General features: G+C 39.5%; 2 protein-coding genes across 3 annotated transcripts; one reads left to right on the forward strand and one right to left on the reverse strand.

Moving 5' to 3' along the window:
• The first annotated feature begins 3,950 nt into the window (after positions 1 to 3,950).
• On the forward strand, positions 3,951 to 23,090 carry cnpy1 (canopy FGF signaling regulator 1). 2 transcript variants are annotated; one of them, XM_072668782.1, is made up of 6 exons: positions 3,951 to 4,193; positions 6,971 to 7,070; positions 12,921 to 13,036; positions 19,988 to 20,197; positions 21,360 to 21,456; positions 22,878 to 23,090. In XM_072668782.1, exons 2-6 carry the CDS (start codon positions 6,980 to 6,982, stop codon positions 22,916 to 22,918), a joined length of 555 nt encoding a protein of 184 aa, XP_072524883.1. In that variant the 5' UTR covers positions 3,951 to 4,193; positions 6,971 to 6,979; the 3' UTR covers positions 22,919 to 23,090. The 2 variants fall into 2 exon arrangements, with proteins under 2 accessions (XP_072524883.1, XP_072524884.1); XM_072668783.1 differs by having other exon boundaries at positions 3,976 to 3,985.
• A 9,423-nt stretch (positions 23,091 to 32,513) lies between these two features.
• On the reverse strand, positions 32,514 to 37,117 carry en2b (engrailed homeobox 2b). The gene is made up of 2 exons (XM_072668907.1): positions 36,628 to 37,117; positions 32,514 to 33,225 (listed from the first exon to the last, which is right to left on the reverse strand). The coding sequence occupies exons 1-2, from the start codon at positions 37,082 to 37,084 to the stop codon at positions 32,909 to 32,911; spliced, it is 774 nt and encodes a 257-aa protein (XP_072525008.1). The 5' UTR covers positions 37,085 to 37,117; the 3' UTR covers positions 32,514 to 32,908.
• Positions 37,118 to 60,874: the final 23,757 nt, after the last annotated feature.

The raw sequence follows: 60,874 nt of genomic DNA on the forward strand, positions 1-60,874 counted from the left end.
AACGCCACGGCTAGCTAGCTAACGGCTACCTAGCTAGCTAACGTTAGCTACCTGTACCCTTTCGAATTACCAGTAGAAGAAGGCTAGCCTGTTTGCTACGCAGCTAGTGCTAACTGGCTAGCAAAACCCCGAAGAATTAGCTACCTAAAGACAGTTAGCTAGTAAGCTATCTGACTTACCTAAATTTGCTTTCATTATCCAACCATGTCCGTTTTCAGATTAGCGATGTAGCTAGTTAGCTAGCTATCACCACCATCCTCGTTTCAGTCAGTTAGCTAGCTAGCTAGGCTAACAGGCTCTGCTAACAGCACGCGCTAAGCTAACGGTCAACGCTAATTAGCTAGCCAGCTAGCTAGCTAACTTACCTCCGCTCCGGCTCAGTCGTGTCAAGGACTGTTGGCAATATGGAAGAAAACAGATAGCCGCGATATTATTATATTTTAAGGCTATAGATAGAGAACTAGAGGAGGGACAATGAGTGAACTCAGGCTTTCTGTAATGAAATCAGGGGTGTAAACCAGACTAGCTGAGCGCAGGGTTGCCGTACTGCCGTACTGCCCCCCAAAATGCACAAGCAGCCCAACAGCACGCTTCAGCATTTTAACAATAATAAACAATATTAAACGTTAACCAGACCTGATGATCCTTTTGATTGTTTAATTTGCATGTGTATATTAATTTAATTTGAACAAATGGACAAATTAATGAATACATTTTTTTCAAAGTGTAAGATTTTGTAATGTACTTTTATAATAGAACACGTGGCCCTATGCAATCAGAAAAGTAAATAAATAAAATTTTGCATTTTACACTTCGGCATTGTGAGAGCCAAACGAGAGCCAAAATCGTTAGCCTATCTGATAGCCAGCTAGCTATAGCTAGGTAACTGATGCCGTTTAGTGTACGTGGGAAGAAGGTGGGCTTATGTAAACATCAGCTATTAAAAAGAAGCAATACAGTATCTTATATATATATATATATATATATATATATATATATATATATATATATATATATATATATATATATATAAAATTGAGAATTTATTAATATAAATTAATATAAATTAATATTGAGAATTTCCCCACTGCGGGACTAATAAAGGACTATCTTATCTTATAGTTCAAATTAAATTAATGGTATATATATATATATATATATATATATATATATATATATATATATATATATATATATATATATATAGCCAAAAAACGCCCAATCTGGCAACTCTAGCGAGTGGCCATCTCGTTAGTTGGCACTGCTGCTGCGTTCAGAAATTCAGCCTAAAACATGTTTATTTATTACAAATACATTTCTTTTTATTTAGACCAAGATATATATTTTTTTAATTCTAGTGGCTTACACTTACCTCTGCTGAAAATGCACTTTGTTTCCAGCACCCACCATTTGTGAACAATTAAGCCATAAAGTGGAGGGAGTGCATAGAATTAGAATGGACCCCATAGGTAGAGTTAACTGTGGCAGGTTGATGCAGATCTGTATCAAAATAATATATACTTTAGGAAAAACTGGATTTTCCCCCATGATAAAAACAAATACACACACATGACCACATGGACAAAGAAAAGGACCTATGGAGGACAGTTTTACGGTCACAACGATTTAACGTTTGGAGGAATAAAGGTGAGGCACTGCACTAACTGTTAAGCATGGTGGTGGTAGCAACATGCCCTGAGATCGTTTGGCTATATAAAGTATTATGGAAATAATTTTACAATCATTTTTAGCTCTACCCATCATTCTGGACATATCTAACACTTCTTATTATGTTTCCACGAATACTTTCGAATGCTTTTAAGCTACTCTACGCCACTATTTATGTGTTTTCAAACAGGTGTTGTCAGATATGGAGCTGAAACCAATTGTGTGGTATAAGTTTTACTGTAAACAGTTGCAAAATGATGCCAGTGCTAGAGCATATGTTACTGAAGGTCCCCAAGAGTTCATTTGACTGTTCATATTAGGATAGATAAATCTCCATAAATAAATACCCTCCATAACTGTGCACTAGGTCATAAAAGTTCCACATCTGGCGTCATCCCGCAAGTTCAGTCTTCTCAAGAAGAGCCCTCTGTGTTTTGCAATGGCCAACTCCTCGGACCGGTACTGCTGTAACTGTAGAGTCTGGAAACTGCAGCTGTGTGTCTGTATTACGTAATAACCTGAGGAAAGGAGAGAGTACTGGGATCAGCTGCATGATATGTTAGTCCAGCCAGTGGGTTGTTGAGTTTACTGGTTATGGTTGTATTTCCCAGGCCTATAAATTGACTTAGCTGCAGTTCTCTTTTACGTAGGATAATGTGTAATATCTAAAAAAAACAGTGCTGAATGAAACCTGCACAGTTTTGCTGTCTTTCCGGATATTTAAGCAGAATAATTTAACATCGAACTGACCTTTGTGTTTCGAAGGGAGCCAAAGGGGTCAGAGTTTAAGTAAACAGAGTAAAACAAGAAATGCAAGGGGAAAAAAACATTAGGGAGGGCAGACAGGAGGCAGTTCAGTGTGTATTTTTAAATATTAATAAATATTGTGATACAAATCATAACATGTGTGGCATATTTGTGGAACTACAAGATACCAATTGTAGGTCTTTTATTATTGTCTAGGCCTTCAGGTCAGGCCTACATTATTGCCCCCCTCCCCCCACACACACAAACAGCACTAACTGTTACTATTAAAAATACTACTACAAATACGACAATATTATAACAACATTCAAAATGTAAATTATTTGTACATATATGTATGAATGTTAATATAATAAATACCTTAATTACATACATACATGTATAATCTTTGTATATTATAGTGTATATTGCACAGTGCAATATATGATCAAAGGTTTGTATTTTATATGTTGTATATTCTGAATAGTATGGTGTGGTAATAGGTAATAGTTTGGTAATAGGTGTGTGTCAGTTTTTATTGCTGTTGTTATTTTTATTATTAGTAGTATTTTTTGTAGTATTGATACTGATATTGGCTGATATTATTGCTGCTGTTGCTCTTATTATGCTATATTATTATTATTACTATTATTGTTATTAGAAGTAGTATGTAGTTTTGTAGTAGAAGTAATATGTGTATCACAAAAAACAGTCCCACTTTCCTTATATACTATTAATTATTTACGCTCACTTTCACATCAAATACTTCCACTTTCATTATATACTCTAGGTGGATATTATTGCTGCTGCTTTATTATGCTGTATTATTATTGTTATTATTATGAATGTTGTTGTTGTTGTTGTTGTTGTTGTAGTAATAGTAATAAGTTTATCACAAAAAACAGTCCCACTTTCCTTATATACTAATAATAAACTTATATACGCCCATTTCCACATTATGTACTTCCACTTTAATGAAAATATACTCTAGCCTGATATTATTGCTGCTGCTTTATTATGCTATATTATTATTGTTGTTGTTGTTGTTGTTATTGTTAGTAGTAGTAAAACGTTTATCACAAAAAACAGTCCCACTTTTTTTATATACTAGAACTTACGGTCATTTTCACATCATATACTTTTATTATATACTCTAAACTAATATTATTGCTGCTGCTTTTATTTTTTATTATTATTATTATTTATATTATATTATTATGATTATTATTGCTATTATTATTATTTGATAAGTATTATTAATATGCTTATTATTCGCTATGGTAATAGTAGTATATATTTACAAAATAATAATAATTATAATTATTATTATTATTATTGTGGATGTTGGCACTGTTCGGTCTCCAGACTCTTACGCGCGCTGTCTGTAGATGACTATGCACAAGCAGATTACTGTACTGTCTGGAAACTCCTCCATCCGGGTACGCAGTGGTTGAGCAGTCGTCGTTATAATTGGCCACGGACCTGCGCCGCTCGTCGCCATAGGCTGCCGCCCCTGTCAATCTTCGCAGTTGTGGGCGGGCCCGCTGGTCGTGGCAGCGCCACAGACCGGCACGTAAGTGGCCTGCAATATTTCTACCGAGAAGTTGTCTGTCTTGTTTCAGTAACACAGCCAGAACAAAGACGGGGACCTGATTAACTTGGGCTCAAGCTTCTGGCTGTAGCAGATATTTCGCGTCGTGTTCGTCGCTCACGTTTTAGCGCTGAAAAGTTTCCAATTTCTCTCACCTGCTGCTGTTGTTTACCCGTAGCGCCTCTGTCAGGTAAGGCAAACAACAATAAACACATGCTCAAACTAAGAGCTGCATGGCAGGCGGAGGGGTGGGAGGGGATACGGTGGTGGTGGTCTTAGTGCGTTCTGCTAAGTGTACTCTCTGTTAGGCAGCAGGGCAGCCTGTTATCTTCATAGAAGTTTGCTTATTGATTATGCGCACCTGTTTAGCCAGGGCACCTTCACGAGGGTACTGGGCCACGTTGCTTTGTCTAGATGTGTCTAGGTAGGTAAGTCACCTGTGTGTCTACTCTGTATAGCTGTTTCTTCATGGTGATCATTTTTATTTACAGTGTGACAAGTAAGGAAAACACGTTGGTGGCCAAGTTACAAGCAGTCCTCAAGTCTCCTATTGTTTACCCCACTGTTTGCAGCTGGGTTTAAGCACAATAGGCCCCAGCCTTTCCACAGTAATACAATGCAGAGGCTACACAGACACAATGCATGTAGTTAGATCAGCCTTACATGCTTCTGTAGGTGATGAACAACTGGGGGCGCCAGTTCATCTAAAACTTTTGTAAGTTTGTGCCACTGGCGATCCCACCGGGCGGTGACATGAATGTGGCCAGTCATTCATTGTCAGTGATGGCCAAAGGTCGTAGCTGTGATGGGAGTACATGTGGTTTAAAGGGCCCACATCATACCTTATCCTTGTTTGTTTGTTTGTTTGTTTATTTATTTATTTATTTGGACATTTTATAAGTTTATGTACCAGAGAAGTATACTGTTATATTGTCCACCCCTAGTTTCTGTGCCATGTTAATACTATGCTAATAAACTACAATATTTCCTTATATACAATTAATGTGTACTTGTGGGTTCCTGAGTGGCGCAACTGTCTAAGCATTGGCTCTTTCGTTGGGAGGTTGCAGGTTTGAGCCCAGTGATGCCACAGCCATCCGTGGCCCGGAGTCCCAGAGAGCATAACTGGCCTCTAGCCTCAGCGCAGTTGTCTCTTAGCTGACTACGGAATTGGACGTTAGTGTTCCTCGAGAACGTGGTCAGCTGTCCAGTGACCTTGCGTTAGTGGTGGTTTGAAATATGTCTCGGAGGAAGCTCCTGCTAGCTAGTGGGTGACTGAACTGGGGCGAAAGATTGAGGCGAGTGAGGTGGATGATATTTTAGCATCTGGTTTTAACTATAGTGCTTTTAGAAAGAGCTTCTTTTTCTTGATAGTATGTTAATGGACTCAAAAACACTATTAAAGACTTTAGAAAGCTGGCTGTCCAAGAACTTAACAGCAAACTAACGCTCCAGCCACGAGCTGAAGTATTGAATGTGGACTAATGTCTTAAACGTGAGTGGACTAATCTGGTAAACCTAACCTAACATGGCTAGCATGCTTGCCACAAAGTAAGGTGCAGCAGATAAAACCACTACCTGCCAGTGAGCTATTACATGTGGGAGACCAGGGTTCGATTCCCAGTCTGGGTGACCGTATGCTGCGCTACACCAATAAGAGTCCCTGGGCAAGACTCCTAACACTACATTGGCCCACCTCTGTAATATAATAACCTTGTAAGTCGCTCTGGATAAGAGCGTCAGCTAAATGCCATAAATGAATGAAATGAAATGAAAATGAAGGTCTGGTGGTAGCTAGCTAGCTACTTAATTTGCTCCAGCCTGTCAAATATCATCGCTGTCCAATGAAAAACATGCATCTCCATTTATGTCCGTTTTTAGTTTTCTTGTAAACCCTGAAGCTGGCCTGTACACTGTGTGAACAATTCTGGATGAATGTACCAATAGAAATGCTCCAAAATGACTTGAAATAAAAAACAAAAATCATTGACGTCCATTGTAAGTTATGGAGTTTTTTTTTCTTCTCTTGGAAAGTTCCAGTTTTGGAGATACGTGTTTTTCATTGTTTGATGTCTGTGTCTGAAGAATGGAGAGCATCTCTGAAAAAGGTTGTATATGCATATGTTGTAATGTTCAAATATGTTGAATTTGTGACAAATAAGAGTTGTAGTTAAACACCAGGAAATCGACCAAGAACTAAAAGCTGTGCCATTTTTTCAATAATCATACTAAAAGCTAAATTAATAAATTCCTCTCCCTTTTCTCTCTGTTTCTCTGAGAGTTTAGTGCTACAGTATCTGCCGTTTATTGAAACAGTTAAGATACTGACTCCTTTTACATATTAAATGCCTAATTTGAATACGTCTCCACCAACGAACCAAAATGAATAGTCACCAGTTAGCATTATGCAAAGAACCTGATAGGCGGTTAGCTTCTGTTCGTTGACCGCCACGTTGGTACGTTTGACTCAGTCAGTGCTTTACCATACGCACTTTAAAGTTTGAATAGATACATTGGACGTATCTCCAGTCATGATTTAGGAAGACAGCAGTGTGGGGTTTTTCCACGCATGTTTGCTAGCAGTCTGATTTAGCCCTGGAACAATACATTCAAACTGATGCCTGGACTTCATGGCCTTTTAAAGGGCTTTCAGACCTTTACATTAGCCTGTAATATGCAATGTCATGTATGTACAATTCTATATTATTGGTTTGAAGGAATTCACAACAAGTCTCATGCATTGCTCACATATGCTGATATGCTTTCTGTTGCGCTACTTAATGTAAACCTTTTTGTGGTGGGTATAAGCTTCTGCTGCTTCTTAGCTACATTGGCCCTTATAGCTCTGACACCAAAACCTAACCTTACTCACATAATGCATTTGAGGTAAGGGAGGAAGGAAACTATGTATGTTTGATGTTTTTGCCAAACTATTCCCTTAATGCCCACATATGTTTCCTTCCTTAGGAGACCAATATGGCACCATGGATCGGCCTTCTTCTTGTGGTGTTGGCGACCTGTTCTCAAAGAGCAGAGGGGAGGAGAGATGAAGTGCTGTATTGCGCTGGTGAGTTAAGGTTAAACTACTCCGTTTCACCTGCAGTTAATTGTCTTTCATGAAGCCTAAGATGTTGCCTAGCGTCCAGACCTTTTCAGAGGTTATGTAGATGCAGCCTCCTCGCGACTAACTTGTCCAGGGCCCCTGTCTTGGAAAACTTAACTTTTCACACATGGGATGTTTGAAGTAATATGGAAGTGCCAGTCCACACCATCCATATATAAAACATAAACAGCCTGTTTGGAATTCACAGTTTCTTTGCCTATTCAGTCTACTGCAGTTCCCAGGAGTGTGTGTTTTGTTTTGTTTTGTTTTGTTTTGTTTTGTTTTTTAATGAGCCGTAATACAGGACAGCCAATCAGAACACACCTCGCTCATCTTTTAGCAGCTTCAAAGGCATGCTAGCCTTTAATTCTAAGAAATAAAAAGATGTTGAAAAATGAGTAAAAATGAAACTGACTGATTTTGTAACATAAAGACGAACAAACACTGGCCCATATTTATCAAAAGTTATCAAAACCAGAGTACAAATACTGATCTGGGATCATTTTGTAGTATTTACATTGCACCTAATAGGATTAGGATGGGCCATTGGAAGTGGACCTCAAGGAAAAATATAAAACACATTAAAAATAAAAACATAAGATATAGGTGTTTAAAATCCACAAATTGACCCAAATGAACAGGCTTGTTCTGTCTGCTTCAGGTGTACAATACTGACTCCTGACTCCTGTTTAGAGAAGAAAACAGAACAGACCAGTCGTAATAGGGTTTTTTTTTTCGTACAGGGTGCAAGTGTGCGATGTGGGAGCACAGTACTTAGAGACTGGAAGAGACAAAAAAGGACCTCTTACAAATACTGTAAAATAAATAAATAAACTAATAGTTCAGTGATGTTTAGTGTATGCCATACTGTTACATACTGTAAATCTGATTATACAGGACTAATGTAATAAAACGCATAACTGGTCGGAATATCCACAGTATGCTCAGAAAAGTGGGACTATGTTTATCACAATAAAATATTGTCACATTGACACTTAAGGCTGGACAGTGCTAAGGAAGAAAGGGTTATTTAACCTAATGAACTTGATGGTTAATACAGTCAGGTTCATTTAATCAATTCTGACCTACAAAATATCACCTAATACTAATATACTGTGATATATTTAGACAATGTCATGATATTGAATTGTGTTTGCCATGTCGTCCGTGTCGTTTTGATAGAGGGCTTCAAAACCTACTACTAATATTAATAACAGTAATCATTATAGTAATACCAGGCCTTAGTATAGTATATGGTATAGTAAATACACAGCATGTACTTTTCCCGCATTACTTTTGAGAACCTAATGTCGACAGCTTAAGAAGTGAAATCCTTCACCGTCATATTCCTTCATTTCGGCCATTTTTTCCTTTGAGCACAATAGCTACCCCAGCGTGGCTCCGTCCCGGATGCAGTTCTCCACAGCCTGTAATTTCTCCACTGAAAGCGGCCAATCCCAGTCTCCCAGTCTGGCACCGATGTGGCACACTGTGCATCGCAGATTCCATGACATTTTAAATACAAAGTGGCAGACAGCCAATTCCTCCAGTCCTCTAAGCTGGGTGAGTCTCCTGTGCTGGAAGTGCTGAACTCAATACTCCAGTGTGTGTAACGGGGCAGGTTCGGCTATCAGCAAGGATCATCTGCAAGGACAAGCTTGGCCTCCATTTTGCAAAGAAACAAGGTTTTGGGGACCGAATTAGCGGCAGTAGATGGTTAATAGGTGGTGTAATAGTTGAAGTACGTGGTTCTGAATTAGCACTAGCGCTGCTGTAACAGCGTGAGTAAAGTCGGCCTGATTTTCAGGTCCTGTTTTTTTTTTTTTGTTTTTTTTTTTGGGGGGGGGGGTCTGTTGTTCTCGTTTATGTGCGATCGTGTTTTATTTATGTGTGTCTTGTGATTATTTATTTTGAGTGTCAAGTCCTAGAAATTATTCTTAAAATGGGTGGAGTACTGTAGAAATACATATTACAAGTGAAGTAGCATCTGAGTTGCCTAGAACTAAATGCAATATTAGTTTGCACTGGAAACATAATCAGATATGTTCTATTAAGAAGTTGATGTTGATGTTGATGCAAATGTATTTATTTATTTTTTTTCTAATAGTTACTTAAATTTTGGGCTGTTTTGAAGTTCGTGCTCTTATAGCAGCTACAGGCTCTTTATATTGTATTCGCGTTGAAGCAAATTGTAAAGCAGTAGATTTTAAGGAGCTCTGACTGATTGCTACTACATGTTTCATGAATTAATAATTGTTTTAGGACTTTTCTAGTTTTATTAAGGTGGTGCTGTGTGAAAAGGGTGAAAAGGTCATATAGAGGCAGCAGTAGGCCTTGGTTTATAACATGAGGTTGTTTTGAGTGATGTAAGAATTATTAGGCATAATTAATACGCTTTGCGTTTAGTACAGTTCACTTCATATTCCTAGTGCGGTCTGCGGAACTAAAATTTAAAGGATTAAAGGATGATATTTGATATTGCTTAGATATATAGTTAATACAGTTAATTTTGTTGTTCAAGTCCGAATTGGGGCAGTTTTCAGTTGCCTTGGTGATGTTTTGGCAATGATGAGACATCATATACATACGTGTGTGTGTGTATATATATATATATATATATATTTAGAATGACAGCTGCCTTTTTCTGACAACTATAATGACTAAAACCGAACTTCTACAATTCACTTCGAAGTGAAGCAAAAAATTGCATGCACATAAACGAAACTAGCAGCTTGCCCAAAGCACACACAACCTGCATTATGGCTTATACGGCTGGCTCTTGGGTGTAGTTTACAGTGGGGACGTGGGGAGGAATATGTCCCCATTTCTTTGTTAAAGCTTAATCTTGCTGATTTCCAAAAAAAAAAAAAAAAAAAAAGCTTGCAGCAAAAATATTCAGAGAAACGTCAGAGCCCCACCATGAATCCACAGAAACTACCAAATGTACCAGGGTTGAAGTGGCGAACCTGCTTCTTATCAATCACGGAAGTTTCTTTGCTTTTTCTCTGTTCCCGGCCCTCGTCCTCCTCCTCATCCCATCCCCAGCAGTTTCCAAGATGAAGTTACAGCAATGTAAGAACCGATCCTCGCTCGCAGACTTAGTCATTCTTGTGTGGGAGCCGGACTGTCCCAAGGCATTTCGCCTTTTGAAGTGGTCCTGCGAGGAGTGATGCCATTGAGCTGCCAGCGGCCCTGGTTTTGTACAGAGATTTGGTGTGGTTTTATTTGAGGTTGGGTGTGTAGGTGTGAGTGTTTACTCTATTGTTATGAATCATGAACGCTATCAGATCAGATCGTATTTGCTGTAAGCTTGTCAGCTTCCAAAAAAACATAATGGTGCTGTAGTGGGTAAATATACATTTTACCATGAACATCTAGGTTGAGCCACTTATTTTTTATTATTATTATTATTATTATTATTTTATTTAACATAAATTAAAATATATATATATTAAGGGCAGCTTCAGAATATATCTGAGCATATTTTGTACGTGCTTGTCCCGTCAAAAATTACAGTAATAGTGTTAAAGGTTAAGCTCCAATCCATTCACAGCCAAGGCGAATGAGCGCGTATGAATGCTTACTGTTGGTTTGTGGATTTTCCACGTCATGCCCTCAACAGATCCAGGCGTTTGCAGATTAAAAAGCAGGCGAACTAGTAAAGCTAGACCAGACTGAAAGTGAGTCTTCAAAGGACCTCGCATTTGATTGGCCAAATCATGATGAGAATACTGTACTGTAATCGTTAGCGGTGTTGTTTTCTGCACAAGGGGAGCGCTACTCCGCAGTGGGCTGCAGTTACAAAGCTAGCATCAAACACTAGAGCGTTCAAGGAGGCCGAAAGCTCAGCTCAGATAAAGCCTGTCTTAAGCGCCGCCCAAGCCTAGCAGTTACCATGGAGATGTATCAAGCATGACTAAGCACTAGCAAACTCGAGCCCAGCATTTCACTATGGATTCATTCATTTATTTATTTTTTATTATTATATTTTTTCCCCCCAAGATTATTGCAGCCGAGCCTGGTTTTAATGTTTCTTCTATGTGGTGCTATCAAAGGTTGATTGTTTTCTTTCAATTGAACTTGAAGGATTTCATGATGATGATGATGATGATGATGGTGCTTGGAAGTTGCATGGTACACTCTTTTTGAGATGAGTTTGAGGTGCTGTGTGAGCATCCTAATACCACTGATTCATAACATAACATACAAAATAAAGCACCGGGTCAGTTCATCAGTGTGGCCTGTGGACCAGTGTTTGGGCACTGTAGAGAGTCAGGACTTGGTAACACACACTTTGGCAGAAATCGCAGCTTGCAGACCCTTTTCATAGCAAACATCTTCCGTTTTGGTATTTGGTATGGTAAAGACTTGTATCATTGAAAAAATGTATCATTGTTTTGTTGAAGATCTTGTTGAAGTCACAGTTTTTGATAATGCTTAGGTCAGGAGACCGTGAGGGCCATTCCAAAAGCCTCAGTTTGTGTCTCTCCAGGTAGTCCATGGTGGTTTTGAGATCTTTTGAATTATTATCCTCCTACTTCTCAGCTCCGACATTAGCCTTTTAACAGATGGTTGGACAGTTGCATCCAGGATTTGCTGGCATTTTGTGGAATCCGTTCCTCCCTCCACCCGTTCATTATAAGACTGCCAATGCCACTGGCAGCAAGGGCTGGGCAATATGGTAAAAATATTATAGCACAATATGTAAAGACATTTTTACAATACACAATATTTATGTCACTATTTTTTCATGCATACAAAACTCACCAGTAGCTGCAGATTTTAACAACTGCTACACGAATACTCCCCCATACTAAGTGCAATTAAACTAGACTAATTACACTCTCTGTGATTACATGTGTTGGTCAGTGCTTTTTAAGTACATATTGCTCACCTCTACTGGCAACCCAAACCCAAGTTGAATCCACCACCATGCTTCACAGTTGGCAAGGTGTTCTCGTTTCCAAAACGCATCTGGCTTGTCTAGATGTTCTGTAGCCTACTTCAAATGTTATGTTGGGTGACGAGGAGGAGGGGGAGGGTTGACTTGCCTGTCTTACCATCATATGAGCAGTTTTCTAAAAGTTCTGAAAATCTTCTACATCTCTTCTGGACCTCCACAGTTCCCCTGAACTGCCATTTCTTAATAATAAGTCCATACTGTGGAAACTGCAAGCTTTTCCTTTTCATAGCCTCCCTCTGCCTTCTGGTTATTCAGGTTTTCAGACTTTTAAGACATTTGTTTAGAGGAGCTCATGTTGGATGACTGTTGGTACAAGGTTTGAAGAGTCAGAGAATGTAAGAGCTTGGAAATTTGATGCTGCTAAGTCAGTTCCATATTACAGTTACAGTTACAGTTACCCTGTCAAAGAAATCAGAGCCTTTAAACACATCCAAACTTTTGCACAGGCCATACTGTTATGTAAAGATAATTAATGTATATTTGGTACATAAAAGCAAATTCATATGTAATAAAATAGAAGAAAATGTAGGATATGGGTCCTAGATTTAAGGGTAATTGGAATTTGTTATTTATTTATTTGTATTTTATGTATTCAATCCTCGATGACCAGTTTGCCCATGGGCGGTATCAGACCTGCTATACCTAGCTAACTTTGCTCGCCAACAAAAACAGAAATCTATCCCTACAAAGCATCAACATCTCAGTCGGCCTGTTAGCGAATGTTAGCTAATCCTGTAAAAATAATGTTGGCCAATAACGCTGCGTCCAATTTTCAATTTCCTATGTTTTTTTCACTGCTAATGCCCCGGGAAGCAACTGAGTGAACTGTACCCATGTTCTGTCTCCTCCAGCCTGCTTGGCGATTGCAGATGAGCTTAACTACTCCATTAGCCAGATTGATCCGAAGAAGACCGTTCAGGTTGGAGGGTTCAGGCTTAACCCTGATGGGTCTCTCAAAGAAAAGACGGTAAGTTGCATCATCCCACACACTCCCACAGTAAGCCCAGTCATAACGATAATCTTCAGCAGGACATTTTAAAGGGCTGATGGATGGATATTTCAGCATTCTGACATTCTAGTAGAGAGCTATCCACTGTATCTGATACTGTTGTTGCCCCATTGTGCTGTTCAGTTGAGTTGCTGGCTTGATTCTGATGTTAAATAAACACTGAAATGAACATCAGGAAAGGAAATCATGTGCTGTCTTAAGTCTATTCCCAGCTGTTCCTAGTTTCCCTTAGCACTGAGACGCTCAACACTTTTGCTCAACACTGGGACGCATTAAAAAGTGCTGAGAAGCGAAATAGCTGGATTTACAATGTACTAGTATTGTCAGTTTCACAATTCTATTAAAATTCTCATCTTCTGTAAAGATATTCCACTAACATTATGTTCTATAAACCTTAATATATATGATTTAGCAGATGTTAGTAAGATATTAATAATTATATGTTAGTTACCTAACCACAATATTATATTAAAGAGGAATTCAAATTGTTTCAAAGCAATGACTTTACTGCGATTCTTATAGAAACCTTTTAATTGTCTCTGATACGGATTGAACTGATTCTGGGTAAAATAAGTAATGATCGGTATCATTTTAAAGATGTTTTAGAATCAATATTTATCACATTGATCTTTTTGACAACACTGGCATTAATAGGTGTAGCTGTATGTCGTACCCAGATAGCAGAGAACGTCATAGATACGTTTAGCAGTATTTTTTAAAGGTTTTTGGAAGGTTAGAAGGTAACGTTACAGAAATAATGTTCCAGGAATATCCTGAGAACGGTTTGCATTTCAACGTTATTAGAATGTTTTGTCACAAAATTGTCACAAAAGTGGGGAAATGTCTGAAATAACTTTTCCAATAATAAAAAAATAATAATAATAATTTGAAATATGTCTAACAGATGTAAAAAGTTCATTTACTTGTAAGAATGATTGTATAAATAAGAAATAAGTAAAGCTATAAAATAAAAAACAGGTTTTTAGCTGGGTTGTGCCAAAGACACACTATTCTCAGCTAAGGCACTAGCTCAAAGCTAATGCACTCTCCCTGTGCTAACAGACTAACCCCATTACAAAACCCTGTTCCGAGGCACTGGCCACAAGCCAATATGCTAGCACCAAGCTAATGTGTTAGTCTTGTTCTTACATACCAGCCATGTGCTAATGCACTAGCCACATTCCAGTGATCCAGTACACCAAGTTGTATTGATACATTCTTGCTGGATGTTATTTTGATGTCTCATCATTTGATGACTCTTCTGAGGACCTGTTTCTTTCCACGTGATGTTTACTTCTTTAGGGTTTTTCCATTATTATTGATTGATTATTCAATGGCTTTCCTGAAAAGAGTAGCTATAATATGCGAATTAAAAACAAAATAGAAGATGAACTATTTAGCAGTTTAATGAATCTGAAGGTTGCATTTGCTGCAGATATCAAAATATACACTTTGTTATTGTCATCAATCATACACCAGTGTCATCCAGCTGTGAAAATCATCTGTTCTGTGATGAGTTTTTAATATATTGAATACAAGAAATATTGCAGTCAGTAGCCGAGACCGTGATGTACTCTCTGCTGCAGGGTGGTCTCTACACTTTCTCTCTTGTACTGTGCTGGAACGGATGAGAGGTGTTTTAGGCCCGACTTGTAAATGATTTGGTGTTACGGCACGGTTTTAATCCGCTGTGAGAAATATGTATGCAAAACATAAGTTCATGAATGCACAAACATTGTTGAACTTTCCTTGATCTTTCCAGTGGTTTTCCTCATCAGCAGAGCCAAAAAAAGTTTGGCAGCTTTTGGAATAAGATGCGATTCTGTGTTGAAAGCCCTCAGTGGACCTCACCCCTCCCATTATTTCTACAGTAATGACTCCCATCACTGCAGGAGTTCAGGAGGTTGTGGTTCATCGATAGGCAGACAAACAGGGCCTGAATTCTTAAAGGTCTCACAGAACTTTGGCCGTGTCTAAAGGGGTCACTTCAGTTTTCACACAGAAAATGGCAGCAATGCAGCATCGTTAACATGTCTGGTCTAAATCAGTGGTGCTTGCTCTTGGTAAGGGTGCTAATGCTGATGTTTTTGGGTTTTTTAAGGTTGATTTAAAAACAGAAAATGAGAACATCATTTGCTCAAACATGCTCTGGAGTACTCAGGATTCACTGCATTTGGCATTGGAATATCTTGTATCTGACAGTTTTGTGATTTGTGTAACCAGAGCTCTTCACTATGAGCTTTCCTCATTTCATTTCCTGAAAATGTCTGGAAATTTATGGAGAATTCTACTACTGACTTCTGACACCGTGCTAAAGCTCTGTAACTGTCTGTAAGCTCTGCAAACACCTGCTAGACTTTATATTGTTTCAAAAGATCATTAGGAAGAGGCCAATAGAAATGCTTAGATTACTCATTTTTGAAACTTCTCCTAATTTTCTTAACATTTCACTACATTTCTGGCTTTTCTCCAAAATTATTTAATAATTTTACTACTTTTCTGACTGTTTAACTAAATTACTTGAGGGAATTCCCTTAAATTGCTTGATTTTGAAGCCACTGTGTCACTGAATTTGTTTTTTTACCTTTACCTTAAATTCTCTAAATGATTTGGCCATTTGAATACATTTTAGATTTATTTCTATTTTGACCATTTCACTATATGTTTTACTTATAGTATTGCTATCCTAAGCTGATTACTTTTCCTCTAAATTACATGACTATTTCACAATTTTATTTGGACCAAAAGTTTAACTGTACCTCTACATTATACAGCCACGGCAAAAACAACTCCAAAAATGTTGAACAACAATTTAAACACCAAACGTATGGAACAAACATATGGAAAAAATGGGGGAAGGATTTTTATTATTGTTCTTCTTAGTTTTTATTGGACATTTTTCCTCAGAATCTCTTTGTTTTTGGAACTAAGCCACTATTTTATTTATTATTATTATTATTATTATTATTATTATTATTATTATTATTTTAACCCAGAAGCACAGCTCCTGTAAGGACTGAGCCCTGTGTAAAGCTACATTCGCACCCATGCTGCTCTGCAGATGTTTGAGGCACGTAATGCTTGCTTGGCTAAAGGGGGCAGTTTTAACTGTTTCCTCCTTAACTGTGGTGTCAGTATTTAAAGGTCAGACCCAATGAACTCAAAGCCCTGACCTCTGCTATCCAGGGACTGTCATTAGGTGGCTGACTCTCCTATTGATCGGGGGGTTAATCTCCTTTTGATTGTACCCGCTGACTAATAACAAGTGTTTACTCTAGCTGAGAAAGCTCTGGCTTTCGTTCTTTTAGCTGTTGCACCGGGGGAAAAAGTCAAACTGGCCTTGTTTACGTTTCCTGGGAAATGAACAACAGCCCTGCGAACTGGATGCGGCAGATGGGAAGTTGTGATGTACATGGGGACCCCATCACCACTTGGGGTGAAGAACTCCATCAGTTCTTCTCACTGTTTGAGATTATTGTGAATTGGTTCAGTGTAGAGAAATTTACCATCTTTGATTTCTTTGCAGTGGTGGTGAAAGTAACCAGGTGTTGCCATGACTACAACACAACTGTATCCAAACCCACCAGTTAACCTCCACTTGTCCTCTGAGTTTTAAATGCAATGTAAATGATGGTAAAATATTGGCAAATCCAAAAAACTGTTTCCCTTGGGGACTTTTTTTTTTTTTTTTTTTTTTTTGCCGCACAACACCCTGCATGTATTCCTCCACCATTTTAATGATATGTGATTTTAAAGACCTGTTTTAGACCCAAAATCTTCTCAGAACTATAGTAAAGTGGTGTCTTGGGCATCGTTTGATGCCATAACTAGCTTTGAAGGGGCTTTTAGTAGTGTTCACATGCCTGGTTTGCCAGCAAATTATCCTGAACTTTAGAAGAATTGGTAGAATTCCCTGTTATAATGTGTAGTTTGAAGAACCTCAGGGGCTGTCTTCAGCTTTCTAACCTCAGAGTGGTTGTGATTTGTGGCTTCCTTCCGACTGAACACGATTCCTGCAGTTGCTTTTAACAGCCCTGTGATTCATAGCGCTTCAGTCATTGTTGCTGACAGTGATTCGCATGTTTCAGTGCAGCACCAATGATTTGTCAGAACAGATGAACGTCCGTAATTTGAAGGGACGCTTGCAGCAGGTAAGTCCTGACGCAACTGGAACTGAAATCTCACCAAAACATCCCATTATCAGTTCTGAGGCTGTTCTAATTGTGCAGCCCTGCTTGGTTTAAAACAAACAGTAATTACTACTGCAACAATAGCTCCAAGCACTGCGGCGTAGTGGTGGTGGTGGTGGTGGTGGTGGTGGTGGAGGGGGGGTGGCTGCTTTCTCTCGCCCTGGAGCTGTAGGGGTCCCTCGGTGACACGCTCAATCGTAATATATTCACCAAAGATGACCTTCCGTTTGATCTAACTTGCTGAAAGTGTGCAATTTAGGTTCCTCATGCGTTCTGTTAAGGGCCGTCAGCGTGCAGCTGATCCTGTTTATCCTGTTTTTATCGAGCTGATGTTGTGATGATGATTATTTTGCAGGCTGGCTCTTTTTAAGGCCACTTATATTGACTACCTGCTTCTCTAAAGCTTCAATGCTGGTCGTTCTTCCAATGGAGAGTCAGTGGAGGATGGCATCCCTGAGAAGCCTTTTCTCTGGCTGGGCTTTCAAGCCCCCCCTTTCCTTTATTCCTGCAGAAATTCTTTATTGACAGGTCCTATTCAAACCCCTCAGACTGTTACGGGTAGGAATTTAATTCCCCACCATTTTCAGGATTGCATGATAAGCACTAGGCGAAAGGATGCAGGACACAATCCAAGCTGTCTCCGCTGAGGTATCGAGGGAAGATTTTTTTTTTTTCCTTTAATGTATTTATTTATTTAATACATTTTTAGTAGGGTTTTGATTTTTTATTTTTTTTATTTTGTGCCAAAAAAAAAAACAAAAACAAAACATAACCCTTTCTTCTATTCTGCTAGTGTTTTGTTTGGTTTGATGAGCATAATTGGCTGAGATTTCGACTGATAGGCCTATTTTCCTTTTTCTCTTTGCTGAGGGCGATCAAAGCTCTAGCCTCACGTTTCCAACACCTTGTTTGATGCCAGTAATTTCTAATGGTGCAATATTTATTTATGTATTTATACTTCTTATGACTACCATCCTGGAGACAACGGTCCCCTTGGTTCTAAATCTCAATTAAATCCACCCTAAGTTGATTTGTGTCCCATTATCTGTCCACATATCTGTCTCTCCATCCGTCCAGCAAACTGCTTTTTCTTTTTTTCTTTTTTCTTCTTTTTTTTTATTATTATTATTTATTTACTTTAAAGTGTGAAGGTTGAACAAATGGGACGCTTCCCCTCCTGCATGTACCCCTCCACTGTTGCAATGATAATGTGTTGATTATTTTTTGATGATGATGTGATTTTTAAAAAGCTGAAATCCTCTCAAAACTATAGAGCCATGGTCAAATGGTGTCCCAGGCATCGTGTCGTTTTATTCGTAACCATTTCATGTAATAACTGGCTTTAAGAAGGGAGTGTTCAGACGTCTGGGACCATTCACTTCCTCTGTGAACAATTGTGACTCGGCAAGTTTCCCCAGAACAGAACGTTTGAATGACTTTCTTGCATCTTAATGAGCAAATTATGCAAAAGTTTAGAAAAGTGGAACTTCCTTTTTTAAAAAGTTGAGGACTTTCTGTAGATTTATATTTATGGCCGATTACTTTCAATGGAACTTTTGGTTAATTTTTTTCCCATTATTTTGACCTCCGTCCATTCCCGTCTAGGTCACCCAAAGCTGATTGCTTCCAATCTTATCTCTGTCCATGTGTCCATCCATCCGTCCAACTGCTTTTTCTTCTTCTTCTTGTTCTTCCTTTTTTTTTTTTTTTTTTTTTTTAATTAAAAAACTGGGAGGGATGCGCGGATGGGTCGCTTCTCCTTCCATGGAACCTTTTGTCTTATTCGTGACCAGATGGCGGTGAGCCACGGAAGCCTCTTTGTGTCCTGGAGCCTCAGAGGAGGTGGGGAGCAGGGTTGGGGGGGGGGTGCAAATAGGAGGAAAAAAAAACGCCTCCATAATGTAATGAGCGAGACCGGAAGGGTCCATACTGTGTGTGAAAGGGGCCAGAGGGGTCAAGGCATATATCTACATCCAGCACCAAATCCAGCTCATCTGCAACCTGCCCTTCTCTGCTTCTTCTCTTTCCAACCCCAACAACCACAACCAACCTACCCCCCCCCCCCCTCCAAAACCCCTAAATACCCCCCTCCCGCCTGCTCCTTCACCCCTGCTACCCTTTTCAGTGGCCTGACAGGGGAAAACTTCCTGCTTTGATCAGTGGAGGGTGGAGGAAAGAGACCCAGGCCCAGGAGGAGCAAAAGGATGACTCTGCGCTGTTTACCCTGCTTTACCCTGCACTTGGCTGCTGTTGACAACCCCCCCCCCACCCCCCACCCTAGCGCTTAGCCCCCTACCCCCCGCCCCGCACTCCATTCTGTCATTCTGTTGTGGGCCGTACCCCCCCACACCCCCCTCCGGCGCCCTCTTCCCCTTTCCCCTTCCGGGGGAGGCCACGGGGGCGGGTGCAGGGGTGCACCTTGACCTGTCTAGACGCCACTGTGTGGTTTTGTTCTGTTGCCAAGGCAAGGGGGACCTACGTTCTCCAACTTAAGACTCTAGAGACGCAGGTTAAAAGTCAGCGGTAGTGGCACTGGGGCTGTTTTTTTGTTTTGTCTCTTTATCCCCCCCATCCTTTTTTTGAAAAAACAGAACGGAAGGAAAAGGGGTCATCAACATGACCTGGATGCCCTTTTTATTATTGAACTTTTAAAGCAAAAATTCCACAATTTTGACCGAACTTCTACATTTGATTTAATTTATCGGCAATTGTTTCATAGGTCCCGCTCGCTAAGTCAGAGACTCACCTGTCTGAGCTGTTGGACGAAGTTTGTAACAGCATGAGTGACTATGCGCTCTATGAGGACCCCGAAACCAAAGAGCAGAGCTACAAGAGGTTTGCCCCAAGAAGCGGCGATGACGGGAACTTTCCAGATTTCAAAAATTTCAAATTTGCTGGACCGGAGGGCTCTAATGTCTTAAAATTTGCTGTAAGTTTCTGACCTTTTTGACATTTGCTGTTTTAGTTGCTTTACTTTCTTTAATTGTAGATGCAAACTGAATTGGTGAGTTTAAAGCTATAAAAACATTCTTCAAAAAAATATTTAAAATGTAGAGTAGTAAAAAGCTGTTTTTATACACTAATTAAAATCATCAATTTTTGATGATCATCAAACTACATACAGAAGAACTTGGTCTGTCTTATACATTTTGGTTATCTCTTTTTCCAGTTCTGAACAATTTCTGAAAAGTCTTTTTATGTTTAATTTAAAACAATTAACAATTTAAAAAAATTTACACTTTTACAAGACTATTTAACTTGTGGTATTATTTTTTGGTTGACACATCACTGTCATACGTACACTGTAAATCGTAACAGAAAACTTTACTGCAAAGTTTACAGCAACTTTGGATATTATTGAACAGTACTTCACTCAAGTAATTTTAGAAAGGAATTATACCATATAATGTATGTGAGCATGTATATAAATATAAATGTACAGGACATTTGGCGGTGAGCCAACATTTCTTTTGGTCCAAAATTTTAAAAAGATATTTTGTACTTTACTTAAGAATAAGTTCAAATACATTTTTAGACTTAAGTCTAAAATTCCTACCTTTTTTTTTAAGCACCCTAGATGCGGAAAGCTTACAGTTTCGTGAGCGTGGGCTGAGGGTGTAACAAACAGATTAGAATAAAGGTGATTTTATTCCCTAAATAACCATATTTACAAAAGAAATGAGTTTCTGGAACCTTTTTTTTAAATAGATTTTAAAGAACCTTCAGATTCTTAGATTGATACAGATGCTTTACACTATTTGGAGGTTCTTTTAAACATCCACTGCGTCCTTTGAAAGCATCTGGCTAAGCACCTGCAGCAGATCCACCAAGCAAGAGTTCTCTTAAAGACGTAATGCCTTTAATCTAATCCAAATACTAAAAGGCCTAGTTGTAAACAGTCTAGTAAAAGCGAGAAGGTATGTTATACATCTGTACTGCTGCCTTTTGCGAGCTGTCCAAGATGGCAGCCAACCTGCCAATGGTGAAGGGCTAAAGATGGCTGCCTGCTCGTGTGTTGAGGATAAAACGTTGGGCTTGGTGTGTAAACCTGCTCTCGTGGTGTCGAGTTAACTCTGCTCCCTGCTCTGCAGTGCGAAACGATTGTGGAGGAGTTGGAGGATGAGATCATCTCTCTGTTTACTCGTGAAGCGGAGCATGTGGCTCAGAAGTTGTGCAGTCAAGTGTCAGGTATACACACACACACACACACACACACACACACACACACACACACACACTACTGCCTCATGTAGTATTAGCAATAAACACTTAAAGAGAATACCTTAAATGCTGTAAGAGTCAAGGCAGCACCGAGGCTGCTGTGATCTCTAGGGGTGGACGATGTGACGGCATGTTGCTAATATGATAAATTGCACCGCAATCTGCTTTTCTGACCTTTTTAATGGGGCTGACGCTGAGCACCTACATGGATTATAAAAAACTGCACATTTTATTACTTATTTTTCAGTTATTTTAGATTTTTAAATGCACAGTATTTTTAAACATGATCAGTTTTGCTGGTCTGTTTTCTGAAAATGATCAACATTTTATTTTATTTAAATATAAAGTAATATTTAATATTTAAATCTCAGTTGCATCCCCATTATTTTGATAGGATTTAAATCCATGTCAGTTGTCCTTGTGTTGTACTGATAACTGGAGCTGTAGCTGACATAACTTCCTGCTTAGGATTTTACAAAAGGTTTTTCCTTCTCCTTTCCTCATATTTTAGTCATATTGTTTTTAACAAAATGGGGGGACAATTTAACATAAAAGTATCTGATACTTATGTTTGATTGATTGTTTTTATTACATACTTTCATCACTAAAGTGTCTTTACTTTAGCACATACCACATTTGATGCCCCCCCCCCCCATATTTGTGATATTCAGTAAATAAACTGAATATTGTATTAAAACTGAGCAACACATGTAATTTGACCAGGGTGCACAAACATTGGTAAAAGACTTATTATAAGAGTATTATTTTGTATGTGTCATCGATTTAACATTTTTGGAATTATTGTGATGTTCTAAATATTTTGCCATGTTGCCCACCCCCAGTGCTCTGTCTGATTGATTTATTACAGTATTTATGTATTTCCATGTCAGAAATTAAGAAATTACGAAATTACTCTTTGTTTACGTTGATTACATTGTGTTCGTGCATTGCATAACCCACACTTGCATTTGAGCCTCCTTCTAGAGAAACTTTGTAAAACTGGAAGCGAGGCGGAACCGCGTCCTGATCTCTGAATCTGTCTTCTAGCAAACCGTATTAGCCCCCACCCCTTAACGCCGCCATTTTGTTTTAACCCTGCGACAGCTATGGCTAGGATGTGGCTTTGCAGGCAGTGTGCACACACGCAAGAAAGAGAGACGTTGTCATTCAGCCTCATTGCGTTGTTATTCAGTGCACTGAGTGAAGGACTCAGTTTGCTTAAACTGTACTAAAAGCTTGTTTCTATGCATCAATATTGCTTCATTTGACTTATTTTTCTCTTTGAAGTCAAGCTGAACCAGAAGCTCTTGAGCTCCTGTGCTGTTGTTGCTCTGCAGAGCATGGGTTGGTTTAGTAATGCCACAAATCTTGCTGTGTTTTACACTCAGGTTACTGTAAAAACAGTCTTTTCCAGCATGGTGAGCTGTAGTGTTGCGTACCCGTCTGCTGGAGAATGCCCAAACAACCTCAGTGGTAACCGTGGACCAGAACTAATGGAGTTTAAATAGCAAAAAAAGATTTTTTTTATTTTGTAAGAATCTGTAATCATTTTTGCAGTGTAATATTTTCATAATAAATATAATAAAGTGGTTTAAATTAAACTTGCTTTTTATCTGGTTATTATGATTGCTGTAAATTTGGAAGAATAAAGAGTTTGTATTACAGTCATTATGGAGGCATTCAGTTATAATATAGTGCTTTTAAGTACAGTACTTGAATTCTTGTACTTTTTAAAGATTTTTTTTGTTCAGCTGTTCGTAAAACAGTGCACTAAAGTGTAGCGAGTAATAACCATGTCTTACTTACCATCTAATTCAGTTTGATTGGTAAATTCACTTCCACAAATGAATTGTATGAATCAACAGTAGAGAAGGTTGTTTTGTTTTTGTTTTTTATGATTTTTATGTTATTTTACATACATACAGCATTACATACTGGTTAAAATCCACTCCATTTGTCCGTTTTCAGTTTTCTCCTTGGTTTGAACCCTGTATCTGCTCTGTGCACTGTGTAAATAATTCTGGATGAACAGACCAATAGAAACTCTCTAAATTATGTGGAATAAACTCTGATTTTACATTAACTTCCATTCATAATTAAGACCATTTTTGCCATGTCCTATAAAGTCACAATTGTGGAGATACAGATTTCTTATTGGACAGCGCCGATATGTGAACATGGTAGATTAGCATATTAACATCTGGTAAACAGGTTTATAAATGAATTGCCTTTAAAATTAGTTGAGTACTGATGGGTAAAACTGGACAAGAATGAAATGTTAAGACATTACCAACCAAAAAATGGCTCAAGCCGAAATTTATGTTGCCAATTTTGTTATTTTTGTGCTTCTTTTTAGCCCAAAATGAATTCTGAATGACCACGTTAATACTGAATGACACTCTTGCACATTTCCAGTGTTCACATATAGACTGACCAAACTGCTGTTCTATGTTCTATTTTATTAATTTTGCTGCATTTATAACCCTCTACAAATAAAGTTAGTTTTTTTTGTTGTTTTTTTTCCCTTCATTTTTCAAGGATTTATAAAAAGTAATGCATGGCCATCCACAGCTCTGTACAGTACTATGCAGAGGTTTTTAGACACCTATGAAAATGTTAAAAAGCCCCTTATCAGGGTAGTAGGTGTTAATTTCCCCAGTAAAACGCTGCTATTTTATATTTATTCTGATATAATTCCTACAAAAGTAGTGGTTTTACATCACTGTGCTCAATAAAACATCTCCAAAGCTCTCCTCATGAGTCTTCTCATAATACTATTTAGAGTTCTCATCCAACACCTGGTTTGGTAAATCAGTGCTTAATGATGTTAAATCAGGTAACCTGCTGATGCTGCTGATGGAATTGAACACATTTACGCTGTGCTGGCTGGAGGGGGCGTCCAGGAAAAACCTGGAACCAAGCTTTGTTCTCCAAACTAGCTCAGAAGATCTCAACTACTTTATTTATGTTTACCTGCATCTGTTCTAATGGGATCTGGAGTTTCTACAGTGAAACTCTCTTACTGCTGAGGTTAATGGTTAATGGGCTTAGGTGACAAAAAAAATCTATTGGACATCAGCATTGACCCAAAATTCTCAAATCACTGCTTATTACTATCACTAATATTTCAGCATGACTTAAGCAGACCTGGTAAGCATGTGTATGAGTGAGTGTGTATGTGTGTATGTTGGTGGACCGGCTTTTAAATACGTTGGGTGTCTCGTCCCATGGCCAGTCTTCTTTCACGCCCTTCCCTCTCTGCTTCCCCCACGCAGAACTGCGCCTGCGCATCCTGGTGCGGGTGGGGGGGGGATGTGTCCTGGGGTTTCAGTCCTGTCCTGGATCGGACTGGGCCATGGGGTGGGGTTGGCTTTGGGGTGGGCAGCTGAGGTTGAATCTTCACTGGCGACGCCATGATGCTTCAGCTTTATAATGTTTGCTGGTTACGGGTGTTGGCTGAATTGCTGCCAGGATGGCAGGGGGATGGTGGGAGGGAGTTAATGACATCACTCAGCACTTTGTTACATCACATTGCTTCTCATAGCGCATGGATCTAAATGCTAAATGTTGAACGTGCGAGTAGAGCTGCTGTGGCGTTCTCCTCCTTTCCACGTTCTCCTCTGACAAAGGCAGCCGTGATGGTTCTAGTCCGTGGCTGCATGGCTGATCAAGCTCAAGCTAAAACCCTGTATCGCTCAAAGGCACCTGAAAGCTTCGGGCTTTGGGAGGGGGAGGCTGGACTGAGCGTCTGTTGCTTTGCTTGTTTAAGCAGCACACCATTTGCTTTTGCAGGGTCACTGGACATGACCTTGATTTATTAATTTTCATGCAAATGATGCGGCTTTTTTTAATTTGTTCCAATCCGCAGTGCAAACTCCTCGGAAATCTGAAGCAGCTCATTACTCGGATGCACTCTTGTATATTAAAGGTGCTGCCAAGGGGTCTTTGGACCGATACACTGAACTCTGGAGTAATGAAAAAGGGTTATTTGACAGATAACGTCAGTGGAAACCTTTTTGGAGCTTTATTAAACCATCTACAGAAGTATTTTTATCGATGCTGAGAACCCTTAAACCCTTTAAGTTGCCATAGTTCCATGCCACACTACTGTCTTTAGTATAAAACCCTCGAAGAACCATTTTTTTTTTTAGTTTTTTTAGAGAAAGCACATTTGAGAACCTAAAGAACCTTGCATAGTATTTTTTCACAAATTTGTGAAAAAAACAAAACATGTTGGAAGGAGAACCTTTTTTGAACCTTTTGAGGTTTCACAAGCTGCAAAGGTTTTCTTAAAGGTTAGCAGTTATTTCCTTTTTAAACGTTATAAAACATGTAAACATGTCTGTGCTCTATTCTACGCCCATACAAGGGGAGCTTGATTGGTTCTCATAGACAGTGACTGTATGTATATAGCACCATAACAACTTGAACAATTTAAATGTCTGAATGATACACAGTTACAAAGTGTTTTTCCCCTATAACGAACATATTGTACATACAAATGGTTGTCTGTAGCACTAAAAATGGTTCCACTATTGTTTTACCAAGAGAGAAATAAATTAGCATTTTCTGGTAGTATGTAGAGTACTACTGTTTGCTATAAACCTTTCATTTCACTCTTAGAATTTTTGTTTTCCCAAATACTGTCCATTAAACATTAAAAAATGTAAGTACCAACAAGGGTTCTTCGTACAAAAGAAGAGAATAGAAGAGACACTTTTGTTGCCCTGAAGAACTTTGCAATGCATAGTTGTTTAGAGAACCTTTTTTGTAAATGAGAGAGAATCTCTACATTATAGAAAGGTTCTGAAGGCTCTTTAAACCATTAAAATGTTCTTTTAAACAGAATTAACTTCCAAACCTCTCTCAGACAATAGCGAACCAATAGCGGTTCTTCTATGGCATCACATCAAGGAACCGTTTTTCTAAGAGTCAAGAAATATCCAATAAAAGTTTCTTTAGGGAACCCTAATGGAAGTGTTTGATCTCTTTTTGGCACCTTTATTTTTTAAGAGTGTGAGTTTTTAGACTTGGCAAGATTTAAATTCAGAGTTGAGAAACTGTGACCTTCAGGCTACAAGAGCCTCAGAGGACTAGAGGTTGCTGCACTGTGAATGGAAAGTGGAGGCATTGACTCATTGCACACTGTAATAGTGCCCAAGTGAAGTGTGTATTTAGAGAATGGAGAAGATAAAAACATCTGAGGAGCCACAGTGTGAGCTCCATTAGTCCAGATTTCCCTTACTTCCAAATGTTTTTGCCCTCGCCCTGCAACAAAAGTGTGTAATTAACTTTAAGCCTTTTTTCCTCTCCTCTCACTCCTTTTCATCTTCCAGGAAGCTGCTCGGTTTGTGTTTTCAAATGTAAGGGGTGGTTTGCGGCCTAAGAAAGTAGCTTTTCCCCTTTGTGCTCGGCTGTTTCTGTGCCCCCGACTTAAGCTTAAATACATGACAGATCAAGGGTTACCAAGGTGCTGTTGGCAAGGGCTCAAAGTGACCAGACAAACTGAAGGCTCATTTCCTATGCGTGCAAGGCACCCAACACTCTTAGAAATAAAGGTGGCAAAAAGTTTGTTTTGGAGCGCTGAACTACTCTAGACTCAATGCACACTTTTAAGTAGATAGATCTTTAAATAGACATTTTTGTAAAGAGTCTGCAAGAACTTCCAGTTGATGTAAAAGTGTTTTACCAATTCAGGATTTTAAGTAATGTTGTATTGCCGAGCCAAGAACCATTGAAGAATCTTTATTTTTTAGACGGATTGCTTGCTTACAAATGTATCAGAAAATGTAGTTGTCTCTTTAAAAGAAGCAAATAAAAATAAAGAGAGATAATCAGGGTAACCATGCATGACCACACATGACCATACATGATGCATGATGCCTCTAGATTGTCCATTCTTGCCTGAATTTCCTTTATTACTCCCTAATTGGTGTAGAACCTTTACTTCCATAAAGAATATAATTGTCCTTCAACTTTTATCAGATTATCAGACTCTAAACATCATCCAGGTCTTCATGAAAATTTTACTGAAATGTTGTCCAGATACCCTTTACTTTTACAAACCAAGATGCCACAAGGGTCAGATGTAGCTCTTGGGTTGGATATGGTAATTGGTGCAGAACCGTTACCTGCATGTAGAATGTGTAGTTCTTTCAAATGGTTCTTCAGGCTAGTGTGTCACCTACATCTACTGAAAGTTTGCTGCCAAAGGTTCTTGTGTGATGACACTGAAGAGCCTCTTTTGGTTCCATAATGTAAAAAAGAGGTGAGCATGAAGAAAGGTTTATCTCTTATGATGCATTTAAATAAATGTGCCAAAAGGTGCCAAAGCCACCTTTAGTTCTTTTAGTTTTCTAAAAAAAAATAAAAAAAATAAAAACAAATATTGCAACAGATGGTTCTGTAGAGGTGCACCTCAGAACTTTTCAGCCTGATGTTTGTATGTTGGGCCTGTAGTGTAAAAAACAAACAAAACTGATAAACAATTGTATATCAAGTCCTAAAAATTACAATTCATGAGTTTCCTACATGCACTAGGTGCCTGAGCAAAGGTGGCCAGGGTAAACTGGTCTTTCCAGGGGGGCTCCACACCTCTCAGCAGACTGGCTGCTTTAGTCCGACAACACAGCCAGGATGATGAAGCATTTTGTAAAATTGCCCAAACTCCAGCAGCCTGAAGCAGGAAGAGCCCACTTTCTTTTACAAATATAAGCAAGAGAGTGGATGGCTAAGTTCAGCAGTGAGCTCTAGCATTAACTTGTATTCTAACAAGATTAAAATATATTTGTCCTGGAGATTAGCATACTTAAGTCCTCCTTTGGCCTTTTCGGGCGGCAGCGAGTGCGACTTTGATCTGTGTTGTGTGGCGAGGGCCCGGCTATGGGCTGGCCATCGGAGAGGCGAGTGTGAAATTAGCCTGATGTCATCCCCATTCTTCACCTTCGCCCATCTTTCACCGGCCTTAATTATATTTCCGCCACAAAGCTCCAGTGCTTCATTGCATATTCAAATCTGACTAGGAAGCGTTTTTTAGAAAAAACGATAGATAAATAACTCAGTGGGGGAGGGGTCAGGACGGGGGCCCCTTTGTATGAGGGGGCCAACAGGAGACGTCAATACTTTTCTGATATGTATTTTCTTTTGGAGTGTGACTGGCCTTTGCCTCCGCCATTTGTTGGAGTTCAGCTTGGGGCATGGGGCTGTGTGTGACAAGACGGCTGGACGTCTTGAAGGAAGGAAGGTAGGACCCTTTGGGTGTGTGTGTGTGTGTGTGTGTGTGTGCGTGTGTGTGTGTGTGAGTGAGAGGGGCTTTTTTTATCACAATCACAATAGGCAGATGTTTTTGTTCGCAGTAGGGGCTGCCTTGTCAGACTTGAGGCAAGATGTTTGGGATAAGAGTCTCTTAACCCCTTATACCACAGACTTCTTGTTCAGCAACTACCAGTGAGGTGTGTCGGGTAGCCTCAATCCATGCCTAATCCAAAATATTTTACCAAAAGTTTCTGGACTACTGAGTTTCTTCTAGAACTGCACTGAAACTGTTTTATTTGTGCATCAGCTATCAGTGTAGAACCTGAAGTTTGGTTGTTTTTCTCTTTTGGGTGTAAAATAAGACACTAAAGCTCCAATGTAGGAGGTGTGAGCTACTAGCTTAGCAAAACAATGGAACTTTAATTTAAAATTGCAATTTTAAACTGTGGAGAAACTTAAAATGCTTTGAGGAATCTTAAAGAAAGGTTTTTTTTTAAAGATAAAGCCATGACTGTAACTCTTTAACTTTGAAACTTTGCAAGCTATGAAGTGTTTTCAGCTGCAAACTGCACAGAAAGTCTTTTGGGCACCTAATGGGCCACTTCACACTGCTGAGTTGAGTTTAGAGGTAAAACCTTACAGAAAGCTTTGACCTTTTAACAGGATCTCCCAGCCATACCACCTGCCCTATCTTTGCTACCAGAAGCTGGGCAGGTCGGCGGGCGCTGGGCGTTACTTCCACATGCAAGCGGGGCTAGAATAGAAATGCAGATGAGCTTTTTGCGGCATTGAGAAGCGCAGGTCAATGCTGGGAATCGAGTTCTCAGAGATGGGCTTCCCCTTTTGTATCGGCCTCTATTCACTCCTGCGACTTTTCCACAGCTTTTGCAGAAGCATAGTGTAACTGTTGGTGTAACATCCAAAATAGTGATTAGGTATATGTTATGTGCACAAATGCAACATAGATTCAAGTTGCTATTTCTCTTGTCCAGGTTTGTGTTATAATGGCTGAAAATGCTTCTTCAAATTGGCAGCTACGGAAGTGCTCTATTCAGGGTGAAACTTTGCCTAAAGTTTGCCTAATCTTTAAGGTTTCTTACCCAAACAGTGTAAAAATGTTTTTTTACACTAATTTAAAGTTCACAGTTTGTTACCCAGAGTAGTGACAACACCACAAAGTCAGATAATATAGACCTACAGTAAAAAAATAAGCAGACTTGATATTTTAAGTTTTTTTTATTTTTAGGCCTGGTAAAGTTTCAACAGATCTGTATTAGGTCAAGTTTAAATGTCATATGAATGGAGTATTATTAGGGAGCAACATAATCATCAAACCTGTTCTCTGCTCCCTCTCTGGACTGTTGGAAATGGAGAATGCAGTTCTCTGTAGTGACATCGGTTAATTGTTTAAAAACTTGCAATGAAATTTGGATTTCGGCACTTGCGCTGCAGGCCTACCAGCAGTAGACAAATCAACAGACTTGCTGAGAAAAGATGCCCTGTTTGCTCTGTAGCTTACTTTAGTTGTGATATTTGTTGCAGTGTCCCTTTACATGTCAAGGGTCTACTGTCCCCTAATAGCGAGACTGATGATGTTCGTTGCAGTCAGAGCTAAATCTCATATTTCCACAGGGGCTGATTGTGAAGCTGGACCAAACTGATCAGTCATATCATAGTCTCTCGAATACCTATAGAAAGTTAGTGTGTGAGAGAATCTCCTGGAAGAAGTTTTCCCAGTTCCCATTCAACACTGAGTTTTACTAATCAGTCCTTCATTAAAGTAAATCAGTTGAGCTGCTGGTGAATCTGAACAAATACTTATAGTGTCTGGAATTCACAGAGAAGATCAGCAACCAAACCTTTGTTCATCTAATGAACATATCATTGACCTTACTGCCCAACAGTACATTCTGACCACCGACTTATTTTACTTTGGGTTTATTCTAATGTTATAGCAAAACACATTTACTGTAATAAATACATATTTTTAAACAATGTTCCCTATTGCACAGTTTTTCTTTTAGGTAAATGCAAATGAAATTCCTAAATAAAATAAAAAAACATAAATATATAAATGTATAATAAATACTGAAACTAATAAGAACTAAAAGATAATAATAAGAACTGTCCAAAATGCAATAGGAAAAAAAATATGTTGGATATAACGAAGTAGTCTGACAGGTCTTTACCACTGGGTTAACTTTGAGCTGACTGGGCGTCACATTCAGCAGTCTAGCGCAATTTTGCGTCATTGTGGGTGACAACAGAGCCAAAGCTGGATTTCTATAGACTACTGGCCCATCCCACCCTCTTCGAATAGAAAAGCTTTGCACATTCTGTGTGTTTTATCCCTGTAAAAATGATTAAATGTTAGCTTACATTTAAGTCTAAATAAGTAAACATTTAAGTCTAAGTATAAATCTATTTTTACAATTAACGTCATGCATTGTCGTTCTGCTAATTTAACATCTGCTGTCTATCAGTACTGTCAGTAGAATCAGCCTTAAAGAAAATTACACGTGTATTTTAGTGTATATCGTAAAATCTGATTCAGCAGAAATTCAGCACTTTTACCAAAAAAGCTCGGATTTGTTTTTTTTTTTTGTTTTTTTTTTACAAATAAGCGTCTTTTTATTGACGTTCTCCACTCCTCAGTTGGATTTATTACACAAATAAAACATGATACAAATTATGTACATCTGTTTAAAGGATACTTCAGAAGAGAACCACATGGAATTCCAAAAAATGGGGAAAACAGGACTTAAATTATCTTTTTTTTGTTTTATACATCTGCTTTGTAGATTCTCTGTTCGAGCTGCTGAGTTTGTCTCCGTTTCAGTCCTCGTAGAAAAAGTTCAATTTCTGAACCTTTAAGGCAAAGTGTGTTTTTTTTTTTTTTTTTTTTTTTATATATATTTTGTTTGGTGAATCGATTCACACGCGCGCACACACTTTTTTTTTTTTTCTTTTTCCCAAAAAAGAGTACAATGATAACCACCAAGTTCACACCACACAAAAAGTTCAGAATTTGGTATGGTGTTACAGCTCTCATGCAAAGGCCTCGAAAACTTGTTCACAAAGTTATAAAGTTATTGCATGACGACAATGAAATGGGCGGGGACACCATCAAACAAAACATTAAACATAAGGTAAAAATAAATACAATTTAAAAACCCTCCGATTGAAACTCTTCCGCTTACAATCACATTTTCACACGACCACCTGCTGGCTTCAAACTTTTGATTTTTGAAGCGCAAGAACTTTTTTGAAGGACTTCACACTCAACTAGCTGAAACGGAGATGAAGATATTGCTCCATATGAAAAGCAAACAAGAAGAAAAGTAGAAAAGTGTATTGTACATTCCCGTCTATGTTTAATAGAGCTTCAACTTGGGTCAAGTATTTCCCTTTTAAATATGTAACTTTCCGAGGTTTTGCTTGTAGCATTCAGATGTCTGAACTTCTTCTTTCCTGAAAATGAAAACCATATCTGCATGATGTGACGCGTGACCGAGTTAAATAGACCTATAAATACGATATAATGCAGTTTCTTTTGTAAGCCTACACGTAATGATATGCAATGTTACGTTTAAACAAAAATACCTGCTTCTCTCTGTAACACAACCCAGCTTGCTAAAATCAACAAACACATTGAAACCAACAAACACTGAACTAAGATAAAGTTTTGCAATTTATTTCAAATCACAGTTGCCTGAATGCAGCAGAAAGAAATCTTTGGACTTCAGCATGGATTAAAGACGATCCTGTGTCTCAACGTCGTGTCAATCTCTCTCTCTCTCTCTTACTCTCTCTCTCGTTTTGTTTTTGTTTGTTTTTCTTGTTTGTTTGTTTGTTTTTAAATTAGAAAGGCTACTTTTGTTCACCGAGCATATTTTTTTCTTTTTTCAGACTGTGGACAGCGCTGTTAGTGTTCACCAAGAAAGAAAAAAGAAAGAAACAAAGAAAAGAGAAAACACAAGAAAAATCTTCACAACACGTAAAATTACAATCCACGTTCAAATATTGCAGAGTTAAATCTCATACATAAGAGTCTACTCCATTGATGCTGGTATTTTGTACACTGGCCCTTTATTTACTTTTTATTTCACTTTTTTATTATTGCATTGTAGAGACGTCCTCCTCCTTCTCATCCACCTTCTCGTGCTCAGTCGCTGTCTGATTTGTCCTCCTTGGAGGTGGTGGCGTGATTGTACAGGCCTTGGGCCATCAGGTGCAAGGCCAACGAGTTCTTGGTCCCTGACGCTTTCTTGATCTTGGCCCTCTTGTTCTGGAACCAGATCTTGATCTGTGACTCGTTGAGGCCGAGCTCCTGTGCCAGGCTCTGTCGCCTCTGCTCGGTCAGGTAGCGGTTTGTCTGGAATTCAGACTTGAGTCTCTGCAGCTGCTCGGCTGTGAAGGCGGTGCGAGGGCGCTTGTCCTCCTTGCTCATGCTTTTCTTCTTTGGTTTGCGGGATCTTGGCCCTGCGTTTGGTCAGTGCGCACACACACACACACACACACACACACACATATATAGGGGTTAGGAGGGGGTCGCTCATGCCGTGACCTCAGAAGCACCCTTGTATTGTAATATTAATTAACATTATAGTAGTATCAGCCATCACTGTCTCGTAGTATGACATAACAATAAATGCCACAATTTAATAAAACTCCTTATAGTTATAGAATATTATTATTGTGTACTTTATTATGTGTAGTAGTAGCACTGGTAGAATGAGTATTCATCGTAATAATGATAACAATTGTAGTAGTAGTAATATAAATAACCACCATCACAATGCGGTAGTGTGATGTAACAAAATAATCACAGTACTACTCATAGCTGTAGGAATAATGATCAGTTATCATTGTGCAGTAATACAATGGTAGACGTCGTATTAATAGTAATAACCGTTTACCAGTAGTAGTTAAAAATGATATTCTAGTAGTATCAGCAATAGTAGAAGCAATAGTACTGCTATTATCCACCACCATAGTCGGGGAGTATGACGTAACAATAAATATCACATTAATAATAATCAGTTATACTTTGTTATTATATGGTAGCAGCAGTAATAAACAGATGATAATATGGTAATATTTGTAACAGCTTACCATTACTAATAGTAGCAGTAGTAGTAATTGTTATAATATAGTATTATCAACAATTATCAAGAGTCATAGTAGATATAGTAGTAAAATCTTAACCACGTAGTAGTAGTAGTAGTAATAATAATAATAATAATAATAATAATAAAGTAGAATATTAGCCATAGTAGACTCGGTAGTAATACTAATACCCACCACTGCTTTCGTGTAGTATAGCGTAATAATAAATAACAATGTATATAGTCGCAGTAATAATACTAATTATTACTGTGTTATTGTTGTGTAGTAGCAGTACTGGTAGAAGTAGTAATATCAATAACAATCGTCGTAGTCTGGTAGTGTGGCGTAAATATAAATATTAATGGTAATAACCGTAACAGCCTACTACTATTACTACTACTACTGCTACTACTGCTGCTACTACTACTACTGTTACTACTACTGCTACTACTACTACTACTAATAATAATAATAATAATAAGAAATATCACCTTCGTTGTCATTAGCATAATATATAGCGTAATATATAAATGGGCTAGCAGCTAGTATTACTAGAAATAGTCATACTACTAGTAGTACTATTATTAAAATACGATCAGAACACTAATACATCATTATACAAATCGCAATAACCGTATTATAATAGTCATTTTGTAACGATTCTCACTATTACATGGGATAGTAACAACCATAATCACAACCACTATTCTTCTTCTTCTCCCTCTTCTTCTTCTTCTTCTTCTTCTTATTATTGTTGTTGTTGTTATTGCTGTTTTATTATAGTGGAAGTAATATTACAGTAATCTTTATTTGTATCGTGGTAGTATTATTGTTAATACCAATTACCACAGTCGTATCAGTTGTTATAATTATGCATAATAATTATTAGAATTGAAGTTGCTATATTTGTTATTTAACTAATAACTTATAAGCAGTCTAAAAAAAAAAAAAAACAAGTACCAACAAAGCTTCCCTCACATTTGCATGCGAGCCATAATTCAATAGGTCTGCTCGAATTCTGGCCTAAGAAGGCCCTGCTGGATTTGGGGTTGGGGTTGGAGTTGGGGTTGGGGGTGGGGTGAGTGCTAGGGTGGGAGGGTGTTATGGGGTTCTGAGGGAGGTATGAGAGGATGAGGAGGGGAGCGGGGAAGGGGTTATGCGCTCCTTTCTCCCCCTGTTACCATAGTAACCACATTTATAAGGATAAGGCGTGTTGTTCATAAACTTGTTATAAGTGTAGCACATCTCATTCTACAGCGAGGCTTCCTATTGATCCCAGCTTCAAGATCAATGTGCTCGATCAACAGTGCAAACCGAGCCGTTTCTATTATGACATTTATTAGCTGTTCCAAGCCATATAGACCTTATCTGCAGCCGAGACCTGATCTTTTAATAAATTATGCTTTCATATCCTCACATTATGGAGAAATGTTCGTGCACAAGGACTCAGTAAAACATTCGTGGATCTTTCGTTTTTGTCGGGGTTTTTCGGCTGAAATCGTTTTTTATACGTTTTAAATATTCGCGGTGCTTTTTTTGACCCGAGCTTGTATTCATCCATTCAACCAGAGTATGGATAAGCTAATGTAAGATGTAATGCCCACACTGCATATTACTCATATAGCCTAAACACCATAATAATTAGACTGTGAATTTAGATTTTTTTTATGTGTTAAATTAAATAATTAAAATTAGTCACAAATTCGCCTCGATTTGGCTCTAGTCTGGTTACGCCGAGGAAGCGGTTCAGCCTAAGGAAAACTTGGGTTACCACTGTGTAGCCATTTTTTCAACCATTCACTCTACTTTTTCTAGCAGATTCACTCTTAATTCCGCAAACTGAGAATTTTGTTTTGCGAGAATGTTAATAAATGACCAATATATGTTTTAAAAAGATAAAAATTGAAGGCGTAAAATGTTAATTTTTGCTTTTTAAGAGCATGGATGTGATTTAGCACGTAGCCTGGCTCAACTCTATTGTCAAAAATATGCTAATGAAATATTAACAAAGACAGCGATGGAACAATGCAGGTGCAGAAAAACTTGCAGTAATTTTCGCTAAAAATGCTTTTATTTTTTCTACTTTGTGGTGATTTTTCATACAACTGGGAATTTCAATTCTGAAATTGAGCAGTTGATTTTTCGCCATAAACAGTCATGGAAAACGACCGGCCAAAATTGAACACTTTTTTGGTACTAACTGTCTTTAAAAAAGGATGATAAATCATCAATAATATTATTATTATGAATAATAATTGTATTAATAATAATAAAAAAAAAAATAAGAAAGAGAAGAAATAGGAGTTACAGATTTCAGCCAGTATTTCTCCAACGCTTTCACACCAGTCGATTTTTTTAACTGAAACTGGAACGAATTTTCTTACTTTTGATTTTCTCAGCGATTTTTAGAAACGGTTCGCTTTTAACGCGTTTTAAACTCCATCAACAATCTGTAGACTAAACTATTCTTGGCGGGCGGTGTCACGGTCAAAGAGAACTAGTAGCCTATTCACAGCTCAGGCTTTTGGGGGGCTGACTTGGCCTATAGGCTAGCTTTCTAAATATCGATCAATCTCAGTGATTTCAGTCAGTCTCAACGCTTCTGAATGTATTTGTATATATAAATATTGACGCTTCAGTTCAGGGCTTATTCAACACGTTAGAGTGAATTCAGGTCAACGTTTTCTGGTTCTCCCAAAAAACCCTAAAACCCTCAATAAACGTGAACGCAGAGCTTTTCTGGAATATATAATAGTACATAAAGTGAGCTCCTACCTGATGATGGTCTGTCCGAGTATCTGGTGCAGTAGACCCAGGCTGGCCACAGCATGGGCTGGCTATTTGGGTGCGCGCTGCTCTGAGAGCACTCCGAGTCCGAGCTCAGGCACTGGTCTGCGCTTTCAGCGCCAGCTCCGTCCGAGGTCCTTTTCGCCTCGGTTCCCGGTCGCGGTCCGGACGTCCCTTCTCCAGGTACCGGCGCGCCCACCGGCTCCGTAGCCGCCGAGGGCTCGCTGGTGACTGCTGCATGTTGGTGGTGGTTGTGATGGTGGTCATGGTCATTGACCGGGATGCCCGCGATGCCTTCTTTCCTCCGACCAAAGTCCGGCCGCAGGATGTTGTCGATGTAAAAGTTGGTGACCCGGTGGGCGTGCAGGTTGCCCGGCGCGTGCAGCAGCAACGACTCGTCGCCTGAGTCCTCCGCGCCTCTGGGGCTCCGGTCCTTCTCCTCCATCCCCAAACTCGCCCGCTTCGCAGCTCTTTAACCCCTTTCTGCACCGCACAGCAGCGTCCAGCGTCCAGTTTTACAATATTTCCACTTCTGTTTTTAAATGTATTTGGATGGATGTTTATTTGCTTCTCTCAAAAAGGCCAAAAACGAGCAAGAAAAGTAGAGAAAATCTGCTTCTTTTAGCTCGATTATAAGCCACGATGCCCACAAAGGAAAACCATCATTTCAGAATTTAATTCCACCACGAGCTCCACAAAGTAGGCTATTGTAATTAGGCAGGCTATGGTTATTATTCTGGTTATGAAGATGAATATAAGCCTACTTTAGGACCACTATTGTAGACCCAGTGCTGTGCCTCAGTGCCCAAAGCTCGGGGTAAATAAAGAGGTGCTAACTGGCTCTGAAATACTTTCACTACGGATTTTTGTTCTTATTTTTAATACAAGATCCCCCCTCCCCTCGGCCCCCCTCCCACCGGTGACGTTTCACTCCCGGTATCCTAGACACGTGCCTTGGACCAATGAAAAAGAAAAGAGTTAACCACGTGACCCTGTGACTCTGGTGAATGACAGCACCCCAACCTCGCCTCAGTCTGAGGGTTTAAAGCTACAGTGTTCTGGAATCAAGAAATTCGAAAAGCTGAAACCAGGCCACTGTTGAAGGTTATTGAACAGTCAGTTAGTTAATCACCTATCCAGTGATTTAGCAGTCATTACCACTGATGGAGAGCTCTAACTGGTGGGTTCGTGGTCAGTGTTTGAGAAGGTAATGCTTTGGTCGTGGTTCAGAGCAAGCTGGGAAACTGCTAACTGAGTGGATACTTTTGGACCTCATTTGGACCACCATAGAGGTCATGTTTAAAGAGGCTCATCATAACAGCCAATGGGGGATGCTGTTGCTATGAATGAATTTGGAGAGGTTCCCATTCCTATTTCATTGGTCTTTAATCTTTACAACATACCACTTAAGTAATACACTTTTAAAATAGTCCTTCAATGGCTCTTTAGGATAGGGAATGTTTATGTACAAAACACCTAAACACTCATTTGAACACCCAAAGAATCATTGAAATTTGAAAGAATGGCTCTTTGCATGTGCAAGTGCTTCTTCTCTTTGGTGAAACCATTTTAAATAGGGTTCTGCTATTGCTACAGGTCCAATGACCCTTTGGTACTATATAGAGAGTGTATAAACACTATAAAAGCGTTTGGGTTCAGTTCTGTTGCATCATTAAAGCTAATGATCTCTGCGTATTTGAATTCAGTGATGAACAGTGATGAACTGTTTGATTTCTTCTGGGGTTGGCAGGGCTACAGCTTTGGAGGAGAGGAAGGGGATGGTGGCTCTTTAAAAAGAAATCAGTGATGCACACCAGCAGTGGAGCACATGCTGTTCTTCAACAGTAAAATGAACCAAATCCCCCCAGTTTTACAAGTGATGGGATGCTCTGAAGGTTCCATTAGAGCACCAGTGTCTCTTAATAAACCATAGGCCATGCAACATTGTGTTCCACAACAAGACTGGGAAGCCACACGTTGTTCTGTACACATAATGGCTGTGTAGTTCTTTGTGTAAGAACACCTTTTGGTTATCCAAAAAAACTTTCATAATATTGTTTTTAGAGAACCAATTGTGAAGACAAAACCTTCACCTAAATACCTACATAAACATTCTAGGAGGAGCCATTCAATAAAATATTTACATTATGCTAAGGTTCTTTAAAACTGATCTTCATGCTTTACACTTTAACATTTCATATTCTTTATGGAACCAATGCTACTTTGAGTTTGGTCACACCTCTGACCTTTGATGTTCATCGTTTTATTTCAGAACAAGAGTTCATCCAAAGTGAAGAATCTCACTTTATAGATGCTAAGGGTAATAAATATTCCATTGTTGTTATTAAAAGCTAATACTGCGTTTGGGGTTTTTTTAAAGCTACTTTTACTGTAGTCATATTTCAAACCCAAGTGGCGACCCTTTCACTTGAATTGTGTAAGTCCAGGCTACTCTACACAGAACATACGCTGAGCTGCAAATAGTAGAGGAACATTTTCTTTATAGAGGAAAATAAATAAATACCTAAATAAAAAAGCTTGGTTCTTTGTACCTAAAACGTATCAATCAACGTCTCTTTACGTCCAATCGATTGTGCATCGATTCAGCTTGTACTGACACGCCACCTAAACGTCTTCAGTGCTGATTCTAGGGAATACTGTTGTGTTTTGGTTGGGCCTGCTGTATAGTGAGACGCGCCAGCGGTTTCAGCCAGCCTCAAACAGCAATTCTCGGAAATCGGAGATTATTTCGCCTCTGCTGTGCTTCTTTAAACACACTGGAACGCGTTTCCATCTTAAAACCACTTTATTCTAGCTTTTTAAGCCTTTCGTCATGATCTGTTGCACCTCCAAAACTCACCCTGCCACCCCCTCACAGCACTCAGCTTCTCAGCAGAGACTCTAGAAGAACCAAAAGACTCCGTGGAACTAAAGACTAAAGATCTCCGTTTTTGCTGAATTGCACTTTTAGAATATGAGAGTTGTTCTTTATATTGTGTGAGAATTTCATGATGAAATAGGAAGGAGGAATGTTCAAAAATGCTCAGGAATAAAATTTGTTTAAGTCGTTTTACATTGACTTCTACTGAAAGTTAAGAAGGGGTTGTCCTTCTTCTGTAAAGTTGCCGTTTTGAAGTTTGGAGATTTTTGCACAACAACGATACTATAATAGATGATGAGGAAGCCAGGTATCGTTGGACTTGTGGAAAGGATCCATGGGCAGTCTACAGGCCACGAGGTATGAAAGCAGTTTAGTATGTCATGCGAAGGATTTGTGGTTAAATAGTGCATGTAAGGTATGTGTAATAATGTTGATATTATGTTTGTTAATCATTGCTGTCACATTAAAACATTGTATATATATATATATTCTTTTCGTTTTTCACTTTTCGGCCTAATTTGAATAAGGCAACTGTTCTTTACATCGATAAATGGGCCAATTAAAATGCTTTGCATTGAAGTTTTTTTTCTTTCCTGTAAAAAAATTGAAGAACATATACAAGTCATTTTTCTGCTGTTGTTGATGGTAACGATGATGATAATGATTGTTGTTAAAACTCGTCTATGTCCAATTCCAATTCCATTCACATTTTACAACTTTTAACAGTAGAAAAGATGATTTCCGTTTCTTCTTAATGTGCATTTTTAAAATAAATACATTTTTTTTTATTAAATATTTTTTCTGGTACGCTGCTACTGAGTACGTTCAGACTGCTGATATCCTGCATACGCCTCATTATCTGAGATGTGGAAGCCTCGGTTTCCCCCTATTAAATTCGTCCTCTCACAGCCATAACAACGATTGTTTTAGAAACTTTAAACTTGGTCACAGTGCAGGTCACGGTAATCAGATACACTTTTTTTTAATCCAAGAGGAATTCTTCGGGATTAACACTCTTTCAAAACTCGCCACTTCTTACAATCAACTCCCGCACTAATTGTAAACACCGGGTCTTTAACACTGGCTCTATTTCACTGTCCTGCCTTGGCTTTCTAGAACATTGGTGCTTGTTTTAAGCTCGTGTTAGTCAGGTCTTTGTGTTCTTCAACTGCCTAAATCCCAGTTTAACCCCGTTAAGATGCTCTTTGCCACCATTGCCCATATTAGCACTGACACCAGCCCAGTTAGTGTGTTGTTGCTTCAGTGGAAAAGGGCAACAGTGGATAAAAACAATAAGCTGCATAAAGGATCTATTTTTGCTTCTTTAGTAAAGCAGTTCAAGACCTAAACCAAAATCTAATTTTGTATTTTGTACTTCAGTATTTAATTTCCAAATTTCAGACACAAAATGCATATGCAGATAGATATGCATAGAATGGGGTGGAAATTTAGCTGAAACCTAAGCTAACCTAAGCCGCATGTTTGCACGTTTCATATATATATATATATATATATATATATATATATATATATATATATATATATACAAACGTACAAACATATATATACAAACATATATATACAAACATATATATATATATATATATATATATATATATATATATATATATATATAAAATCAAACTGGTTTGGTTTCTGTTTTTCCTCCCTCTCGAAAGGTCGTAGACCAGAAGCAAAGAGGTTTTTGTGAATGAGCGCCAGGGCTTTTGCCAGCTCACAGATCATAGAGCTGAGATGAGCAGCGCAGATGTGGCCCATTCAATAGGCAATGATATCGGGCCGTGGACAATGGAGGGGTCACCCGGGATCTCCCACCAGCTTCCTGTTGGCCTTTGGAAAACAAACTGAAGAAATGGAGAAAAGGGGGGAAAACCTTGAGGGAGCGCGGGGATGAGGATAAAGGTTACTAACTATTTCCTATTTCGGCTGGACTGGGTGACACTGGAGGAGGATATACATATATTCATACAGACTAATTTAGCCTGTAGCTCAGTGGATTTGTTCTAAGCTTTTTAATCGTTGTGATTTCATATAGGTCGGCTGTCTGAAAAGCTGGCTTTGTAGCTGATGATGTTATAAATTAGCCACTTAAACATTAGATATGTCATATATTGCATAAGCAATTGATCTGAAATCAAATATGTTGATATGGGCTTGAAGCTCATATATGAAACTGTGGACGCATCAAGCCGTATAGGCTTGGTCAATGGCACGAAGAGCCATGTGGAACCCTGAAAAGCGATTCTCTTGTCAATATAACTAATAGAACTATCCTTTAGCTTATAGTGAGTTATCTAGTGTTGTGGAAATATGCTAGAATTTTGCCCAAAACAACAACAACAACAACAACAACAACAACAACAACAACATAATTGTGTTTCCACTAATAAAACGTTCATAAATAACCATTCCCGAAAGAAGAAACCTAAATTGGTTCTTCTGTGGCACCACGATCTTAACAATAAAGGTGCCACAACGCGTTCTTGCATCAAGTAAAGGATCTTTAAACCATTAAAATGTCCTTCACACTCACACTTTTATTTCATTTTGGGAAACAAAAATGTTTATTATAGGGCATCGCTCAAAAAAACTCTTTGTAGCACCTTTATTTTAAAGAGGGAATCTCAGGAATCAGTGGAAAATAGGAATCTCGCGGATGTCTTTATAAAGACACAATTGGAGAAAATCCTACAAATTTGCAAAAATAAATAAATGACAGATTATTTTCTGAAAGAAGTAACTCTTGCATTGTATTTCACCAAGAAAATGTGGAGCAGCAACGTAGCAAATGCACCGTTATTGCACTGAATTGGATTTGTAAACGTACTCTCCTAGGGTTTTAGGGAAATATTCATTAGTATGGAATTATTACATTATATGGAAATTATTTGAGCCTTCAAAAAGCCCTTCACACTTGCACGTCACATTTTCAAAAAAGGTTCTTTAAAAAAGAGCCACCCATGAAAGGTTCCCTGGAGAGCCAAAATGGTTCTTCTATGGATTTACACTAACAAAAGCGATGCCATAGAAATGTTCCTTAAAGAACCAATTTTGCAATTTTACAAAATAGTTCTTAAGGGAACCCAAAGTGGTTCTTCTAAAGACTGATAAAGCAAATACATTTGTCGTACCTTTATTTTGTGTATCTGTATATAATGTATCCGTGTGTAGGAGTTATCTGTGGAAAAGACTGAATATCTTAATTAGAAGAAATTGTATTAAAAATACTATAATTTTGAAAACAACCTAAATAACATATTGTTAAATGAACAGATTACTAAAATGTATCACTTGAAGTTCATTCTATTAAACTAAGCGTTTATCAAAACAACTTAAAAATATATATTATAAGAATTGGTTGGCTGGTTTCAATTTGAAAAAGTAGACTGCAAGTAAATGGGAGTACACTGGGAACCCACTACTGCACCTGTTGCAGAACAGCTGGTTTTCATCCCTCTGTGGAAAATACAGGAAAAAAAAAACGTTTGCCCTTAAAGTGGGTAACATTTTGAGTTCATTAAAATTAACACGAAATTACTACAAATACAACCTTTATCGCAATGATAAAAGAATAAAGAATAAAACAAACGTAAAATAGAAGCATTTCAACACGTGTTAAATATAAACGTTCTCTCGCTGTGCTGCTGGGTTTACTAGTCCACACAAAAAAACGAAAACCTGCTGTCGGGCTCAGACTTTAAAGAAGAGGCGGGAAATCTTTTGAATTAAAATTAAAGATTTTTCCGCATCAAGTTCAAAGCGCGAATGTATCCCTTATAGAGAGAGAGAGAGTGTGTGTGTGTGTGGGGGGGGGGGGGGGGGGGGGGCTCAGGAACTGCCTATTAACTGCCTCCCATGTTCTCACTTTTATGTCCTTCAGATATCTGTAACCGAGTCTGAGCCTGGTCTCTATTGTCTCTGATTTTTTAGCTCTTTAAATGTGTAGATTATAAGATATTAATTAAGTCTGTTAATCCATAAAGTGTTTCATTTTAAATGGTTCTTTGCCTTGGTTCTAGCACAATTATTAACTGCCATAAAATCTTTACATTGCGTGTTTTTTCCGAACATAATTTTAACATTTTCTTTTTATAAAGAAAGGCTCTTAAGTGAAAAAATAAAATGTAAGCAAAATGATTAATTGGACTAATGCCATAGAAGAGCCAGTTTTGATTGTCTAGTAAACCTGTAAAGAACCTTTTTTGTAAATGAGATGTGTACGTCTTTCAAATGCTAAGAGAAACCTCATTTAATGTAATGGTTATATACCAGGCAATGTTTTTCTTAAATGGTTCTTTACAGAACCAAAACTCCTCAGATGTGCTCATCTGGCGTTGTTATACCCCTTTCAGGACTTTGATGTACTTGTTATTTAACACAATGTGACCAAAAATGTCTCTTTGACATAAAGAAAGAACACTTTTGCTGCTCTAGTAATCCCTTCAGTGGATGGTTCTTGAAAGAACCATTTTTGTAAGTATAAGTTATTAAAGGCTAAAAAAAAAAAACTTTATATAACGGAATAGTTTTATTCCACTGAGCGATTTTCCTAAAAAGATCTCTTAAAGCCAAGTTGCTTTATTTATTTATATAGTGTTCACGTGGCTCCAGTATCGCTTTTGTCCCATTGATGAGTCTCTCTTCTTCAAACACGGGCATCTTTGAACTTCGTCTCTTCTGTAGGTTATAACACTGTCAGCTCCAGGGCGTCTTGGTTGGATTGGATTGATGAGTTCCCAAATACTGGAAACTCAGATCAGGGATGTCAGATAAACGTTACCCCTTAATTTCCAACTTAACTCGCACTTCATTGGACGCATTTTGAGCCATCAATCACTGTTGTAGTGAAAGACGCTGTGCGTGTCCTGCTAATTGTTCATCATAGAGGAGTCGTTTAAGAGGTCAGTTTTAAACACGATGAGGGTCTTTTATTTTACTTCCACCCTCTTGAGTTTAAAAAGGACGCCCTGAGTGACAGGAATAGACGTTTTCAGACATATTACATTGTACAATATTAAAATCTTTAGCTACATATACGGTCTCTATTCTCTTAAAAATAGGGAGACAATTCAAATTGTTTACAACAAATAAGAAATAAGAGCATTCTGCATTTTGCAATATATCATTTTCCTTGAATACGCATATATATATATATATATATATATATATATATAAATCTCTTCTACAAAAAAATATTTAGGGAGCCAAAAGGGATTCTCTCTCAAATAGCCTTTTGTGGCACCTTTGTTTTTATGAGTGTGTGGTGTAAATTCGATTTTTCTGGGTTGAAATTTTTTTAATTCCCATACGTCAATTTCCTCCTTATATGAGGGTAAAAGAGAGAGAAAAAGAGAGAGACAGAGACAGACAGAGAGAGAGAGAGAGAGAGAGAGAGAGAGAGAGAGAGAGAGGCGGTGAAAGCCTTTCTCCTTATTGTTTAGTGAAAGTTTGCTATTGTAACTCTGAGGTCAGGCATAACTGACCGCAGCACAATGGCGGTAACGCTGTGTGATCACAGTTAATAGAAAGTCCCAGTCAGTCCAGGGGGGGGGGGGGGCTTCTCTCCTTTCTCTGTATGTTACATTCTCAATCATTCAAGTTTAAAGTCATATAAATCTAAGTCATTTATACCAGGCACCCTCCACCCGCACCCCCGCCGCTCCTCGCGGCTCTTCTGCTGACAGTATCTTCATGAACTTGGGCTTCATGTTAATGTTAAAGTTGTGAATGTGTGTGTGTGTGTAAGTTGGCGTGAGTGTGTGTGTGAGAGAGAGAGAGGAAAAGAGAGAGAATGAATGTGTGGCCTTATATGGCTTTTTATTGCGACCCGAGCCACTCCGGGCATCTGGGACATCTATATTAATGTATTTGGGCTGGATATTGAGAAAGGCTCGCAGAGAGGAAGTGCCGTGTCTGCTGACCCCCCCTTAGTCGTTTTGTTCTGCTCTGGACTACAATAATGAGTGACCCAGATGCGGATAATAATATGAGTGAAAGGACTCGGCGATGCTCAGTGGGGAGGGAATAACATGCTTGTGTCATTCAGAGCCTACAGCATCACACCATGATCCGTTTAGGAAATGAAGCCTCTGGCCACGTTTCAGCTTCTGGGACCACCAAAACAAAGACCACTACAACACTCCAAACCCAGTAAGTTTCATTCCTTCTATTATTAAACAAGACATAAGACAGATATAAGACACACACGTGTGTGTTTTTATATATATATGTGTGCGTGTGTGTGTGTGTGTGTGTGTGTGTGTGTGTGTGTGTGTGTACACATACATATATATGTATAATTTGTGCATATACATTATGTTTACATAAACTGCAATATACACCTTATATATGTGTATATGTAGTATATGTACATACAGTTTTATTTTGTGTTATAAGGTGTTTTTATACACATTAAAGATTTAGTTGATCTATACATTATGTAAATTAGTTTACATAAGGTCATTTAAATAATAAAATACTCTAGGCTGGCTCTGATGGAAATAAGTAATGTCTTCATTTTTCTTATTAAGGAATCTTTTGAGGCCTCCTTCAGTTTTGACCCACTAATGTAAATGGTCTGAGTATGTGTAAAGTTTGCTTTAAAATTTAGGTCATATTTGTAATTGTTCTTTAATATAATATAATATAATATAATATAATATAATATAATATTTGAATATATTAAGAAATGTATTATTATATATTAGCATAGTTTTACACACACTCATTTATATCTATACTCTTACAATTAAAGGTGTTACAGATGGTTCTTCAAGCAATATGACAGTTTACAGTTACTAAACATTTGCTTTCATTAAACATATAAACATGTTTGTGAAAGAGATGTCTGTGCAAGTGTGAAGAACCTTTAAATCTGTAAAATAAGGTCCTTTAAGCCTTTAAAATATCCTTTAAAAAAGGTTCTTCATGAAACCAAAAGTGGTTCTTCTATAGCATCGCTAAAGGTACCCTTTGTGGCCCCTTTATTTTTAAGAATGTACATATAGTATTGCACTCAGACAGGCTGCTGGTCAAAATGGATAAAGGTGTACAAGCCTTTAATTGGCTGGAGTGAAATTACATCACGCACCATCCTCATCATCACCATCATCATTATCATCAGAGTAAAATCCTCCAGTGAAGCTGGCCTTGGCCTTTTTAACCTTAAGGGATAAAATCTGTCTGCTGTGAAACAGACCAAAAATCCCAGTGCTGTGACTGAGGTCAGGTCAGAAAGCACACACACACACACACACACACACCAATCCCCCTGGCCACCTTTCCATTGTTCAACAGGATTGTGTATGGACAGACTAACACTTTTGTTTTGCTCCACATTTATCTCCAAAATTTCATAAAAAAAAAAAAAAACCCACATAGCTCTTAAATCTACAATTCAGCAACACATGCCTTAATAACAAACCTTAACAGGCTGATGAGCCTTCTCACAGTGCCTTTAGACAGAGCTAGTGTTCTTTAATTTAAAAGAGCTCATCTCTTTTCTGCCACCTACATAAATCCGCCTCAATTTCCTTAAAGAAAATAAAACCCTGGACTGTTTCACTGTCAGAAGTTTAGAAGTTCAGAGGTGTAGAATACATTTCCATCATTAGCTAAAGATTAATCTTTATTCAAACACTCATCATCACCAATATCATCATCATCGTTCTTTTCGGACCAGGCGGGAGAAAGCTCATTATCTCCCATGTTTAAAGTGCCTGTTCTGTGTGGCGGGAGCCATATGCATTTAAATTGGATATTAAGTGTGAGGGTAAAAATTAAATAGATGTAAAATAATCCAGTAAAACAACAGCAGTTCCACATCAGTGAGCCACTCATCCACACAATTACAGCTCTCGGTTTGTAGGACATGTGGGAGGGGGGCGATGATATGATCAACCTGTTTTTATTTTTTAAATTTTGCTTTTAAATTTTAAAAAGTGAAAATATGAATAGTTGGAAAAACAGCCATATTCTAATGTATATACTAATGAATAAACTGGACATTTGAATTTGAATGAGCAGGACTGGAAAAAAAATATATTCTTTGTTGTTGGACATTTGTAACCCAGCCAGCCCTAGAAAATAATAAAAAAGCTATCAAACATTTGTGGCAAAATTAGACTTTTTAACTATACAAATTCAGCAACATTAGAAATTTGGGGGTAGAAATTTGGGGGTTTCTTAGACTGCAATGAGGGGTGGCCTTTTAGGCAACAGAGTCGAATGCAGTAGATTCCAGTGAATGCAGTAGATTCCAATTGAGCTGGAAAACAAGTAAAATTTGTAAATGAATTTTTGCACCATTTACCATTTTTCGTCAAAACTTATTATTATTTTTAATTGATGTTTTTTTTTAGTTTTGCATTTCTCCCAGAAAACCCGTGTTAAAGTACACAACTCTACGTTTGCGAGTGCTGTATCCTCTTTTCCAGTGACATAGAGGAATTCTATAGACTATTGTGGAAAGCGTTTGGAAGCGCACTGATTGTGACCACTCTCATCGTATGTAATAAAGTTTTAAAGACAGTGAGCTGGGAAATGGTGGGTGTGCTGCAGTCTAATTATCGTGATTAAGCACCGTGACTGGGCTGAGCTGTGCGTGATTATTTACCAGCTGCAGGAGTGAACGCACCGGCGGGCTGCTAGGTTCCTCTCCGGTGTCTGCAGACAGGTTCTCTACTGCGGCTCCAGAGCTGATGTCGTACAGTGACGTGGAGCCTACAGGCCCTGAAGCGGGGATTGAAGACCACCTGAATGGTTTGGACATTCCCTTCCCAGCGAATTTACCACGTAGACGGACTACATTGCTGTACTGGAACAGAGAGAATCCAGTCTAAAACTGCAGGTCTGCATCAGGAGGTTTAAGCGCAACTCTCGTTTTCTTGTTTTATTTCCCTTACAAAACAAAGCTGTAGTAGTACTGTAATAAACCATAATAGAGCTGTAAAACATCTCTACAGTACTGTAGCTAATATTCTTATACATAATGATATCTGTCTCATCTACAATAATTACCTCCTTACAAAAAACTCAGATGTAAATAATAAATAAATGTATTATTAAAGAAAAAAATAAAGAATAAATAAACGTGGTTTTCGCTATATGTGCCTTATTGTGAGTATATATCTACATCTGATTTACTTACTTATTAATTCATGTATTTTTCTATATTATTTTATTTTTATGTGCCCATCTCTATTTTTTTCTATCTGTTTATCTATCTATCTATCTCTTTCTACGAACTTCTGGAAATGTTTCGGCACCCTTGGTCGAATTACATATTTGGTTGATTTTCTTACTAAAAACAAATGAAAAAAAAAACACAGCATAATTAAAATGTCATTAATTTAGCACATGCCACATTTTCCCCGATCTTTTGAATTCAGAAAATAAAGTTATTACATGTTATAATGAGCAGAAGTGTATCTCTGTATACGATGTGACTTATTTCCACTTCCAACTTCCATTTGACCATGGCTGCGTCTATCTATATTTCATTTAATATATTTTTATTATTCATTTGTTAATTGTAATACTTCGTTTGCTTTATATTTATTGGGGAAGTAGGCTAAATCACTATTAAATACCACTAATAATTTCCATTACGCTTCCATAACGCTTCCTCGGAGTGAGCAGGACTTTCTGGCGTCTGCAGGAGTAAAGAAAAAAACATCTATCATCTAACATCTAACATCTATTTCTCTCCCCAACGTCACCGCCTCCGCTTACCATTACATATATACAGTTAAGGGAGGCTGTACTTTCTTTAATTAGCCTCACATGATCACACATCCACTGTTTCTACTATGTAAATGTAGCAGGACCACCACGTTTTTGTGCATTGTACAGCAGACCTCATCTCCAGACTACACCATGATCCAAAAGGAGCTCATGTTGCTCATAGCAACCCGAACCCTCTCAGCCATATGCAATATCAGTGTTGTTACCCATCTGAATGGCACAGGGAGCAGAGGAGGAGGATTCAGCCGTGCACAACGGTAAACCCCTCCACCTCCCTTTTATCCAGCAGTGAGACCGTCTCAGGGTGCAGGGAGGAGAGGGTCCCTACCTACCCAACTCAATAAAGGCCCAGTGGAGCTGAACACACCACTTTCTACTGCCCTCTCTCTCTCATCAGGAGGGAGATCCTTAAGCTCCTTAAGCAGCCTTTCAGAAAGAGATTTAGCTAATGGACCAAACACAACCCAATATTTCACTCTTACAATGCCAGAAATATGGGTGACTACTACTCTTACATTGTGTTGCCTGTAATAATCTGCTAGCCGGCATCATCCCGTGGTTTCCAATTCAACTCGTAGCACAGGGGTGGGAATGAAATGCAAAACATCAGCGCTGTAAGAAATACGATGATTTAACAGATTACTTTAGAATGAAAGTAAATTATTAATTTCTAAAAGTATCTGTCTTGTTATCTGGTCAATTTCTAGGCCATTTGAAGTCCAATAACCTCAAAAGTATAATTTAGCCTAAGCTTAAGACATTGGTCGTGTGTTCGAGATTCCTTTATGTAGGTTAACTTCACTCGTACCTTCCACCCAGACCATCATATTAGCACTTGTCAGCTGGAAAGTATGTTGTTCTCAGGAACGACTGTCCTAATTAAAAAAGTTGCCCCGTTTTTTCCCCCTCATATTAATCTACTGATTAGATCCCAATGTAAGTACTACTGTAAATCAACCCAAAGGCCATTTTTGTAAGAGACGGTGTTGGAGAACAGGCGCTCCACCAGGTCATACTTCGGTTTTCAATTAACGTGGTATTATTAAAGTAATAATTGTCCTAATGATATGCTCTACGGTTCTTTGGGGACTGAGCCTTTAATTTAATTTTCAAAACCCACTGAACTTGAAGGCCTTGCTGTGGTGCTTCAGATTGATGTTTGTGGAAGTCTTGGCTTTTAGGACTTTTTAAAAAGATTTAGGTTCGGAGATTCAAAAGAAGTATTTATATATTAGATGATAAGTTTTGCATGTGAATTGTGTGTGGTGTTTGGAGACCAACGGTTGCTACTCAAAATGAAAGATTGAGGTTTATACCGGTTTTTGTAATATCTTAATTTTACATTAATAGAATTGAAAAGTCTATCATGTCGTTCACGTGAAGCCCGATGTAGCGGGCGATGTAGTTTCCCCCCCTGTTACCCGTCAGCTAGCATCTCCACAACCTGCAAACTAGAAGATCCCTTGTTTTAACAAACAGCACGGGATACTCCAGGATGGTCAATTTTACACATTTTTGTTCAGTCGTTTGAGGACGCTTTTGAGAAGTCGACTGAAATGGACTATTGCATCAATGTCTGCTGTGGTACTCCAGACCTTTCCTAAAAGTCTTTGATTGAGGAGTTTCAGTATTCATATTTTCATTACATTTCTAATTGCAAACCACATGATTTTAACCCAGTTAGTGGTATCGACTGAGAGTGAAAGAGCAGAAAAAATGACTGGCATTGTAAAAAAAAATGTGTTGATTAATAAAAAAAAGATCTTTGCTTAATTCAATTAATTATGACTAATTAAAAACATATCTCAATATTTCAATTACAAGTGCAGTCATTAAACAGACTATATGAGGAAAGCATTTTGCGAAAAGACACCTCTGACCTTCCTGACACCTGCCCAAAATCTCTGCAACTATTGGTCAAGGCTAGGACAGAAAAAATAGACTAATGCTGTTCCACCAGGAGGCACCACATGAATAGTGTTAAGTCAACAAATAGTACAGTACAAATGCAATACACAGCTAAATTATAATGGTTAACATATTTCAATATGTGTAATTAGCTCACATACTTTCTGCACCTGTAAAACAGGTCAAAACTGATAGATGTCTGCTAGCTATCTAGCTTCAGCACCCACTGCACGCCCCCCATGTCTTGTTTATCTCCTACATAAAACACATGTACGACTCAACTGTGTTACTCTTGAACGCAGGGGGATTTAGTTAGTGACTAAATGAAGAATTGAAGGATGATTCTGAGGTTATGCTAAACCTGTAGTCTTGCTGCTGTCAAGAACATAATACTTAAAGGGATTGTCATGGGTTGTCATGTCGAGTCCAGTTGTTATTTAATTTGTTTTGATTTACTGATTTTATTAACTGAATGTATGTTCATTTTTAATAAAACTGAAATTTAATACAGCTTAATAATTCCATTGAATTTAATCACGCTCATAATTAGACACTGAAATTCCAGGTTATCATGAAAACCAATCACTTACTTTCAAGTGTTCAGGAGTAAAGGTTCTTTTTTTTTTTTTTAGAACTTGTTTAATAATGGTAATAAAATTAATAACAAAGAAATTTCATACTAAATACCTTTTTTCATTTGTTTTCATTCAGTTTTTATGACGAGCTTATGCCACATGCAAAGAGCCGCTTGCAGTGCACTATTTCATAGTATGGGTGGGGAAGCTGTCTGTCTCCATTTCAGTGAGAGAAAGAGAGAGAGGGAGACACACTCTCACTGTATCCCCCTCGCCCCCTATTCCCCTTAACTCCTATTGTTCACTCAGTGACTCTTCTCCACAATGGTGGCGCGGAGGCTGGAGATTAAACGTTGTGCCATGACAGGATCTTCATTTAGCTGTCCACTGACAGAATAATGCTGCTGACGGAATACAGTAGTGACTGCAGTCGTCGGCAGGCTGGGAACAAGCGTGACTTCAAAAGTCTATAAAGCAGTGAGCCAGATTAGGCCCAGTTCAAAAGTAAGAAGGGATGTTCAATGGCCAGTCTCCAATGGCAATACAGTTTTGTCCAAGGTTATTTACATATACACCATAACAATAAAACTTTGAGGAATGGACTCCACAAGCCCTCTGAGGGTGTCCTGTGGTATCTGACACCAGGTCCTGTAGGTTTTTATATCCCTGTCCAATGAAAACCATGTACCTCCATTTTTTCTCCTTTGAAGTGTTCTCTAGGATTTGAACCCTAAGCTGCTCTGTACATTGTGTGAATAGTTCTGGGTGAATGGACCAATAGAAATGCTCTAAATTACTTGGAATAAACTCGTATTTTACATTGACTTTTTTTTTTAAGTTAATGACATTTTTGCCTTCTCTTGTAAAGTCACCATTTTGGACATTCTACTGCTAGATGTACTGTGTATGATTACGTTTATGACAAATAAACGTTAATATGATTTAAAGCTGTGAGGTTGAGCCTGCATATTGAGAACACCCTACAAGGCCTGTGTGATGTTTGGGAGATCGTCCAGCCATCACAATTTGGTTCTTGTCAGAGTAGCTAAGATCCTTACGTTTGCCCATTTCTTCCACTTGCTGCCTAATATGTCCCACCTTTTGTCAGGTGGCATTGCAATTAGATAATCAATGTTATTAACAAGGGGGTTTTAGGTTTTCATGTCTTCTTATGTTCTTGATTTTGTGTCTTTTTACTAATTACTGATTGAGTAAAGCTGCTTTGGGACAACACCAGTTGCTGCTGCACCTACAAATGCTTTGGTATTTCAGTCTATGTCTTTCGTTTTCATTGGAACAACACATAGAAAGCAGATCCCATATCATTTATCAATGTAGGGCCCAATGTAATGTCAGAAAGCTGGCTCTCCTTCAGAGGTCATTGGTCCTCCAGCAGGACAGTAACCCAAAGTGTAGTTCAATAAACAGCAAGAAATGGTTAAAACACGGGACTGGAGAGTTCTGAACTGACCAGCAATGACTCCAAGTCCAAATCTTCTAGAATACCTGTGGAAAGATCTCCAAACAGCTGTTGGGAGAAGGCACCCTTCAAATCTTAGAGACCGGGAGCAGAAACTCAGTTATGGTTACAGGGAGTGACTGATTTCAGTTATAGTTTGCACGAGGGTGGATGAAACTAATTATTGAGGGGTGAGAGTGCCAATAATTTCTGTGTAAAATGTCAAATAAATAAAAATGTATAATAAAAAAAGATAGATGTGTACGTTACGTAGTTATAAGAAGTAGGACCCGACGTGTGGCTCCACATACTGGACCCTTAAAGATCATTTTAATTCTGTGCCATATTTGCAAAACAGTGCTGTCTAGTTTCTATTGCACAGTAATTACCACATGTACTCCTTATTATCACTCCTTCTCATCCAGAGCCACTTATCAAACTGCTGCTTGCTTCCAGGTCATTTGCAGCATCTGAAGCCCACGCCTGCACCCACTGTGAATCGGTGTAGGTCACAGTTTGATGTTCGAGACCTGTCTGGAAGTTCAGAGTCCTGCCACGCGGTGTAAACAAATAAACAAAAGGTAGAAGAAGAGGGGCCTCATCAACACCTCGAGCGGGGCCATAATTAACCGGCTCCTGAGGAGGACAGCACAACAGGCTCGTGATCTCTGCAGGTAAGCTTCCAAAAGGCTTCCAAAAGTACAGCTCTGCACTCAGGCACGGCTGCCCGGATCAGTGCTAAAGTAGGGACACTTCCGACGCTGTTTCCTTTTGAGAATCGATTCCCACATGGAAACTTGGGACATGACAGTCCTGTCGATATCCCACACGAATGGCAGTAAAAAGTAAAGCAGTGAAGCCACACATTGTGATGGCTAGACGACTGGGTCAGGACATCTCCAAAACATCAGGCAGGTCTTGCAGGGTTTTCCTAGTTGAGCAGTGGTCAGTACCTACCCATCAAAAGTTCTCCAAGGACGAATATCCAAACCAGTGAACTGGCAACAGGATCACGGGCACCCAAGACTCATTGACGTGATCCATGAAGACCCCACCTCACAACTCACAACAGGATCTGCTGCTAATGTTGGTGCCAGATACCGCAGGACGCCTTCAGAGGTCTTGTAGAGTCCATGCCTTAGTGGGCTGGTTTTGGTGGCACCAGGTTCTCAAGGGGAATCGGTGCTCCTTTCTGCTGCTGCTGCTGCTTTCGTTTGTTTGCTGATGGCTGATTTATCCACAGGCATGCTGCACAGCAGAGCGCGAGCAGCTGGGCTTCATCCTGCACGACTATGGAGAGAGGTCAAAGGGTCAAACTGGTCAAATCCGCCAAAGGTGTTAGAAAAAATGTACATGTTCCAGTGAAATGTGCGAGGGATTGCAGAATAACGGACAGTGCGAACATAGCCGATTCTCAATCTGCGTTCCTGTCTGTACTTTCCTGTGCAAGTTCCTGTGGACTTGTGGCACGTCACCAGTTGCAGCCCAAGTACTGCTCCTTTTAAAAGTTCCCATCTAGACCAGTACAGCCGTCCGAATGCCCAGATGTGTTCTTGTTCCTCCCGTGTTATCTAGGATGGGTCAGGCCCTGACTTGTGTGGACTTGGCCCAGCCAAATACCCCAGAATGCATTACGCACCACGCTGCTTTTCCAATTGCAAGAATATCGTACAGCATCCGTACAGCAAGTCGAACTTGTCAAGTCAGTACTACCAAGTACACCAGCCCGAACTTGGGGTACTTTGTATTGAGAATCGCTCGTTAAGCTGACTTTAACTTTATGCAAATGACACGCCGCGCTGGCCAATCAGGCAGAAGCAACAGTTCCGTATGTGCGACATTTACGTGAACCCAGAAAGCACTGGAACGCTTCCAGCGCAAATAAGCGCACGGTGTAGCAAATTTAATTAATAGAATAAATAATATTATTTTAAATTTATATTATCAAAAATTAAATACAGTTAAATAAAATAAATAAAAACAAATTGATAAACAGGTAAATTAACTAAATAAACAAGAAAAAAACTATCATAATTCACAGAAATATTAGATTAAATTTTTTTGTTAGAACCAATGTTTATGTTTATGTTTATTTATACCCTCCCGTAAGTCGCGAGGTGCTGGCTAACGGAGCGGGAGGAGGATCTCGCGCCGCGTGCAGTGGACACGTGATTTAGAATCGGAACATGACCGTTCTGCATCGGATCCAATCAGCGCGTCCCGACCCGTGAGCCATCTTCGGGTGGGAGACTTGGCGCAGATCCCGGAATTCTCTGCGCCAAAGGTTAACCTGTCAGTCCCCGCAACAGGCGGCCCTGGATGCGGGGGTGGGTGAGAGCGCGGCCTCTCCAGAGCGCGCCCGGGGAGGCGTCTCATTTCACACAGACAGCACGTCCGCTTCGGCTCAGGGGTGTGGCACTTACACACACATCCCCACTTACACACTTGTCACCTCCACGCTGTCATATTTTTCCTTGATTTCCCAAGCATAATATAATCCATTGTAAGGCCCGTGCGCTGTTTAATAAAAGTGTCGTTTAGCGGCGTTGGAGTGACGTCTGGAATGAGTCGGGCTGTTATAGTGTGTAATGCTGCCAGTTAATCTCCGCGGATTAAAGGGATACAGTAGCGTCTCCTCTTAAAGGCCTAATCCTCGCGGGGTGTCATTAACACTGTCTTCATACCGCTTCCAGTTCAGGTCAGAAATAATACGCGGCCTCTGCTTGTGTGTGCTGTTTCATCTGTCTGTGTGATCTCAGTATAATGTGTAGCGTGTTTAAGGATAAGAGATTATTACTGTATTTATTTATGGAATAAAATTAAATCGGATTGTTGCCTGTTTTAGTGTTTTTCCTCTCTTGCAAACTTTCTCCATCTTTCTCTACACTAGTTTGATGGCAGTGGTGGCTCAGCGGGGGGCAGTGGTGGCTCAGTGGTTAGAGCGCCAGGATATTGATAACAGGGTTGTGGGTTCGATTCCTGGGCTCGGTGAGCTGCCACTGTTGGGCCCTTGAGCAAGGCCCTTTACCCTCTCTGCTCCCCGGGCGCTGGAGTTGGCTGCCCACCGCTCTGGCTCTGGGTGTGTGTGTGTGTACTCACTGCCCCTAACACACGTGTGTGTGTGTGAGTGAGTGTGTGTTCACTACCAGATGGGTTAAATGCGGAGGACACATTTCACTGTACACTGTACAGTGACAAATACGTGCACCTTTACCCTTTACCTTTTACCTTTTGGGGGGACACGGGATCAGGGCGATACATACAGAACACCTAACAGTTGGTCAAATGTCCCGCAGCAAGCTACACCTTGACCAGCTACTATCCTCTGCCCAGCCAACGTATGTACATGTGGGGCTCACATGGGTGGAACACGGGCTAGGTGGGTTCCAGGTGCCGTCCCCTGTTACTGGGACCCGGTTGTTATAGCCCAATCTTATCTCACATGGGTCCCATCTAGGCCCTATGCTAGTGCATGCAGTCCCTGAGCTGGTGGAGCTCAGTGTGGGTATGATGAGTGCACTGGGGCGATCAGAGTGATGTGTGTTCAGGCTGGTGTGCTAGGTGGGTTCCAGGTGCCGTCCCCTGTTACTGGGACCCGGGTGTTATAGCTCTACCTCATCTCACATGGATCCCATCTAGGCCCTATATACAGTGTGGAACACAGATAGGGCCCATGCTTAACCCCTTCTGGTCCCAACGTGGAATCTGAGGATAAACTTTCCACCAGTTTCCAGTTGGTAGACATCAGCTGGCAGAAATCTGGTTGTATATCTGATCACTCCAGGTTATATTGAAGTAGATCCACTGCAGAACCAGTAATCAGTAATCCGCACCCTCCGAACCCTGCCCAACAGTTGGCACAGTGATCTTCTGGTTGACTGCCTTTACCTTTTCCTTGGCATTCGTGTCCAGTCCATGATGAGTGTATTTGAACCCTCAATAAGTAAATTCATAGGCCGATTTGACACAATTGTTTATCACACAATCTACAGAACAGCTGAGCATCAACTGTGCGTCATTACTGCAGTTCTTCACTGTGTATTGGTTCAAAAGCTGTGTGAACTCTTTGTTTTGGCTGCCTTTGCTTTGTTCTCACACTCTTACATGTGCACGTTGCCAGTCGTTTTTTTTTTTTTTTCACAGTTGCCGCCCTGTGGTGCGCAGGCCTGGCCGTGAAGATGATGGCAGCATATCAACAGAGCGAATGGGCGCTGGGTGAGCTGCTCGCCGCTGATAGAAAGTCAGCACGGACGGATTTCACACTGGAGAGAAAGGCTGTCGACCTCCTGCAGCTCTGACCTCGTGTTTATAAAGCAGTAGTTTGGCCAGAAATGGACCCAATTATCAATTCGACTCAATTCAATTCAGCTCAACTCAAGTTTATTGCCGTTATACTAATACAGGGCTGTACAGTATAACCACACACTGTCAGGCTATGTCTCTGGAGACATGCAGAATCGTTAAAGACAAAGGAACAGTAGTGCAAGAACAATGGACAAAACATGAGACGGGGGGCTTAAACAATACAGTACAGTACAATAGTATAACAGTAAGTACAACGCACTGAATACAAGGCAGAGGTGTGATGAAGGTGCAATTATTCATTATTAATGTGTGTATTAATGGCAGAGAGCATGTGTGTGAGGATGCTAAGCTAGAGCAGATTAGTTAGGTGTTTGTAAACTGTAGCACAGTCATGAAATGGGTAAGGCAGCTTAGTGATCAGGTGGAGGAGACAGTACATTGCTTAAGTACAGGAGAGGGAGTTTCAGTTAAAGTGCTAGGTGCTAGGTGCATGCAGTCCCTGAGCTGGTGGAGCTCAGTGTGGGTATGCTGAGTGCACTGGTGCGATCAGAGTGATGTGTGTTCAGGTTGGTGTGGTTGGTGTGACCTGAATCTGGTGGTTCTGGCTCTGATGTGCCTGTGCCTCTTCCTGTAGCCCACCTCACCCTGCATTAGTCCTGCATCATCCTGCACTGCATCACTGCACTGGTGTATGATGACAGCGTAGCTGTAGGAGGTGTAATCTGACGCTACATGGCTCCCTGTTATCAGTGCTAATTAGCGTGATCTGTGCTTCCATTACCTGTGAGCCACATTACCTTTATGGCCAGAACTGAAGAAGCATCGACTTCACATTTGGTGTGAGGAAGGGACGTGAGACAGCGAGGACTGTCAATTGCTGACACAAATGTGCAAATGTACACACACAGATTCTCTAGTCCCTGTAGAGTGGGTATAAAGCTAGAGGGGTATAAAGCCCCCCCTCAGTATTGAGCTGTGGAGCAGTGGAACAGTGTTCTCTGGAATGATGGCTGGTGCATGAGCAGGTGTCCGATTACTTTTGTCCATATAGTGAGGACTGTCCTGCAGAAAAAGGACTGCCCCATAACCCCCCAACACACACACACACACACACATCCACCACCTTTGTTTGGGTTTTTTTTTTCTCTCTCTCATTTGTGGTCAACTGGTGGGAGAAGCACCTCAAGGTTGGTAGGGTGGGGTGTCTCATAGGGAGGGGTTGACTGAAGGTTACTGATTGAGCTCAGAGCAGCAGGATGGACACACTGGAAGAGAATTGGATTCAGGCCAAGTTTTCACACAGGAAGGAGAGAAAGAGAGAGAGAGAGGGGATGAGACAGGAGAGAGAAAGTAAGAGAGACGGGGGAGGAACGGGGAGAGAGAGACGGTGAGACAGTGTTAGAGATTAATTGATTGATTGGATGATTGATTGATTGTATACACTGTGTGTGATAGATGGAAAGAAATTGTGTGCGTGTGTGAAAAAGAGAGAGAGAGAGACAGAGAGAGAGAGAGAGCATGAAAAAAAGAGCGAGCAGGCAGATGCCCTATAGCCTCCATAAGCTTTAAAGCAATTAGACACACTTACACACACACTCAGACAAGTCTAAGTGAAAGACTTGAAAGCTGTCATGGCCTGGTCCACGCACACACACACACAAACACACACACACACGCGCGCGTCCCCCAGGTCAGTGGATAATCCTCATATTGATCTGCGTTTGTCCACTCCAGCACTGCAGCTATTCTCTGCACATCATCAGAGTGCCAGGACCACTTCCGTCCTGCTCAGACCCTAAAAGTGATCAATGTCCTTACCAGTCAATAGCTCTGATCGTTTGAATGACTACACTGATTTCAGGCTGTCCATCGATCTGTCCATCGACTCAGCCCATGTATAGAAACCAAGCCACAAAAACACCCTGTTTTGAATCCATGTTTTTGTGATGTCACACAGACCTAGCCAATAACATACAGCACATCCACCCAGTCAGCCTACAGCAAGTTAGCCCCGCCCACTCACACTGAAGTTATAAGCAGTGTTTCAGCCTGGACTGCATTTTGAATGAGGCCCAAAACAGGGCAGCCAGTCAGATCAGAGCTCATTTAAATATTACATATATTAAAACTTGAGAAAAAAACATTGCATAATACCAGGCGTGGACTAGAGGGGTATAACGCACACCCCAGTACTGAGCTGTGGAGCAGTGGAACAGTGTTCTCTGGAATGTTGGCTGGTGCATGAGCAGGTGTCCCAATACTTTTGTCCATATAGTGTAAATGAAGAGAGTTTGAAAAGAGTACCTCAAGCACACATGCTAATCTTGTACCCGATGATGATGCTAATTGCTGGCTATCCACTTTCATTCGTTAGCAGTAACATTCACACCATTACTGATGCAAACCATTCCATTACAGAGCAATGAACCATACATACTGGGAACACTGGTGTTTGGTGTTTGCATTGGTGAGTGGACTGGAGTGCAGCTGGTGCAGGCCGGATCAGCAGCATTACAGCACCCGAAACATCAACGCTAAAAGACCTTGACAAAGTCTGAAATGCGTCCAATCGGAAGCATAATTAGATCATTTAATTGACAGCTAGATTTAGTGTGGGATGCGACCTTCTGACCTGAGAGAATTAGGCTTTGACATCCATTCCCTTGACTGTCTGACACGGCGTGACGGACCGATTACTAGCGATTTTACCCGCGCGGTCACGTTTGCCTTCCACCCTTCAGGTGCACCCGTCGCATCTGTGTATGAGCCGGGCTTTCTGGGAAACGGTGGGCGCCGCTAGAATCGCTGTGAAGGAGTTTATTATTTAGTCATCAGTGATATTTGGTCGTATCAGATGCCCTTGAGTCACTGTCATCGAACAAAGACTTGATGTCATATTCCGCCTCACAAAAACCTGATTTAGACATTAAAAGGCTTTGATCAGCGTAAATGAACGATGATGAAAGGTCAGCAGGTAACGGAGGACAGATCAAATCAGCCAGATTAAAACGCTATCACATGATGAATTAATTAGCATCCAATTACAGCAGGGCGCCGCTACACCTCAGAAGTCCAGCCGGAATTCTGTCATCATGATTGGGGCACTATATGATTAATGTGTTTCCGCCAAGGGGCAAGGGCCAGCACTGTTCACATCATCCGCCGCGGGTTCTTCAGGCCTTCACTGATGCAGGAGATCTATAGGGATTTCAAATTCAATTCCGGGACGTATCAGGGCTTGTCATACAATATGGATCTTAATATTGAAAGAAATGTAAATAGGTTGCCATAATTTGCCACAGAATCTAAAACAGGTCATACAGAGCGGCCCATGCGAACATA

Source organism: Salminus brasiliensis, chromosome 23 (assembly GCF_030463535.1).
Source record: "Salminus brasiliensis chromosome 23, fSalBra1.hap2, whole genome shotgun sequence".
NCBI classification, from domain to species: Eukaryota; Metazoa; Chordata; class Actinopteri; order Characiformes; family Bryconidae; genus Salminus; species Salminus brasiliensis.

Excerpts from the sequence above, each read along its gene's own strand:
- en2b (XM_072668907.1), bottom strand. The coding sequence starts at position 37,084 with ATGGAGGAGAAGGACCGGAGCCCCAGAGGCGCGGAGGACTCAGGCGAC. Across the intron at positions 33,226-36,627 it reads CTCGGACAGACCATCATCAG|GGCCAAGATCCCGCAAACCA; the intron begins GTAGGAGCTCAC and ends GACCAAACGCAG.
- cnpy1 (XM_072668782.1), top strand. The coding sequence starts at position 6,980 with ATGGCACCATGGATCGGCCTTCTTCTTGTGGTGTTGGCGACCTGTTCT. Across the intron at positions 7,071-12,920 it reads TGAAGTGCTGTATTGCGCTG|CCTGCTTGGCGATTGCAGAT; the intron begins GTGAGTTAAGGT and ends TGTCTCCTCCAG. Across the intron at positions 13,037-19,987 it reads GGTCTCTCAAAGAAAAGACG|GTCCCGCTCGCTAAGTCAGA; the intron begins GTAAGTTGCATC and ends ATTGTTTCATAG.